Below are 72,089 nucleotides of genomic sequence, written 5' to 3' on the forward strand. Positions count from 1 at the left end.
GCACTACTCTGGAACAGGACAGACTAAAAGGAAAACAGGGCCAGAGGAAGATGGCCAGGAGAATAGCATGAAAAGTAAGATGAGCAAAATGAGACGCTTCAAAGCCTAGATATACAACAGCCAGGTAACTGTCATAGTGTCCTTTATGTAAGGGCCTTGTGCTTCTTTCCAGGCTAAAATGGACTTCTCAAAGTGTCACAGATTGTAGAGCATTCATGGCTAATACATTTATGGAAGAATGCATTAATTCATTAGGGTGTATATTCTGTCATGTAAAATGGCTTAGTTGCAATGGGTAAGCAAATCAAACTGATTTATCTTTCACCTAACATTCAGCAGGGAGCAATCCGAACTGTTTTGCTCTATAAATGAAGCCAAGAAGCCAGACTGCTCCTATGCTGTTCTTTTATCTTTAGACAGCTGTCCTTGTCTATAAGATATATGTTGACTCACTAGGACATCCCACCCCACAATTATTTCCGAAGTTACTAGAGGAAGAAAGAGGAGAAGCATATGCATAGAACCTTTAAGGATGTGACCTAGAAGTGGCACAAATTATTGTAGTTCAGACTCCATTGGGTAGAACTTAGACACGTAGTGAAACCTAGAAACAAATTGAATATATATAATTTTTTAAGGGAAGATCATATTCCCATGTATTGCACTGGGAGAAAACTCTGATAGTTTATTTAGCTGAGAGAGGATATTCAAACACGGCAGAACTAATGAAAATCAACAAGCATATTGGCAAAAAACAACAAGAATTTGCAGAAGATACTTGAGACATTTTTTCAGAAAGTTTCTGAATAGCCTTGCAAAGCAGATAAAAATAGCTCTATGCTACTGATGCTTTTCAACGCGTAACTTCAAAGGTGATGGTAAATTAAGTGTTTAAGAGCTTAAACAAAACACATGCAGGCTGATTGTTCCCATGTGTGCTTATGCTATTGGGTGCCATAAAATAAAACCTTTCACAACTGGAAAATTGAGTTATCCTAAGATTAGAAAGCAGCTGTCCCAGTTGCATACTGACTCAGTGTCAAGATTAAGTCCTAGCCCTATCATTTCATAACTTTATAATTTATTGAGCCTCTCACCTTTATAAAGATATTTTCATTAATCTGTAGAATGGGAATACTGACTACTAAAAATAACTAAAATGAAGATTTGATAAATGAATACACATGAAATAAATCAATTATTAGGTTTTTGATAAGCATTAACTAATTTGGAACTCCTGTTGTTATTAACTAGGATTGTATTTATTTATTTCTACTTATTTGTTCCATTAACTTCTTACATGTTCATGGGGTAAAAAAAAAAAAATCATTGCAAAGCCAATTATTGAAGCATATATTTTTCAATCATTTATCTTAACAGATACTGAAGTTGTTCAATTTGATCTATAATAATACATGTCCAGAAATAGATTGTGTAAAACTTAAAGCTTCAAGGAAAACAATATTAAGCCCGAGTTAGTGGTGTATAGCAGAATTGTTCCTGTTCTAAATAATTACGTATAAAATGTGGATGCTTAGGACCCAAGCCCAACCTGTCCTACAAAAGCAAGATCCTGAGAAAAACATCCTGCACTCTATGTATTTTATCAGCTTTTCAGGTTTGTAAACACTTTAAAACTTCAGAAATTATTTGGCCTAGAGATACAAATATGAAAAAACTCATGATAAAGGCACATTAGCATACAAGTAATATGAACAAACCAGTTAATTACCTTGGCCTGATAATTAGAAAATAAAATGTTTATTTTCCTGGTTTAGGCACGTTGAGGCTTCCCATAACAACACCCCTTCATAAGATATCCAATCTTTTGAAAAAATTTTCTCCTTATTCTGGAAGATTCCAAGGAGTTTTGAGGATTCATATATTATCAAACCTACTCACAGATCTAGATACAGAGCTGGGAGAAGGTTTGATATAATATAATAAGATCATTAATGATAGTCTAAGAAGTAGGTGATTTACATGTGTTTTGTTTTGTTTTGTTTTAATCCTTAAATGTCTGCAATGTAACTGCTATGATCCTCATTTTATGATGAGATTACTGAGATTAAAAGAAGCAATTCACTATCTTAACGTTAGTAAGGCATGGAGCAAATACAGGGTCATTACAGAGAAACAGCAAAGAGAAATAAGGCCCTAAGTGACTAAAATTATATTGTCAAGAAACAATAACTTTTAACTCAATCCAAAACTGGATGTAAAGTTGAAAATTTGGAATTGTTAATTGATAGATCCTCCCTTCCCTCAGTTGATGGACAGACATAAACCCCACCTGTGGCCAGACATTCCTGAGCTCTGAACCACCAATCAGCACCTGCAAATACCCTAAGCCCCCATTCCTAAGTCCCTAGGTCCCTAATCAATCAGCGTGTGCTGAGTGCCCTAAGCCCTGCCCTCTATCCTTAAAGGTGCCTGTAAGCCCCTTGCTAGCACTCTTCTGCTCCTCTCTGTGGAAGCAGCCGGTAGGGGTACCCTTCCCTCCAATAAAGCCTGTGTGTCCTGCCATCCCGGTCTCCGGTCTACCTTCTCTATTTAATCTATCATTAATATCTTCTGCACAAATGCAAAACTTTGAATTGAAAAGTAATCCAGTATAGGAGGGACATGGGCAAATTTGCATTGTTTTGAGAATGTAAAGTAATTCAAAATAGCTGAAATAGGAATTGCTTAGATTCCCTCCCCAAAGTGCTGTGGGGGGGAACCTTTGTCTATTTACATTGGCGATTCCAGACTAATATCTTCATAGCATTCATTAATCTTACAGGTCTTTACTCCACCATAAAAGAAAAAAAGAAATGAACCTCACATTGGAATTGAAGGTGGCTTGAACCTCACATTGGAATTGAAGGTGGCTGATTTCTTCTCAGAAATTCACAGTAAAAGTTAGCTTTCCCCCCACTTTACACAACATAGAAAGCTAAAATGTAATCTTCAACCACAGGCATGGTGCCTGTTCTCACAGAAATATTGCTGATTATTGCCAACACAGAAGCAAGGCTCTGCAGCATGAAAGCCAAGAGAGAATGTTTCACAGGCTCCCAAGATGTCACTGTGGAATAACCCAAGCGAATCTGACGCAAGGGGACAGAGTGGGTATCTGGTTTGCAATCACTAGGAAAAATGTTAGAGAATTTTTAGGTGTGACAGCTAGATCCACTGTATCCAGTGGTATTGCCAAGTCTCTAGAACAAAAGAGCCTATGCTCTGCCAACTGTAAACTAATCCCCTAAAATGTATTGAAATATCTAAAGTTTTCAATCAACCATCAGCAATTTCCCCAAATGTATTCTCCATAATATCACATTTCACATAAACATTTATTTAATTGCACATTTTCATGGATAGATCTACAGCATAATGGCTTATATTTTAATAGGTCTTTGATACGGCTTCTATTTATTGAGCATTGACTAGGTGCCAGAAATAATTTTAGGTGCTTTCCATCTATTATCTTTTTTTGCAGTGGAATCTTGCAGCAACCTCATGGTACAAGTAACAGAGAAGGGAAAGGAAAGTCTAATTACATGAGCTGTATACCGTGAAGAAAGTTAGCTGTAAAGGAAGGATTAGCACTATTTTCACTAAAGTATTATCATTAGATAGGACAGGGTATTGTACAGAGGAAGCCCACTACAGCTTTCCATTTCATAGCAAAGGTGAATGGGGAAATTATGGCACGCATTTCTGGTCAGCTTTTCTATAACATTCAATTTCTTTGAAACACTGTTATTTCTGTAAGTAGTCAAGGCTTACAAACTCTTTCTCTTTTTAAAAGCAGTGAAAATATAAAGACAATTCCTTCACTTTGATTTTCTGTGTGTGGGAAGGCAATTATGACTCTTTTCTGTATGTCCGCTTAAACGTGAGGGTCTTGCCCTCAGCCTATGTTAATTCTTTGGCTCCTTGCCTGTCAAATGACAGCAGAATTAGTAGAGCAGAGAGTTAAATCCCTCTTGTTCCACTTACTACCTATAAGACCCTGGATAAGATTTTAATTTCTCTGAACTCTGTTTTGAACATCTGTACTGTGAGGACAGAACTTACCTCCTCCAGTTGTATGTTGAGCTATTGACTAATAAAATGTAAATACTATCATAGGACACTAATAGTAACACATATGAGTTCCCTATTGTGCCCAATCCTCTTAAGGATCCATACATAATCATTGCAAAACCATGAAAAAAGTTGTATTTGAATCTCAGACTTATGTATTGGGTTGCAAACCTTCATAATTTTGTTTACACACACACATACACACACACACTTTTCATTACATTTTCCAAAGGCAAACATATTAAGAATCATTTCATCCTACCATAACATGAAGTGATTTCAATAATGCTCCAACTTCATTTGGGGTACTTCGCATGTAAGGGTTCTACATCTTGAAAGCATCTCCAAAGGATTCCCTAAATGAAATAAAACAAAAATGCTTGTGAACATGGGAGAAAACTTAACTTCTTCCAATAGCTCTTATCTCAAGGTCCTTATGTCATTTTCCACCTGGCTGGTTTTCTTCTGATTCTGAAAAATAATCCCAAATGTATTTCCTGGCTGCAGATTCACAACCCTATCCTATGTATGACATGCCATCTCTGATGACACTATTACTTGCATTTTCAGATAATTAGTTTCATTATATTTGTTTTTGTAAATCAATGGGTATTCTTAAATAGATATTAGGAAGCAATAAGTAGGGTATAAAACAACTTCCACATCAAACTCAATGATTTTAGTTAATAAATGATATAAAGCATTTAGATTAAGAAACAAAGCATGAGCCAATCAAGTTACAGCAAGTGTGTCAGAGAAAGAAAAATAATTTTAATGTTATATAATATAACTTGTCTCTTTTTAAGATGCTGTGGATGTCATTCTCAAAGATTAATGCATAAAATAAAACCATGCTATGATATTGAAACATATTTATTTATTGCCTTTAATAACTTTATTATGAAAAACATATAATATAGTAGCCTTGACAATTTAGCAAACAGAAACCTCATTCATAAATTTACCAGGTATTATGCTCTGTTGCAAAAATGTAATGATATTTAGATCTCTCTCTCTCTCTCTCTCTCTCTCTCTCTCTCTCTCTCTCTCTCTCACACACACACACACACACACACACACACACACACACTAAAGTCAAAATTATTGAAATAAATTACACTGAGATAACATAAAATACAATGAAATCACATTTATTCACCAGCCCAAGTCTCTTCTTTTAATAGCTATGTTGTTTTCATTACAGACTGTCAAACCTCAGAGAGAAGGTAGAGGAGGGTGGGGGTAAACCAAAGGACTTATATGCATGTATATTAGCCTAACCCATAGACACGAACACCAGGGGGGTGAGGGCACGAGTTAGGGTGTGAAGTTTGGGGGGGGGGGTTAATGGAGGGATGAGGACACCTATGTAATACCTTAATCAATAAAGAAATAAAAAAGCATAAGCTTTAAAAAATGCAATAGATAGATAGATAGATAATAAATGTTGGTTGTGTGAATCACACTAATAAAAATACTGAAACCTGATTGTATGAAACATCTCAGGCTTAAGGAGGCATTTTATAATGATCAATTTTAAATTGGTCACTCTAAAACAAATTTCATATTTCATTCTCCTGGTGGCTTCCTGGATTTCTATTTGTGCCAACATAGTTATTACAATTGTGCTGTATGGCACAAGTGAGTCTCTCTTCCCAAAAAAAAAACTAGGTATAAAAATGAGTCTACAAGGTCCATCCAATAATACTTACATCTCAAGTCCTCTTGGTAAGTTTCACTTCAGGTAAAATCTTTGAACAAAGAAGTCCATTCGAATTTGCCTCTCAGTAGAGGTTAGCTAAGGATTTTGTCATTGGGTAAGCTATTGGTTCATAGCCCAAAACCCAGCTTCTATATTCTGCACTGAGATTGTGGGGCGGGGTTGCTGCACACATTTCTCTTTGCCAGCTGACTTCCTGTTAGGTTCTACAATGGGGCACTGCTGAGAGGCTGGTGTGGGGGAGACAGGATGCTTGGAGGCCGGGGCTTAACCCTTCACAAGTATTTGCTGGCAGTGCTGTTTCCACAATCATCCTTTATCTTAGCAACAGAAATTAGTCTGTCTACAGACTTTCCAAGACCTTCCAGAGCCAGCTCATTCTGCCCTCTCAGAATTGGCAGCAATAGGCTGTTCACATCCCTTCCCTAGAGTTCTTGAATTTGAGCTCCCTAAGGCTTCTCCACTGAGCTCCTGAATTGCCAACACTGGCTGCACAGCACCCCACTACGTGTGGACCTCAGCTCTACAGGTTCCTTTTCCAAGATCCTTTTAATCCTGATTCTTCCTCTGGTCCCCAAACACTAAGGGTGGGGCTGCTTCCTACACCCACTCTCTCTGTATAACCTCAAAATTGCCTTTCTCCATTCCAGTTCTCCAACACCTGTTTAACCTTTATAATACATTTCTTTTATTAAAATAAGACATATAGTTTCTGTTTCCCTCAAGCACTCTGTTATAAAATGTATATTTTATTTTCAGATTGAAGGTAAGATGCTGAAGACTGAGAAGGAGGAAAATGAAGATCTAATATTCTTTATCTTTGATATACTTTCCATTTAATTTATTATCTACTCTCCAATATATCCTATGAAACAGATATGTTATCACAATCATTTATATTAATTAAAAGAGTGGTAATATTTATTGGGAGAATGGATTCTGTGCTACTAGACCGTATAGGATACCTATTATATAGGCCATTCTACCAAGCCTGGGTAATGGAGTGGGTCTACCTAATACATAGAAATAGATACAGGGAGGTTGCCAAAATGAAGAGACTGAAAAGCATGCCCCAAATGAAAGGACAGAACAAAACTCCAGAAAAATAACTAAACAAAATGGAGACAAACAATTTACTAGATGCAGAGTTCAAAACTCTGGTTATAAGGATGCTCAATAAACTTAGGGGAAGAGTGCATGAACTAAAAGAGAATTTCAAAAGCATAAAAAGGTCATGGAAATCGTAAGTAAGAAGTAGTCAGAATTGAAAGATACACTAACTGAAATGAAGAATTATTTGCAGGGCATCCATAGTATTGCAGATGAAGCTCAGTATTAAAACAATCATTTGGAAAATAAGGAAACAAAACAAACAAACAAACAAAAAACACAACTATCAGAACAGCAAAAAAAGAAATGATTTTTTAATTTTTATTTATTTTTAATGAGGACAGTATCAGGAGCCTGTGGGATAACTTCAACCATACCAACATTTGCATCATGAGGACACTGGAAAGAGAAGATAAAGAGAAAGAAATTGAAAACTAATTTAAAAAAAAATAATGATGGCAAACTTCCCTAACCTAGTGAAGGAAACAGACATATGAGTCTAGGAAACACAGAGAGTCTCAAACAAGATGAAACCAAAGAGGCTCACACCAAGACACATCATAATTAAAATGCAAAAGGTTAAAGATGAAGAGAGAATCTTAAGAGCAACAAGAGAAAAGAAGTTAGTTACAAAGAAGCTCCCATAACACTTAATAGGAACTTTGCAGCCAGAAGGGATTGGTAAGAAATATTCAAAGTGGTGAAAAGCAAGGTCTTACAAGCAAGATCACTCTACCCATCAAGGCTGTCATTTATGATTGAAGGACATATAAAAAGCTTCCCAGACCAAAAAAAAAAGCTAAAGGAATTCATCGCCACCAAATTATTTGATGGATCACTTAATAAGTTACATAATGTAGAATCACTGGGTTGTACATCTAAAACTAATATAATATAGTATGTCAACTATAATTTAAAACTAAAAAATGATTTAAAAAAGAAAAGAATGCCCTAATTGGCTTGACTCCGTGGTTAGAGCATCAGCCTGTCGACTGGAGGGTCTCAGGTTTGATCCCAGTCAAGGTCACATTGCAGGCTTGATCCCAGGCCCTGGCCAGGGCACATGTGGGAGGCAACCAATCAATGCATCAAAATGGAGAAAGCATTCATTCTTCCTAATCCAAACTTCCACTGATCCTTCCAACCATGTCTAGATTACACATGTCTAGATTCCCAAACGTAAAGACCCATTGTGCAATCAAAAACAACCTATTCCCAAATAGTGTAAACACACTCTTATTGTGAAATATAAGGAAAGACACAATGCTATCATATTCTAAGTGAACGACTAAAACAACATGTCACAAAATGAGATGTCTATGTCATTACCAGTGTGATACCATTAGCACTCACATTGCATGGGCTGTGCGCGGGAAAAGTGGTGAAGATGATTCCTCATTAATAAGGAATGGGGAGTCTGGGCTGCTATTCTCCACTATGGAAACAAAAGAGGACTTGGCATCCACTCCAGGGGACAGCACAGGCCACAGGAGGCTGCTTGCAACGTGGAGTGGAGAGAGGAGAAAGGGCTACTAGCAGCAGCTGTTACCCTGGCGAACAGGATGCTAAGCTCTGTACACTTACTCATTCTGGTGAGTTCTTTCTAATTTCAAAGTGGACATAATCTTTATTAAAATGACAGCCTTTTCGCCAAACCGGTTTGGCTCAGTGTTAGAGTATCTGTATGTGGACTGAAAGGTCCCAGGTTCGATTCCGGTCAAGGGCATGTATGTTGGTTGCGGGCACCTCCCCGGTAGGGGGTGTGCAAGAGGCAGCTGGTCGATGTTTCTCTCTTATCGACGTTTCTAGCTCTCTATCTCTCTCCCTTACTCTCAGTAAAAAATCAATGAAATATATTTAAAAATAAATAAATAAATAAAAGTAAAATGACAGCCTTTTGTCTTGAAAGTGACTGTTCATCTGTGAAGTGGTGGGATCACAGTGAGGTCTCCCAACAATTCTGCTTAATGTTTGTACGCCAGAGATGCTCAGAGAAGTCATATAGTGCTACACACTCCTTGCTTTGTTGTCATTGTTTTTAGATTCCTCATTCCAGTAAACAGCTAAGGTTATGAGAATCAACAACATACCCTTTTAAATGTTTAACTAAATTGTTTGACAACAGAATCCTCTCCCTATTTGAGCACACAGCCATCTCTTGGGGTGGCACTATTACCTTGTTACACGGATTGGAAAATGCTGAACTGGTGCTCTCTAAAATCCCTTAGACTCCAGGATTTTGCAATTCTAAGCAGAGGAACTGTTTAATATAGTAGGACTAAGTGGCAGCACGGGAAATTGTCCCCTAAAATAGCTCTAGGTGCCTCTGTATCTCAGGTGTTGGAAGTAAGCATATTCCCGAGCCAGGTGGTTGAGAGCCAAGGAGAACTGGCCATGACTTCAGATTCGGGATGTAGTGAGCATCACATTAACACCCTGTGTGTGTGAAGCACTCCCAGGGAGGTGCTATTTACTTATCACCACTTCATTTTTAGGTCAATGAGAGCAGGAGAGGAAATTATCTTTTGGAAATATCAGCAAAAAAAGGAGGATCACAGTAGAATTAACTACCCATCCCAGCTACATTGCAAAGCCAAATGCAACATAGAAAGTTATGCACATAGCATTTGGCAGAATTAAGGAGCTTTACTTTGGAGGAGAACCAAAATGACAATGCCGTGCCTGGAGAAAAATTAATGTTTTATTTTATGGGCATGTTCTTCTTTTTAGCACAGCATTCCCTAGCTTCTCCTAAACGTTATGACTCCAGTTTGACTATTGTCTATGTTTTACAGGTGAAGCCTCACTATTCCAGATGGTGGTGATAAAGTTTGTACCTAGAGGTCTCCCAATATATATAATATCAGTACAGTGGCTTCAGTTTCCAGAAAGTAAAACATTATTTTTTGAATTTGCTCTGATTGTTCATATCACATTATATGAAAAGGAGCATAAAAAAGAGGTGGATCTGGAAAAAATAAAATTTGCCCAGATTTTTACTTTTTTTTTTTTTTTGGGGGGGGGGGTTATTTATTTATTTATTTATTTATTTATTTAAAATATATTTTATTGACTTTTTACACAGAGGAAAAAGAGGAATAGAGAGTTAGAAACATCGATGAGAGAGAAGCATCATTCAGCTGCCTGTTGCACACCCCCTACTGGGGATATGCCCACAACCAAGGTGATACATGCCCTTGACCTGAATCAAACCTGGGACCTTTCAGTCCGCAAGCTGATGCTCTATCCACTGAGCCAAACGGGTTTCGGCTACTTATTATTATCTAACATTTTACATATGTCTCCTTTTTCCCAGCTTAACCCTGCCTACCCAGCAGTTCCCACCCTGGGCAAGCCCCCACTGCTACAAGGTCTGTGTCCATTGGTTATGCTAATATGCATGCATATAAGTCCTTTATTTGCTCCCTAACACCTCCTCCCCTGCCATTTGTCTCTGGATCTATTCCTGTCCATCAAATTACATTGATCATTGTATTCCACATATAAGTGAGATCATAAGATGTTTATCTTTCTAGAACTGCTTATTTCATTTAGCATAATGCTATTCGGTTTCATTCATGCTGCTGCAAATGGTAAGAATGCCTTCTTTTTTTATAGCAGCATAGTATTCCATTGTGTAGATGTACCATGGTTTTTTAACCCACTCATCTGCTGATGGGCACTTAGGTTGTTTCCAAATCCTAGCTATTGTAGATTGTGCTGCTATGAACATAGGGGTACATATATTCTTTCTGATTGGTGTTTCTGATTTGTTGGGATATAGTCCTAGAAGTAGGATTACTGGGTCAAATGGCAGTTCCATTTTTCATTTTTTGAGGAAACTCCATACTGTCTTCCACAGTGGCTGCACCAGTCTGCATTCCCACCAGCAGTGCATGAGAGTTCCTTTTTCTCCAAATCCTTGCCAGCAATTGTCATTTGTTGATTTGTTGATGATATCCATTCTGTCAGGTGTAAGATGTTATCTCATTGTTGTTTTAATTTGCATCTCTCAGATGATTAGTGACATTGAGTGTGTTTTCATATAACTCTCAGCCTTCTTACAAAAAGTGTCTATTTAGGTCCTTTGCTGATTTTTTGATTAGATCGTTTACCTTCCTTTTGTTAACTTGTATGAGTATTCTATAAATTTTGGAGATTAAACCCTTATCTGAAATATCATTAGCAAATAGGTGCTCCCATACAATGGGCTTTCTTGTTTTCTTTATTGTTTCTTTTGCTGTGCAGCTTTTTTATTTTGGTGTAGTCCCACTTGTTTATTTTCTCCTTAGTCTCTATTACCCTAGGACAGTGGTTGGCAAACCCATTAGTCAATAGAGCCAAATATCAACATTACAATGACTAAAATTTCTTTTGAGAGCCAAATTTTTTAAAAATTAAACTATATAAGTAAGTAGATTGTTATTAACTTAACTAGGATACTCCTAAGCTGGCCTTTGCTAAAAACTCAAGTGGCCAAAGAGCCACATGTGGCTCACAAGCTGCAGTTTGTCTACCACTGTGGAGCTGTGTCAGTAAAGATATTGCTTTAATATATATAAATAGCAACATATGTCTGCTATTTTACTGTCTATGGAGTTTTGTAGGATTTATTGTTTCTTGTCTTACATTTAAGTACTTTAGCCATTTTAAATTTGTTTTTGTGTATGGTGTTATTTGGTGGTTTTCTTTCTTTTTTTTTTTTTTTTTTTTTTTTTTTTTTTTTTTTTTTTTTTTTTTTTGCATGTATCTGACCAAATTTCTCAGCACCATTTTTGAAGAGACTGTCTTGACTCTATTGCATGCTCTTGAATCCTTTGTCAAATATCAATTAAACATAATGGCTTGGGTCAATTTTGGGTTCTCTCTTCTGTTCCATCAGTCTATATGTCTGTTCTTGTGCCAGTACCAGGAAGTTAAGAAAACTGTGGCTTGGTAATATAGCTGTGGCTTGGTAATATAGCTTGATATTTGATATTGTGATCACTCCAACTTTGTTCTTCTTTCTCAGGATTGCTGTGGCTATTCTGGATCCTTTTTTTCTTTTTTTCTATTTTTATTCCAGATGAATTTTTGGAGTTTGTTCTAGATCTTTGAAGTATAATGTTGGTTTTTTAATAGGGATTGCATTAAATCTGTATATTTCTTTGGGTAGTATGGACATTTTAATGATATTGATTCTACCAATTGATGAACATGGTATGTTCTTCCATTTGTTTATGTCTTCCTCAATTTTTCCCCCCAATGTCCTGTAGTTTTCACAGTACACGTCATACTTAATTAGTTAAGTTTTTCCCCAAGCATCTTAATTTTTTTTGAAACAGTGGTGATTTTTGTTGTTGTTTGTTTTTCATTTCTCTTTCTGTGAGTTCATTAACCTATACAGTGGTGCCTCGCATAAAGAACACCTCGCACAGCGAACGCTGCACACAACGAACTTCATTTCATGATTCATACAACGAACTTCGTTTCACACAACGAAGTAGCCTGAGCTTCCACAACCGCTTTGCCTGAGCTTCCACAACTGCTTCGCCCGAGCTTCCACGATCGCTGCCGATGTATTGCATCCTTCCGCGCAGGCACTGCAGGCAGTCGTTAGTCACTGCGCTTAACTTAAGCACGTATCACGGCAATCGTTCTTCATTACAAATTAAATCACGCACGTATCACGGCAGTCGTCCTTTTAAGTTAAACTCAATATTTTTTTTATATCATGATGTATCTAAATAAAAATAATAACAAAAAATTTATCTTTTTTTATGTCATCTTAGCATATTTTATGCTACAGAACGAATTATTTTTTTAACATGTATTGTTATGGGAAAACACGTTTCACATAACGAACTTTTCGCATAACAAACTTGCTCCTGGAACAAATTAAGTTCGTTGTGTGAGGCACCACTGTATAATAAAAGCCTAATATGCTAAGTGTCTGGTCCTCCAGTGACTGGTCCACTGTTCAACCAATCAAAGTGTAATATGCTAATGATGTGCTAAGGCTGCTCAACTGCTCACTATGATGTGCACTGACTACCAGAGGGCAGACCCTCCAACCAGAAGGTTAGCTTGCTTCTGGGGTCTGGCCTATTGGAACTGAGCAAGATGGGCCAGACACGCATTGGAGTCCTCCTGTTGTCCCACCCCAGCACACCTGGAGGGAGAGGTCAGTCCCTCAGTCTGGCCTATGCCCTCTTGCAATCTGGGACCCCTCAGGAGATGTCGGAGAGCCTGTTTTGACCCAATCACACAGGCCCCTCGCCTTGGGAGGGTGCCACATGCAGAGCTAACAGCTGGCAAGTGCTGCAGCCTTAAAGATTCTTACTTTGTCATTGGTGTTTTCCAATCTACACTAATAAAAGAGAAACATTCAAATTGACCATTCCTCTGCTATGCCCACCAGCCAATCAGAGTGAGTAAGCAAAGTAACCCAACAAATATGGTGGTTAATTTGCATATGCAGGCAGGGAGCAAAGACTGAAGATAGCTTCCAAGAATACCAAGTGCTGCAGAAGGGAGCAAAGCTGCAGAGAAGGGAGTGAGGCAGCGGAGACGGAAGGGAAGTGAGGCATTGCAGAAATTTGAGGGAAGCAAGGCATCACGGAGATGGGAGGGAATCCTGCCTCAGTGGGCTTTGCTCCCTTTTCTGCTTCACTCCAGCTGCAGGAAGCCCTATTTTTGCAAGAATGGGCTCGAAGAAGCCCTATTCTTGTAGGAATTTTACTGCAACAGGCCTCTAGTTTAATTATAATGTGTCTCGGTGCCAGTCTTTTTGGGTACATCTTGTTTGGGACTCTGTGAGCTTCTTGAACTTCTGTGAGTTTTTTCTTATTCCCAATATCATGGAAGTTTTCTGTCATTATTTCTTCAGACACGTTTTCTATTTCTTGCTCCATTTCCTCTCCTTCTGGAACCCCTATTATGCAGATGTTGTTTCATTTAGTGTTGTCCAAAGTTCCCTTAGGCTAAGGTGACCAGATTTTAACATTGGTAAAGTGGGACACCATTGACTGGGGGAGGAGGAGTGGTGTCTTGATTAAACATTTGGTCTATATGGATCAATGAAAATTTTCATAGAATGCAAAAATAATATTGTAATATATATTTTTTTAATTTCAACATAAGTGCAATTTACAAATATAATAAATAAATAAATAATTATGTATAGTTGTGTCACTTTCAAGGCTGGCGCTGAGTTTTTGCCACCACTATAAAATATATTATTCTTCTTCATTTCCTCTTGGTTCTTACACATAGTGTTGAATTTGTCTTCCAAACTTTTCAGCATATTTATGACCATTGCCCTGCATTATTTTACTGACCTATTGCTTGCCTCCATTTCGTTTACTTCCTTTTCCTGCTGATTCCTTTTCTTTCCTGTGAGGGTTGTTTCTTTGTTTAACCATATTCGCTTCTCTCAGGGTGTCTGGTTAGGTAGCTCTGTCTTTCCTGTGTTGACTTAGTGGCACAAAATACAAGATAACAAGACAGAACACACAGGGCACCAAATACAAATGTATTCACAGTAACAATAATCCCAAACAAAAGTGACCACCAGAGAAAGGAGAATTAGGAAAGAGAAAAGAATGCAAGTGTTGAGAAAAGGAAGATATGTAAGTGAGAAAAGAAAGAGAAGAAAAAAGATGGGAAAAATGCAAAATATAAACACCCAGCTGATCTGAGGAGGCAGAGTTCTTTCTAGGCAATCACTGACCTTTCCATCCATGGACTGCCTCACCAGCTATATTTAATTTGCCAATGCCGAGGATGGAGGGTTAGGGGGGTGGGGATGTTATTCTATTCAGCTGTTCCTTCTATCTGCTCTGTGAGAAGGTGCAGGTCTCGTCCCTGTATTCAGTGCAACTTTGTCTCTCTCTGAACAAACTTTTGAAGCACCAACATCTGGGAAGGCTGGAGTATCAGTGTTCATGGGTTCCCAGCCAATGCAACTGGTCCCTGGGTTTGTGGTTATAGGATCCTGGGAGGTATTTGAGGTCTCCTTGGTTAAAGGTAAGGCTGGGCTTCTGGTCACAGCTGCAGAGCAGGTCATCTAGGAGAGATTTCAGCAGTAGTAGAGACTGCCTGGCCAGGGAGCCTAGTTTGCCAGTCCCCAACAGTCCTGTGAAATATAGCTGTCTTGCACTCACAAATACAGACATTCCCCACATGTCCATGAATTCTCCTTTCAGTCTCTCACTCACACACTATCCTGTAGCCTGCTTCCCCGTCAGCCACCATCTTGGGTCCCTATACCCAGTTTTTAACATTTAGTGGAAATGCATTCATAAATTACTTTGCCCTAAAATTTCCATGTTCCATTACAAACCAAATCTCACAAATTTGAATTAGACATTATGATAATCATTTCTGAAGCATTTTTTTTTTACATTCGAGGCAATGTATAAGTTCTTTACTTATACCACTTTATAGTCCACAAGAAACCTATAAGGTTGGTGCTGTATCATCTTCATTTTATCAATGGGAAATCTCAAACTCTGACCAGTTACATAAACTTTCACAAAGTCACTCTGCTTTTACATTAGATTTGTCTCATTCCAAGCTTTAAATTCTTAATGAAGCCACTCCATTGCTAATTATTTTTGGTACAATGCAATTCTAATGGTACAACAATAATCATACATTAAGGTCCATGTCACAGAATCTGTCTAAACTCCCTGCATCTAATCTGAGGTAGGTTCTGGGCACTACAGATGTGTCTTAAGGATTGTGGTAGGAATGGCCTCCGTGGGTATAATGTAGAGCTGAGAAAGAAATAAGGATAGTGTTCAATGCTGACCTTGCAATAAAGACCCAAACTGTGGTTATGAGTAAAGCATCTATCCATAATATCCAAGCAAGAAAATAAGAAATGAGTTCAGACATGGGAGCAAGGGAGATGCAATGATGGCAGCAAGGGGAGCAGAGAAAGATCTCCTGAGTTACTGGCAAGAGAGGTGCAGACACTTTTTAATAGAATACCTGAAGCCTCTTCTATGCCAGAGTAATGCTTTTAAAATACAAAGTTGGATCCGACAGGATCTACATTCCAACAATCAGCATCTCCCTTACTACTGAGTAAAATGAGGCTCCTGGTTTTAATTATCATCACTAAGCTTTAATTCTCAGGAGACTGAACTGCTGTGAGAGTCACTGAAAAAGATGTGAGAGGAGAGGAGAAGGGTGGGGAAGAAAGAGGAGAGGACAGGAGAGACCGGCTAATACACATAGCCATGGACACAGACAATCCGGTAGTAAAGACCTGCAGGGGAGTGGGTAGGGGCTGGGAGAAGGAGGGTAATGGTGGGGGATGGAAGATACCTGTCTGTAATACAATCACAATAAAAATATATATAAAGAAAAAATATATAAATATATTAAAACTACCTAAATGTTCTCCAATGGATGACTGATTTCAATGTATCACAGAACAGTCATCCTTTAAAAAACTTTATTTGTGTGTGTGTATGTGTGTGTGGCAATATGTTAACCATGGTCATTGCAGGTATAGAAAAAATGTGTAATTGCCATTTAAAAATATTTTATATTAACTTTTTATGTTTGCTATGGACATATGTTACACTTACAATGATATATATATATATATATTATGTATATTGAATATTACTTCAAAAATATATATAGCTTATAAGAAGATTTCTAAGTTCAGGTTGCCAAAAAATATTTAAAATAATAATGGCTGAAATTATCAAAACAGTTTATATTTCTAGAATATGTTATTATAAACAGATTTACTAGTCCACTCATTGACTCATTTATTCATTCACACAATACGCCTTTACTAATATCCAGGCGCAGAGATAGAAGCAGCAGCATACCAGTCTTTGTGAGCCATGACATCAGAAAATGATGGAGCAGATTATTCTCATGCAGATTTTTGGCTTAGGAAGCATTTTTTATGTTGCTAATAGTACAAACCCACCTGTATGCTATTAGGTTGGGTATAATTAGAGTAAGTATAATTCTCTAGACGTGGCAATACAACCTAACAACCATATTATCCCCTACAACCTAACAACCATATTATCCCCTACACAGCCTAACAACCATATTATCCCCTACAGCCTAACAACCATATTATCCCCTACAGCCTAACAACCATATTATCCCCTACAGCCTAACAACCATATTATTCCCAGCAGGAGTCTGATCTGAGGCAAGAAGGGAACCATGTGGGTCTGTCTTTCCCTGCCTCATTTGCTCACCCAGCAGTCAGCTCCTGGCTATATCACTCTAGCAGCCATGTAAAGACCCTTAGGAGAGCCCCTGTCCTGGCACTGTGATTTCTATATCTGGGATTATGTGGTTCAGGATTTCATAGCCTGGGTTATAGGTAAAGTATCCATAAAAGACAGCCCATGATTATATTTTGCACATTTATTTAAAAGAAATAAATGAATAATCTATATCCTTTTTTTGGGGGGGAGGGGGGCAGGAGGGAAGGCAGGGGTCAGAAAAAGACAGGGTATGTACTTAAACCACAATCTGTAATCTTGGAACCTCCTCCAAACCTAGTGGAGCCATTTATCATTTCAGTGCAAACGTAGCCCAGAAAGAGAAAATGAGCCTGTGTAATGAAAAGTCCGAAAGTTGGAGCGATAAACAACTGTATGGAGAGCTCTGTGATGAGTTTACACAGACTCCAACCATCCTTCAAGGTGAAGAAATCAATGACAGCACAAAAATCAGCCGCTGAACCTCAAGAGAAGCCTTGTTGTCCCTGCTTTTCTTTCCTATGGAGTGTCTCAATCCTGATCAAGTTCTCTCCCCAGGGAGTGCTAATAGGCTAACAGCTACAGAAGTCTGTTTTGTTCTCTAAACCAGCAGGATCAAAGGGGGCTCTGTGGAAACTTAATACTGCTGACTTCCAGGGAGGGCTGCTCTTCCTCTTCCATAACTTTGATGCCACTTCAGAGTCTCTTTCCCAAGCTCTTCAAAATACTTAACAAGCTTTAAGGAAAAACTACTGCTCATAAAAAAAATAAAAAAAATAAAGAAGAAAGAAAAGAAAGAAAAAGGTTCATCTTTTTTTGTTCCAGGGATTAAAGAGTGCACCACCTACTAAACAAACAAAATACCAGGTACTAGTGGTAGAGGGGGAGTTGTTTGTGTAATAATTATCAATTTCCTAAAAATATTAGTCAATATTTCCCAGGTACTAAGCACTATATATATATTTCTTCATTGATTTCAGAGAGAAGGGGAGAGGGAGAGAGAGATAGATAGAAACATCAATGATGAGAGAAAATCATTGATTGGCTGCCTCCTGCATGCCCCCTACAACCCAGACATGTGCCCTTGGCCTGAATTGAACGTGGGACCCTTCAGTCCGCAGGTCGATGCTCTATCCACTGAGCCAAAACAAACAGGGCACTAAGCACTATTTTATGCACTTTACCTGTATTGAAACATTCAATCCTCATGACAACCTCAGGAAGTTGGCAGTGTATGTTAGTCACATTTTTCCAAAAAGGAAACTGAGGTATAGGAAAGTTAAGACTAACACCCTGAAAAAGAATTTCTCATTTCTGGAGCAAACCTAGTTAAAACTTTTTTATCTTTACTTTTTAAGTGTTCTTAAATTATAAAAACCATGAAAAATAAATATGTTTAACATTTTTTTTAGCACCAATATTCATGTAGGCAATATCTTTCCAGTTTTTCATATGTATTTAACATAGCTGAAGTTACTGTGTACATGCAAACTTTCAAACATTTTACTATAAAAAGTTTAAACCATAAAGATAAATTAAAGAATTTTTGCAATAAGCATCCATCTATCAGTAACTAGATTTTACTATTAACATTTTACCACATTCTGTTCATCACTTATCTATCTACCCATTCCATACAATTTGCGTTTTTCTCTTTCCCCCCCCCTGCATATGGCTTTATAAGGATTTCTGTTGTGCCAATCCATTTTAATTTTCTGCCAGGCCTTCTGAATGTAGGAAAGGGGCCTCTGTGATCCATCTCCAGCATGGTCAGCTTTTGATGGAATTTACTGAATCTCCCCAGGGATATAGGGAGGAGGGAAGAGGCACCAAGAACTGTGTCCATGTTGATGGTGGAAACCCCCGAGGTGAGGGGTCTGCCTCAGCTTGACAGGGGAGGTGGAGGTAGCTACAAAGGCCTCAACCCAATTTTAGTTTTAAATGGCCTGAGAGAAAACAGCAAGACCTAGGGGACTCATGAGGTAACAGGTGACCTCACAGCCAATGAGGAACCAGAGGAGGGACTGAAAAAATAGCAATGTTCCCTGAGCCCTGTGTGCCTGTGGTTGTACGATGGGATGAACACCCGCTCTCCAGAGTTTATGAAAGGTGTCATTTCCTCTGTACTTCTGTCCCCTCAGAGTTTGTCATTTGAATTTGGACAGGTGAGCTATTTCTCACACTGGACATTCCTTAATGGTCTTTATCTTATTTTAATTCTAAATACATTTAGAATTCTCTTTATCATGTTTGAATTCTAACTACATTTACTTCCCTTATCAACCCACTCATTAGCCATGCTCAGGCCTAATCCTGAAACTGTATTCAAACTCTGGGCACATAAAGATGTGCTTGTAAATTCCTGTAGCTGGATAATAGCATTGTTCTGAATGACAGGGATAGAGCCCGGTTGTAATGAATGGATTATCACTGTTATGATGCTATAATCTTTTCAATAATGGGCTAGGATTATACTAAACACTACCTAAGTGTCAATATAGTATAATTGTGGGATCTGCTATAAATATAAACGGTTTACATGGGTTATAATAGGGTAATAATGTTTTAGATCACATGTGTCAAACACAAGGCCCTCGGGCCAAATCCGTCCCGCCAGGCCTTGCAATGTGGCAGGCACCGCGCTGTCATCACTGCTCTCTGCTGCGTTTCCATCACAATGACAGTTTATGACTGTTCAGTAAACCATTCGGCCCGCGATTTAGGCTGGATTTTAGATTTTGGCCCCTTCTCTGATTGAGTTCGACACCCCTATTTTAGATAATTAAAATGCATAAGCCTGTGTGGGCAGAGGCCAGTATTCTCACTTCTTACCTGATAGCACATCTCATGTTTGGGGAATATCAAAGGGATCTGAAAGTAGAAAGGAAAGTGAGTGCTCCTAGCCCAAATTTCTAATGCACCTAGAAATCTTTTCGGGAGCATATGTTTGTAGCTGATGATTAAATGTGATCCAAAACACATCTGAAGGCTTCCCAGGAACATTCGTATTATTTTCCTCTTTAGTCTATAAATCTATTCAGCATCTGCTCTGGGCTGATACTCTTCAAGGTGCTCGAGATGGAAAGTTGAGTACATTCCTTAAAAGGAGCTTATGAAGGGAAGGAAAATTAGGGAGAAGTAACTTCAGCTCATACATTACCTGGAAGTACACTGTATTGTTATTGGAGAACAGAATGGGGCACCTCACCCAGCCCCTGGCACCCGGAAATAGCCAAGGAAAGCTTCCTACAGTGGTGTGTGAGCCCGACCTTAAAGTCTAAGAAGGAACTGACAAAGGGAAAAGTGGAGGGGACACCTCCTCAGAGTAGGAATTTCAGCAAAAATATGAAGACAAGCATCACCATGCATGATGTACTCGAGGACCCCAAAAATCTGTTTTTCTCGTGTAGTATGAAATAAGAAACATGTGAGTGCTAAAATGCAGGGCAAGATCATTTAGAAGCTGGTTTGCTCTATTATGGATTTTGGACTTCTTTCTGTGGAAGTGAGAAGTCACTGAGGAGCTTTAAGCAATGAGTGATGTACTGAGATTCTTGTTTTAAGGAAATCATTGTACAAACAGGAAAACTAGCTAGGGATAATTTTGTAAAGACCATGAGAGATATTTAGGGCCAGAATCAAATAGTACCAATATGAATGGGTCTGAGGAAATATAGAAACAAGGCATTTTTGTTTTTGGTATAATATCTAGGTTTAGTAGTTTAGATTGGTGATTTTTAACCTTTTTCATTGCATGGCATACATAAATTACTAAAATTCTGCAGCACACAAAAAATATATTATTTTTTTGGCTGATCTGACAAACAATAGGTGTAACTTTGATCCATTCACACTGGACAGTTATTGTTGTGTTGGCTGTTGTCATTTTTTATTTGAGGAAAATAGGTCAGTGTCCCAATAGTCAGGTAGTTCATGTTTTAACAATTCTTGAAGACTCCAGTTGAAAATCTCTGGTTTAGAGAAAAAGAAGTTTGAAGTAATTGAGTATAGAGCACTGAACTCTGTACATGGTCTCAGATAGGGGCGGGAAGAAACTGGTAAGAACAAACTATGTCCAGTGCCATTTTGGGACTTCCTTTTCCTCACCATCCCTTCCCACTATGATGGATATTATAGTCTGAACATCTGTTTCCAGAGGAAACTCCTATGTGGAAATCCTATTCTCAAAGGTGATGGTATTAGGAGGAATCTTTGGGAGATGCTCAGATTATGAGCTCTCAGTCTTCATGGATGGATTTTGAATGGGATTAGTTTCCTTTATTAAAAAAGCTAAAGCTCCCTAGACCTTCCACCATGGGAGATTACAGTGAGAAGTCTGCTGGCCATTAGAGAGGAGGTGGTCTCTCACCAGACACACAACTGCTGGTACCATCAACTTGGACTTCTCTGCCTCCAGAACTGTGAGAAATAGGTGTGTGTTGTCTATAAACCATCTGGTTTATGGAATCTTGTGATGGCACCTGGGTGGACAAAGACAATCAAGACTACACATTTTAAAACACAGTGTAAACAGCTTAATCATCTCTCTTTTGGGAGTTAAACTGCCATTTTGTGCATGAAAATTGGTTAAGAAGTAAAACGAGATATTAAAAGGAAAATATAAAATAAAACAGATTTCAGATTTTTTTAAGATAAAAAAATTTCTAGAGGTAGCTAGAAAGGCCTAGGCCAATTTTTTTTAAATAAAATTTAAAATTTAGCTTTATTTTTGCCTCATTTAAGTGAAAAAGATAATAAATTATTTACACAATAATCTGACTTGGTTATTTTATTCAAAACAGAGTGTTCAAATCAGAACACTGAAATCAATTGAGAATATGAATCTCTCTTGATGTCTTCCTTTCGAGGAAAACACACTAATATCAGGATTTTATTTTAAGAAATTACATATAAAATAGCAAATTCTACAGGATAGCCAGACATAAAAAGCATCCATTTCTAGCTCCTACATATTCAAATCACTAGACAATGAGGATTAATGTTTAGAATCATGATTCTGTGTCACTGCAAGTTTTGCAATGAGATGATTTAATAATTAGTACATTATCCTTCCTAATGAAAGGAGATTTATAAATGCACATTTAAAACAAGACTTCCTCACTCAGAGTCACAACAATACACTTCCATGCTTAACTTGTATTTAATTGATTCAAGTAATGAGAATAACTCAGACTTTTTTTTTTTAATTGGCCAGGCTCCCTTGTCTGATTTGTAATACTTTAAAAATACTTTTAACTTTTAGAAATGTCAACCTGTTGGAAGTAATGATCACCTTTTCCTAATCAAAGAAGAAGTAATCAAGCAGATAAAAACAAATAAACAAACAAACAAAAACTAACAATATAAATAAATATATCCTTTTGTCAAAGCAATTCTCAGCCCTAAATTTGTTCTCATAGGATTCCATGGGGGACTGGGGGTGGAATTCCTCTAGAAAGGATGTCTGTGTGAAGCCAAACTTGAAAACTCCCACAGCCAATTCGAATAACTAGCTTTATCCCACTTCTGTGTTCATAGGAGCTCAAATCTACAAACCAATTGATTTAGGTAACATCGGAAGAGATGGAAAACCCTTTCAACATGTTCTCCAATGTCCTGCCAGAAGAAGCTGACTGGTAAACCTGACAGGCTTCCTGACATAAATTTGGGGAATGAAAGGTTATTTTCTCTCAAGCTTCGGCTGCATGTCCTTATCTCATGAAATTGAGAGTTCAAAGGTAATGGCTAGAGCATGGAGAGCAAGATTTTGGGGGAAGTGGAAAGGTGGTTGAGAAGCAGCATAAGCCTGAAGGAACCTTTGCCTTAGAAAGATTATGAACAGCCTTCAGGGATCATGGGCTATTAAGTATTTATCAGTGTTGTTCCTATTGCTCATATGTGGACCCCTTTCCAAATGTTCTTGTGCAATAGGATCTAAACATCAATCTTGTCATGTAAGCAGAACAGATTATTTTTCCAGATAAAGCAAGGTTGGAGAAGTAACTACTATCTAAATGAGCAGGCACTGTGTGCTGGTTATATGTTCATAATCACAGTCACTGTGTGAAGTATCACATGATACCATTCCTACTTTATAAATGTAGTGATGTATGAAGATACCAAGTGACTGAGTAACTTGAACATTCAGTATGTAACTGTGCCCTGACTTACAGTGCTGTGTGTATGTGTGTGTGTGTGAGTGTGTGTGTGTGTATGTGTGTGTGTGTGTGTGTGTGTGTGCGTGTGTGTTTTCTAGTATAGCATTTTGCTTCTCATGAGCAAGTTTCATGTATTCCTTAAAAGTAATGAGGAACTCTTTGGGTGAAATGATTTTTTTTTTTTGCTTATTAATGTTTCCACTCTGCCTTTAGTACTTGTGCAGTAAATCTGGAACTCAATTTATCTGCTTGTACTATGGAATAATTGGTCTTTTCCCAAGCCTACCTGCCCAAGATTTTACAATCTTGTACACGTCTGCTCTGTTCAGCTCTTCACACCAGCCTCAAGTCATTTAGCCACATGGCCCTCAAAGTATGGCTCCTGGACCAGCAGCAGCAGCTAGGCTAAAATGTTTTCAATGTCAGGAAAATTTTTTAAAATAAGAGCCAAATGCAGAATTATTTAAAAGAAGATAGATAAAATATATTTGTTTTGCCTTTATCTAAGGGGGCCACATGTTGAATTACATTCACTCATTGATTCAGCGCCTTGACTTTAAAGAATATAGGAGCTAACACATATGAGCATTTATATTCCAAGTGCTTGTTATCAACATTATTCTTCAATAATTTACTCATTTACAAGGGAGAAAATGAGGCTCAGAGAGCATTCTGCCCTTGGCTACACATGCACTGGGATGGGAGTGGCCTCAAATGTCCATCACCTTTCAGTGAAAATCTTCCAACAAATGGGCCCCTCCAAAGTTGGGTCCTGTTCCCACTTTCCTCAGGCAAATCTGCTTTGAGGACTCAGTGCATCAATTTCACACTCCAAGTTGATAGTACAGCCTAGTTCTTATACCTAACATGGCTCTCAAATAATTGCCTTTTAACTTACTTAGGAAAATGGCATGATTTGGAGCCCAAAACAATTTACAGATAGAATATTGGAAGGAAAATCACTGTTGGAGAGTAGAAAATGTTCCACCACTAGGCCAAGAACCAGTTCCTCTGGGACTGAGGAAAATAAGAAAACTGAAGCCGAAGGAAAGAATCCTTGTTTCATCTGGACATAAATGTGAAAACAATAAAAGCAAATGTGACCTGAGGCATTCCGCTACATCCCAGTCACTCTCCTCATCAGAAAGAGAAGCCTGCTCCTTGGGCCCATCATGCTACTGCTATTTAATTCTTGACATCTTGCCACCTACTTTCATCCAGTTATGCTTTATCACCTTCGATTCCCCTTGGCAACAAGACTGACTATCAGTCTGAGCTGACTGTGGAGACCTAAGAGAAAAATCTTGTAACCCACCAACATAGTCTTGTCAGACAGGGTTAGGATTTATTTCTGATAGACATGAAAGGTACAGGTGTTTTCATATCAGTCAAAATGTAAGGTGTGTAGCAAACAATCTATTTCCTTTTTTTTTCTTTTTTCTTTTTTACGTCTTTAGCTAAAAAAAAAATAGGGTAGATAGATGGATGGTAGATTAGATAGAGATTAGAAAAAACATGCAATTTCTTATTTTTTCCAATAAGCTTTAGGAAAAAAAAGGCTTTATCAAAAGCCTAAAGTTATTTTAAGTATACACTGCTTTGCTTTATGCAAATAATATGCATGCAGTCATGAAAAAGCATTCACCAAATTGAACACTGGATTCAACTCCTAAGTTTGTGCTACCTTGGCAATCCAAAATAGTGTTTTTAGTTATATTTCATCTAAACATTACAATGAACTAATAAAATCAGTAAGAATATTTTGAAAATCAGAAATAAACTTGCAAAATTTAACTGATGATATACCAGGTACCGCAGAGCAGCAGTCAGGATGCCATTGAGAAATAATTCTTTGAATAAAAAAAAATTTGGTTTTCTGAAAGAGCTTCTAGAAAACAGATGAACTGAGCTTTTGCTCTAGAAATTGACTATGAAGATGCTGTCTTTCAAATCCCGGAGAGGGTGCTGGGCTCTCCTTCTCCTTTGATACACAGCATGGATCCTCTATCATTGCGTCCCCATGAAAAAGGAGATGAAGAAGCACAACTGGTCCCCAGTGACCTTCCAGGGCTAAATCCACAGCAGGGCTTCCTCAGGTGTTTCTGATTGAAGTGACAATCCCTTGTAGTGAGACTGATGTTTACCTACCTGTCTTACCTATAGGCCTAAATGTTTCTTGAAGGTAAAAATGCTGCATTCACTCTTTTACCTCCAAAGCCCACACAGGGCCTGGATATAATAGGCAGGCAATGGATGACTTCTGACTAAATCAGACCTCCTTAAGTATAAATTAAGGGAATGAATTAGATCTCCCAAGTTATTTGCAGGTGCTAAACTTCAGGTCCTTATCTATGCTAATAAAAGGATGATATGCTAATTAGACCAAAGATCCTTCTGGGAATCCTTCTGGATGTCCTTCCTGAGAAAGTCATGGTGGCGGGGTGAGGCAGAGGCAGGTAGGGATGATCAGGCCAATAGAGGAGGGAAGTTGGGGGTGATCAGGATGTTGGGGGTGCAGTAGGGGAAGAGCAGGCTGGCAAGGGGACCAGTTGGGGGTGAGCAAGCCAGCTTGGGGGGGGGGGGGAGTTAGTTGAGGTGATCAGGCCTGCAGGGGGGTAGTTGGGGGCAAGCAGGCCAGCGGAGGGGTAAGGGGGGGCGGGGGTTAGGGACAAGCAGGCTAGCAGATAGAGGCAATCAGGCAGGCAGGCAGGTGAGCGATTAGAAACCAGCAGTCCTGGATTGCAAGAGGGATGTCTGACTGCCAGTATAGGCCTTATCCCTGCCGATTCCACAGGGATGGGACCTCCCTGAGAGGTCCCAGATTGGAGAGAATGCAGGTGGGACTGAGGGACACCCTCCCCCCCCCGCATGAATTCCATACACCGGGCCACTAGTGATTCTATAATTACTTTCATTTTCAAAGATGAGAATGTGTTTATTACCCTTATGTTTCTTGATACTCTATTAATTCTGAATTACAAAAGCACAATTTTAGGAAAGCAGACAACACCTTAAAAAACAAACTGGACATGGCAATCAGTTCTTTATTATTATCAAACCAGAACACAGTGTGATTATGCCTGCAGGTAACAATTTTCCTGTGGACATGTCCTCCCAATAGAACACAAGTGATTCTTGTGAGAAATCAGAAATGAAAGAGAATATGGCAGCAAAGGATATAACATATGCATTCTTTCATTCAATCAAGAGTTTTATAAATACATTTACTCATCAGAGAACAAAGAGAAAAATGTCTACTCTTTGAAAATCACATTTTAATTAGGGAATCCTATATAATAAAGAGGAAATATGCAAATTGACCCTCATGCTGTCACACAAGATGGCTGTCCCTGTGTGGTCAAAGATGGCTGCCACAAGATGGCCGACAGAGGAGGGCAGTTAGGAGCAAACAAGCTGGCAGGGGAGCAGTTGGGCATCAATCAGGCTGTCAGGGGAGTGGTTAGGGAGTGATCAAGCTGGCAGGAGAGTGGTTAGGGAGTGATCAGGCTGGCAGGCAGGCAAGCAGTTGGGATCCAGCAGTCCTGAATTGTGAAATGGATGTTCAACAGCTGGTTTAGGTCTGATCTCTGTGGGGTTTCATACTGGAGAGGGTGCAGGTTGGCCTGAGGGACACACCCTCCACAGTGCATAAATTTCCTGCACTCGGCTTTTAGTATAAATAAATAATAATCAACATAACAGAGTAGAAAGTTATTGATACATTAAAAGAATATAAGCACCATAGTAAAGATAATACTGGAGATAGAGGTGTGTTATGGAAGTCTAAGAGAAGACTTGCAGTTTTATAAAATGTGGTCAGTGTATGCCTCTTTGAAAAGTTATCATTTGAGCAAAGTCATCCCTGGAAAGAGAATTACCTGAGGAAAACATTCCAAGCAAAAGTAACAGCAAGTGCAAAGACCTAGGGCAGGTAGTATGTCAAGTGCAGGTAAATGGAGCTAAAGTAGAGACCACAGGAGGAATAAAAATAGAAGAGAGAGTCTAAAGGGTAATAGAATATTATAGGTCTCTGGCATTTCACCAGAGAGAAATGGGAAGCCATTAGCTGGTTTTGAGGTGGTTTGAAATTCAACTAGCTCACTCTGGCTTCAATGCTGAGAAAAGGCAATAAAGAGGCAAAGGTGGAAGCAGAGAGACCAATCAGAAGGCTGCTGTAATAACCCAGGCGAGGACCAGGGTAGTAGCAGCAGGCATAGTGAAAAACAGTTGGTTTTGGATAAGTTTGCAAAGAACTAGAAGAATTTAGAGCTTTGAAATATAAGTTAAATTAGAGTAAAATATATTAATTGAGGGGATTATGTTTGCATTAATTAAAGGCCATAAGCAGTGCTCACTCACTCTCTTTCTCTTTCTGCCTCTCTCCTGATTCTAAAAATTTTCTTTATTTTTGTTGCAAACCATCCCAGTGGTAGAGAAGCCAGTATCTTACATGTGGGTATGAAGGAAAAAGAAGATTCAGAATATTATATATGGCAACCAAGAGTGGAGTTGCCATTGAAAGAGATGATGTAGGTATTATGTAAAGCATTTTTTTTCCTATTTTTTGTTTGTTTTGTTTTGTTTTGTTTTTTAGAAACTTAGCACGTCAGTTTGTAAATAATGAGTTTGGGATGTCTTCTGAGCATTTAAGTAGGCAGTTGAATTTAGAAATCTGGAGTCAAGGGAAACTTTAAGCTAAATATGTATAATTACATTTACTAGTTACCAAAATATACTTGATATTTCTTACAATGAGGTGATGTGCTCAGTGAGGAAATCAGTTTAGTGAGAAGAGAAAAAAATGCAAGGGGAGGGAAGAAAGGAAGGGAAAGGAAAGAAGATAAGAGGCCCTAGTTCCCCAATGTACTAGAAATCTAGAATAATCATATTTATATGACCTCCTTGCTGCTTATAAATCTGCTACCTTCATAACAAAAAATACCACAATGTGTTTGCGTCCAAATTTGGAAAGTAATTGCATCCTGCTACTAGGATTTTTCAGATGGTTAAGTACAGCAAACTTTCTGGAGAAAGTTGGGGAGAGGGGTGGGAAGAACAAATAATATTCAATATACTGTGTCTGGGCCTAAACTGTGCCAGTTTAATGGTCATATCAATACTAATAACTGGAGTAAAAAAATAACATTTACTGAGGGCCTCTTATGTGTGTTTATATTTTCTCATATAAAAAAGTTCTTAGATATTATTATCCTTATTTTATAGATGAAAAAAATACTGGGTCAGCTGAAACCAGTTTGGCTCAGTGGATAGAACGTCAGCCTGCGGACTGAAGGGTCCCAGGTTCGATTCCAGTCAAGGGCATGTACCCTAACCACTCTGCCTGCCTGCCAGTAGGGGTTGTGCAGGAGGCAGCTGATCATGATTCTCTCTCATCAATGTTTCTAACTCTCTATCCCTCTCTCTTCCTCTCTGTAAAAAAATCAATAAAAATATATTTAAAAAAAATATTGGGTCAGAGATTAAGTTACATTTCTATTGTTATGTAGAAAGTGAATAACAGAATCAGCACTGAAATTATTTTTTCAATGGAATAGGAGTGAGAATTTCATAGATTATATTCCTTGCTTTGCCGCAAATGACCTGAAAACTCCAATGAGTCACTTGGAATATGTGGGCTTTATGTAAACATGTAAACATGCCAGAGCTATGATCTTAAACTTTAAGACTTAAAGGATGATTGTGAGGGTGGGTAGGGCAATAAGATGTATGAGTAAGGCTTTACTCCTGAGGACCGAAGAAAAGAATCATATCAAGGTGGAAGGTAAAGGGCTGCAGATGAGTAATACTAGCTTCACCACCACTGGGATAGTTTGCAACAAAAGGTAAATAAAACCCTTAAAAGCAGGGGTGGGGGTGGGGAAAGAGAGGAGAGGGGAGGAGAGGGGAGGGAGGGGAAGAAAGGGAAGGGGAGGGGAGAGGAGGAGAGGGGAGGGGAGGGGAGGAAAGAGAAAACTGCTTGTAGCCTCTAAGCTAATGGAAACATAATACCTTAGTTAATATATTTGACTCTAATTTAACTTACATTTTAAAGCTGAAATTTACACTGACCTCTGAAGCTCAGATAATGACTCAGGAAATTAAAGTAAAATAAATCCAGGAGTGATAGTGAATTGCCAGAATGGCAACCTTAACTTTGAATTAGAAGAAAGGATTACTGCCTTAAAAATCCTGCCTGAGGCCTGGCAGTGCCCAGTGCCGCTTTTCCATGGCATATGGTTATGAAATGACACTCCCTCCTACCTGCAGAAAGACTCACAGGTCTGATATGATAAATTATCTGCAACATCCAACCCAATGGAGCTCATATTCAACCTATGACCTCAAGATACAGAACTAGAGGCCCAGTGCACGGATTTGTGGGGTCCCTCAGCCTGGCCTTCAATTGGGGCTCACCAGCTGGGGAGAGGAACCACAGGAGGTTGGCTGGCTGCAGGAGGTTGGTTGTGGGAGTGCACTGACCAACAGGGGACAGCTCCTACTTTGAGCATCTGCTCCCTGGTGGTCAGTGTGTCATCATAGTGACCAGTCGACCAGTCATTTGGTTGACCAGTCATAGGGTCACAGACACACACACACACACACACATATTAGAGGCCCAGTGCACGAAATTTGTGTACTGGGGGGGGGGGAGGGTGGTCCCTCAGTCCAGCCTGAGCCCTCTCCCAATCGGAACCCCTTGTTGGATGCCTGACTGCCAGTTCAGGCCCAATCCCTTACTGACACCCCTCTTGCAATTCAGGACCACTGGCTCCTAAACACTGGCCTGCCTGCCTGATTGTCCCTAATCACTCTGTCTGCCTGCCTGATTGTGCCTAAACCCTCTGCCTGCCTGATCACGTCTAACCACTTGCCTGCCTGCCTCATCACCCCTAACTGTCTCTGCCTGTCTGCCTGATCAACCCTAACCACTCTGCCTGCCTGCCTGCCTGCCTGATCTCCTCTGCCTCTGCCTGCCTGCATGATTGCCCCTAACCACTCTGCCTGCCTGCCTGATCACCTCTAACTGTCTCTGCCTGCCTGCCTGATTGCCCCAACCACTCTGCCTGCCTGACTGTGCTTAAACCCTCCCCTGCCTAATCACCCCTAACCACTTGCCTGCCTGCCTCATTGCTCCTAACCACCTCTGCCTGCCTGCTTGATAAACCCTAACCACTCACCTGCCTGCCTGATTGCCCCTAACTTCCCCTACCTGCTTGACTGATAGCCCCTAACTGCCTCTGCATTGGCCCCTGCCACTGAGGCTTTGTCTGGAAGGATGTTGCTAATGATGTCCAGGAGGTCGTTCAGCTGTTCAATCTAATTAGCGTATTACACTTTTATTATTATAGGTATATTATGATGGCCTTAATATTCTATCACTCGTTGGCTTCAATACTTTAGAAACCATTTAAGTACCTCAAGATTAGGCATTTGCTCGGACGGGCAAAAAATTGTCTCCTTAAAGACTCCATTGTCTCAGAATTACACAAATTGATAATCTAAGCCAGCAAGCTTCTCAGCAATTTCTTTTTTTATTTCTTTTTTTATTTTATTGATTTTTTAAAGAGAGGAAGGGAGAGAGATAGAGAGCTAGAAATGTCGATGAGAGAGAAACATCGACCAGCTGCCTCCTGCACACCCCCTACCGGGGATGTGCCCACAACCAATGTACATGCCCTTGACCGGAATTGAATCCAGGACCTTTCAGTCCGCAGACCGACGCTCTACCACTGAGCCAAACCGGCTTCGGCTTCTCAGCAATTTCAAAAGTATTCACCATGCATTTGTTAATCATCTACTGTCAGTAACTGGGATATGAATTACAGAGGACTGAATGTCATTTACCTGATCATGTATAAATTTTCTTCAGTAACTAAGTCTTCAGCAATCACCATGTCAATTAGGGAACATTTGAGGTGATTGCTTTATATTGGGTTCCGTCTCAGTTAATTTTTTAAACTGTTTTTCTCCCAGATTCTTATTAGAATTGTGGGCAAACAAGGAAATAAATTCCTTTGCTCTCCCACGACCTCCCTGTAGGCTGCAATCCCCCATGGACGAGTCCAAATGCCTTTATCAGAGGATAAAACAGCATCACTGAGGATGTTTAAAGGTCGAGAGTCTGTTTTCTCTGTATCCCATAAGTGGCCAGGGTCCGTGGCCTTTGAGAGTACTTGAGCTATGTCATTTTCTTCAAATATAAAGTAGTCATGTAGGGTCCTAGAGCCGACCTCAACTGCTTTTTAGGCCTGATGTAAATGTGGTTTCCAAACCGTATCAGAGAGCTTATTCAATTTCGTACCGTGATCTGGAAAAAATTGCATCTAAAATCTGTACTTTGGGAAGTTTGTGCCAATGGATACAAATAAACAGAAAAGCCCACCAGGTAAGAATGTAAACACACTCAGCCTCTGCACAGCATCTGATTCTCAAGCACTGAGCAATGTGAATTGTATCTCTTTTTAGAGACTTCTGACCAGACTGAGATTTAAAGTACATTTTGTGACAAAAAGGCAGCGTCGTGTTGAATTTCTCCACTGTGTTATCTAGAGTGAAACCATTTCAAAAACACTGATAGGAGATCAGTTATATAAGATACTGCTGTTAAGTCATAAGAATGTTAAGCTATAAAAAAAAGCCCAAGCACAGAGTTATTGGTATTTTCTAAGTTGCAGTTCAAGGAAGGATGTGTCATTAAAAAAAGATAAAAAGTGTCCCTTTCCAAACTGACATCTACTCTCAGGCTCTGAGGAAGAAAGAGACAAAATAGCCCATCGATTCCCATTAACCCACAACATAAAAATATCTGGTGGACTCACTGGCAGATGGCAGGAAAGTGTGGGTTAAAGCTTAGTGGCAATTAACACTTTGTTAGGAAGAAATAACCAGTGATATGGTGCCATTTTACTCAGTGCTCATAAATACTCTTTAAAAAGATACGAACAATGAAAACTTGACATAGGTCGAATAGGAGGTATTTATGTCTTATCAATAACTTATTAGAGAACATTACCAATCTTCCAAAAACCCATATGCAATGTACAGAAAAGAATTTTACAAACACACATGAAATCCTAGGATTACTCACCCAGTAAGATTGGTCAGCAGTAGTAGAACAGCCCGATAAAGGGAGGTTGACTCTACACTAGACCACAGCTGGAGACTGGCCCCGTTTCCCATCAGTCCCCTTGTCAGACAACAAAGCCTACAGTCCTGATCTTTCAGGGGCGAGGATGGCCTTCAGAAGTGCTTACTTCCTGATGGTTGGGGAAAACTTTCTCAGTTCATCAGCCAGTCTATAGTGATAGGTGTGTTACAGTACACGCCCCCTGTATTTAATTTAGGATGGTTTGAAAGCACCAACTGATTGAAAAGTAGGGACTCTCTTTAATTTTACGATATTAGAGCCCTATGATTTATGCTATGGAATTTCGTGGCCACTATAGCGTTATGGTCCACCTTACTCTGAGGCATGATTTGTAGACATTAAGATATGGCTAAATCAGAGTTCTAACTAAAATAAAGTTGTATGTAATATCCCATCTCTGCATATATATAGCATCACAAGACACTATTTACCTCCCCAATGGGTGGATATTAGTTAGTTTAGTTCCAGCCAAAATGTAACAGGACCAACTGCACCTTGACTCTGATGATTTTATATTCTAGTGTAAAAGTTAGCTTGTGCCACCTTCAGCTGAGCTGAAATGTACAGCAGTTTCACTGGGAGCTGAGGTTCTGACTGAGTAGGACAGCAATGTGGGCATCTTAAAACTGAAGCCTCTGGATTCCCAAGTGGACAGTGCCTGTGGGGACCTGAAGAGGATGCAGAAGACGCCCTCCCATGACCACAAGCCTGGGAAACCAGAACCGCCGAAGAAATGAAGAAACTGACTTTATTCACTTAGCAATAACAGGAAGTTATTGTATGTCGTATCGATGTAAAGAGGTGTTATTTGGACTGTGGTCTCCCAATCTTTTCCACTCTATAGATAATGGAAAAAAAATACTCTTTGGAGAATTAAGAATAATATAAGAACTCTCTGAAACCCAAAGTCATTAAATGTTAGATGTATTGCACTGTAAATGTTGGGATGAATTATTAACATGGATGTGAAAGTAACTGTTTCGGCAGCCTACATTCATTTTCATCTTTCTAGGGTGGAATTGGTTCAATTTTAACTGCAAATAGTACGTTGGGGCTGTATTAACAGTCAAAAAAAGTATATTCATGCAACAACACCTGGAAAATGTGTGCCCATGGCAAGGGACATGGTAGTGGTTACTGGAGCTCTGCATCTTCTTTCCAGTCAAGAGTGTGAAACCTTGAGGGAAGAAACCCAAGTCCTTCTGTTTTCTCTTTTCATAAAATAGAAATATGATCTTGGAGACTATAGACAGGATAATGGTGTTAAAGTAGAATAAGTACTTCACACATTGTCTGCCACACATCATGCATTCAATGCTGACACTGTTTCATTTTAAATTTGGTGGGAATAGCCCAGTATGACTCAGTAGTTGAACTTCGACCCATGAATGTACCAGGAGGTCACAGCTCAATTCTCGGTCAGGGCACATGCCTGGATTGTGGGCTCGATTCTTAGTAGGGGGTATGCAGGACACAGATTATTGATAATTCTCTCTCATTGATGATGTCTCTATTTCTCTCTCCCTCTCCCTTCCTATCTTATAAATCAATAAATATTTTAAACTTTGAGGGAATAAAATGGAAATGTTGGATACCACCCATGGAATTTACTACACCAATTTTTCTTTCCCAAAAGCTTTTCTACTTTGATCAATGCCAAGGATTTTCAATAAGTCTTAGAATAAAAAAAGAACACAAACAAGATAAATGAAACAAAATTATTCATCCGTTTTACCCTAAGAGAAACATGCTTCATAACATAGACATTCTAAAGACAAATATAACAAATTGGTTACTGCCTTTAAAAAAAGAAACAGTGACATTCTCATTTTATTTTATTTTTTAAATAGTTTTTTTAAAATATATTTTTTATTGATTTCAGAGAAGGGAGAAGGAGAGAGAGATAGAAGCATCAATGATGAGAGAAAATCATTGATTGTTTGCCTCCTGCACAACCCCTACTGGGGATCGAACCCACAACCCGGGCATGTGCTCTTCTTGATGGAAATCAAACCTGGGACCCTTCAGTCCCCAGGCCAATGGTCTACCTACTGAGCCAAACCAGTTAGGGCAGCATTCTCATTTTAAATTACACAAGTAGGCATTCATTGATAAAGATACTTTTGATTCCCAAAAGCATATAAACTGGTTTAATAAAAATTATGTGTTTACTATAGGGATATGGGGGTTGGCTGGACTCCAAAGGCAGGTGTGAGGCTGGGCATTAACAATCAGAAACTCCAGTGCTCTCCGGAATCTCTGTCATTTTTCCTCCTGCTCCTTATGTCTGCTCTTTGTTTTTACTACCAACTCTTTCCTTCTGGTCTGGTTGTCCTATGTTTGTCTCTGCTTTTGTCTGTTTCTATGAGCCATGTTGTAAAAATAATGCTGCCTGTAGTTTCCTAGTTTTTAACTTACAGTCCGAGTTCTGAAGAAAACACTAACCTTTATTTATTAATCTCAGTACCATAACTGTGAGGTAAGAACTATGATTGGATAGTGAGAGACTCCTCTCTCTGGATTTCTAGTTTAACATATTGTGACTTCCAAAGTAACAGCATGAATGGTAGAAAACTTGAGAAGGGTTATTTCCTAAAAGAAAGCTGGTACTGGGTTAACAAAACACAGTGTCCACTTCAGTAACTTTCATATTCAAATATAATACATGTATACAGGCATGTATGCAGGCATTAGTATGAATACTATATTATAATTAGATGACAGACAGATAGATAGATAGATAAATAGATAAATTGGGCCTTGGATATTTTAATAGATTTGTACTCTATTATCTTGCAGGCTAAGTAAGCAACATATCCTAATATAAAAAATAAATGTATAGACTGATGGCATAAGATAATGTTAAATACCCAGCAAATCCACCGATTATTAACAATGCACATGATAATAAGTTTTGCTACATTATGTATTTTTCAATGAATACAAACATGTGTTAGACAAAATGAATGTAATAGTCCCATTCTAACTTATGGGACATATTGCTTCATGATACCAACTGTTGAATTTGATGATATATGAAGACAATGTTTATATAAACAGCCAGTCACTCAATGTCTGATCAGTAAAAACAAAACATGATGTTGGGGTCTAAATACAGTGAGGACAAAATACTAGAACCTTGTGTATCAGCCATGTGCATTTTAAATGCTTTATGATATACAGAAAATATCATTTTGACATCTTCACATGGAAATATGAAATTTATCATAACCCTCTCAGAAGCAAAATCTCTTGATCTTTGTTTCTCCTAAACCAACCTACTCTTACAACAGTATCCCCAAATAAAAAAAGCCACTCTTCTTTTTGATACCTAGGCAATAAAATAATAACCTGTTTTCTTTCATAATCTCTAGATTCAATCCATCACCAAAATCTATGAGTTTACCTTCAAAGCATACCCAGAAACTGGATATTTCTCTCTACCTCCATCAAAATTATTGAGGACCAAGCTATCACCATATCACCTGGAATATTGCAGGCAGCTCCTAACTGATCTCCCTACTTCCATCTATATGTATCTACAATCTGTCTTCAATAATAACCAGAATTATTTTTGTAAAAAATTAAATCAGAAGATATCAAGATTTTGCTCAAAGTTTCTCATCCCATTCATACTCAGTGTCTCCCAAAGTCAGTAGCCAACAAAGCCTATTGTACCTTCTCTGGCCTCTATAGAGGAGGTTGTGTTAATCTGCTAATATGTTCCTCTTTGTTCACTCGATCTCAGCCTCATTAATTACTTTGCTGTTAGCAAAAACAGTAGGCATGTATGCACCTCAAGGCCTTAGCACGTACTACTGCCTACATGAAACACTCTTCTCTATATGGCCCAGAATCTCCTTTCATTCTTTGCTCAAAGGTGTATTACAACTCTATCCCACTTAAAATTCTAGACCTTTAGTTTCTTATTCCTAACCAGTGTTTTATTTTTTCTGTACCATACCCATTACTATTTGATATGATAGGCTACAAATATTATTCAGTATCAGGATCTCCCTCCCCTGCTAGAATGTAAACTCTATGAGAATGAATATATTTCAGTCTTTTAGTCATGTCACTGATGTATCATTAGTGTCTCAGACTTTCTTGGCACAAAATAAATGCTCAATAAATATCTAATTAACTAGAGGCCTGGTGCACGGAATTCATGCACAAGGGGTGGGGGAGTGTCCCTTAGCCCAGCCTGCACCCTCTCCAATCTGGGACCCCTTGAGGGATGTCTGACTGCCTGTTTAGGCCTGATCCTGCAGGATCCTGATTGATGCCTAACTGTTCCCCTGCCAGCCTGTTTGCCCCTAATTGCCCTCCCCTGCCAGCTTGTTGGTCCCTAACTGCCCTCCCCTGAAGGCCTGGTCACTCCTAACTGCCCTCCCCTGCAGGCCTAGTCCCCTGCAACTGCTCTCCCCTGCAGACATGGGTCCTCCCAACTTCCCTTCAGGCCCGGTCACCCCCAACTTCTCTCCTCTGCAGACCTGGTCATCCCTAATTGCCCTCCCCTGCAGGCATGGTCCCCCCTCAACTGCCTTCCCTTGCAGGCCTGGTCCCTCCCCTGCTGGCCATCTTGTGTCCATATGAGGGCAGGATCTTTGACCACATGGGAGCAGCCATCTTGTTTGTTGGAGTGATGGTCAATTTGCATATTACTATTTTATTAGATAGGATAAGAGACATGCCAAAAATGGAGTCACTTGTTTTAACCCTTATACTAGCCAACTGAGACTTAAGACTTAACCTAGAGCAGTTCCAGCCTCTCCCAGGAGTGTGATCCTAACCAAACAGTCTGGAACTTCCTGGTCAGCACCAGTGAAGTACTCTGCCTGGTAGAAACCTTTTATTCCTTAAAGGAAGGGGACACTGTCTTAAACAATAAACCTCTTCCTTCCCCCTTCCCCTCTCTTACTGCCTATAATGAGTCTCCCATGTTCATATCTCCTCTGATACTTGCCCAATTCATGAATAAAGCAAAGTAGATCTTCAAATTTACTCAGTTGAATTTTTCTTCCCAATATATGTTTGCACGAATGAAGTGAGTACTCAGAAAGGAGGGAGAAAGCTGGAGAATCCACAATCTGATAAGGCAGGATTGCTGGCAAGGACATAATGGTAATTCACAGGCACCACATGACAGACCATCTTTCTCTGACTGCCATAATCAACCCATTGCTTCTCATCAAGTGAATGACCAAACTGGAACAGGTACCGTTCTGGGGTAAAATGACTAGCTCCCCACTCAACAATGCATAAATGAGTGGAGCTCCTACTTGCATTTCTCCATTCACCTTCCAAAGAAGCATCAGACACATACAGATCTTGGCAATAAAAACGCTTGAGGTCTGTAATGTTAAATAACTTACCAAGGATCACACAGCTAGTGACACAGCCTGAGATTAGATGCCTGCTGTACATCAGGAGTGCCTACATCATTTAAAACTAAATCAAGCTTACTTTTTCTATCCTTAAGCTCCTTAGAGAGACTCTAAAACCACTTCCAAAACAATACTGTGTGTATTAACTGCACAACAGATTTTTTTAATGTTCTCATGAAATGTCACCGACTTTTATTTAAAACCATATCAGCCTGTGGAATCCCCTGCGGCTGTGAGGGATGGCGTTTTCCTGGTTCACCAGCTTCCCATGAAAGCGTTGATAAGGAAGCCTCATTCCGCCCCTCTCTTGTCAAAGCCATCCTGCTACCCCTTGAGAATGTACTATTCGGAGTGGCAGACAGCTGGTGATGGCAAAAATTAAAATCTCACTGAATCCAGGCATACCTGGAAGGTGAGGTTTCCTGCCGTGCCACTCACTCCAAATGGCACGTCATCGGATGGTGCTTTCCAGAGCCTCACCTTATTCACTGAGTTCCTCCTCCCAAGTGCTAACAGAGGAAGGCATGTGAAGATGATTAACGCAGGCTCCATGTCTACAAGGAGTTTATGAAAATCTGAGGATGACACATCCTGGGAATATGCAGCGTGGAATATTGCCAGGGGCATTGGAATGAGATTCAAAAACCCAGATGGGATGTTTTCCCTTAAGATCACACTTTCTGCAGAAACTGGTTTGGCTCAGTGGATAGAGTGTCAGTCTGTGGACTCAAGGGTCCCAGGTTTGATTCCAGTCAAGGGCATGTACCTTGGTTGCAGGCACATCCCCAGTTGGGGTGGGGGTGGGGGGGCGGAGTGCAGGAGGCAGCTGATCAATGTTTCTCTCTCATTGATGTTTCTAGCTCTCTATCACTCTCCCTTCCTCTCTGTAAAAAAAAAAAAAAAAAAAAAAAAAAAAAAAAAAAAAAAGTAATAATATATCTATATCTATATCTATATCTATATATATATATATATTATCACACTTTCTTTTTTTCTTTTTTTATAAATATATTTTATTGATTTTGTACAGAGAGGAAGGGAGAGAGATAGAGAGTTAGAAACATCGATGAGAGAGAGTCATTGATCAGCTGCCTCTTGCACGCCCCCTACTGGGGATATGCCCGCAACCAAGGTACATGCCCTTGACCGGAATCGAACCCGGGACCTTTCACTCCCCAAGCCGAGGCTCTATCCATTGAGCCAAACCTGTCTCGGCTATGATCACACTTTCATCCAATGGCAGCCATCAATGTCACAGCAGAGAAGCAGAAGTAGGTATGGAAGTACAGAGAAAATAAAATTTAGTTTTACTTCAGTAAGCCGGGAGTATAGGCATTATATAGGTCACAGCAGTGTTTCTCAGAATGTGGTGATGTGTGCACTCTCTACGTGAAAAAATGTCAAAAACGCTTCAAAAAGTGCCGATTCTTGAGCATCACCCCATAGCTACTAAATCGGTGTCTGTGCAATAAGGGAAGGACTTAGGAATGTACATATTAATAAAGCCCTCTAGGTGACTCATATCCATTGTAAAGTTTAACAACTGCAGAGCTAAGGGAAGCGAGATGATTGAACTAAAACAAACTATTTGCTGCCTTTCAGTAATAATTGAAAAATTCCCTCGGGGTAGGAAATGGAGGGACACGTGCAGGCCGAGAGCTTGGGCATTTCTACTTCTAAGCCCATCATCCTTTGTCTCTTTGTATTGTATTTGGAGGATTTATGTCTGTCATGCAAAGCCTCCACATTTTGTCAAATAGGGATATTCACGCCTGTCTCTGTAAGAACTCTTTTGAGAAAAAGTAAAGAGCAAAGCATATAAGCGCACATACACACTATATTATCCCTTCTCCCATCTTTTCTCAATTTGTCTACCCTTAGAGTTTCTCTGTAGTATCTGCAACAGCCTTATACTGCCTGTGGATAAAATGTTCTATCAAAAATCCCCTCTCCGGATCCCCGCTGGGGCACAGAAAAGAATGTGTGCTGGCTGGGTACTAGTCAGGGATTTCTGAAATTTCCATAAGGGTGTGGGAAGCTTGGGGGAAAAGCAACATGAACACAGGAGACTGCCTTTGTTGGCATAAACTTCTGTTCAAAGTGCTACAAATTATATAATCAGTTAATGCTAACACTGATTCCTCTCAAACTTAAAAAATAATATTTAACTGTTTAATCCTATCACCTTTTCCTGACCACGTTCTTTTGTGATGCTTGAAAAACCTGCCAATCACTAAGCAGAGTAACAATGATTAGAATCAGAAGGCAGTGGAATTTAGCTGGAAAAGCTATAAATTACTATTGTACCATGTGGATGCTTCCCAGGAGATGGGAAAAGAAAGGAACGACACCATTTTTAAATCATTCAAACTGAAATTTCAAAAGCGGTTAAGAAATAGAAATGAAGAAGAGGTCTTCCTAATATATGATTGTCCTTTGTAAATTTTTAAAAGTGTATTTACCATATTTATGCAATGCAATTAAATATGTGATTCCTTTTTGTTTTTGTTTGTTTTGTTTTGTTTGTTTGTGGGGTGTTTTTTGGTTTGTTTTGTTTTGTTAATTCTCACCCGAAGATATTTTTCCGTTCATTTTTTTTAAAGGGGAGTGAAAGACAGAGAAACATCTATGTGATGTGCCAGAAATACATCGATTGGTTGCCTCCTGCACAAGCCCGGACCAGGGCTTAGGTCGGGGAAGAGCCTGCAACCAAGGTACTTGCCCTTGACCTTAATAAAACCAAAGACCATTTGGTCCACAGATTGACCCTCTAGCCTCTGAGTCCAACTGGCTAGATGATTCTTAGTAACACTACCATGGACAATGTAACTAGATTATCTTTATGGAACACTAGTACTTTCAAAGGAAGCTAGGAAACCTGATAAGTAAACTTCACTTTCTATCTAATGTGTTCAAAATCTTAATTGCTAGCAACAAATAAATGAAAAATAAAATGAATGATGTTTAAATGACTTCTAATTAAACAAATAGGTTTCAGGTGTGTCCATATTAGCAGTTAGTCAAGAGAAAACAGAGTTTGTAAAACATCCTAAATAAAATTATATATTTCACTATTTTCATTAACTGCAGAACTGCTTCTGGGAGGGACTGAGTGTGATGAATTATATTATTACCGGATAACATATGAGAACATGCCACTGGTGATAGAGCCTCAATCTCCTAGGATCTTCCACTAATTAGCAACATGGTTTTGGGCAGTCACTTAACCTTCAGAGTCTGTTATAGTCTTACCCACTGTTAACATGTATGTGTGACTTCTTTTATACAGAATATATGCTTAGATTCTAGCTATTTAAATATAATATTTGTTGTGGCAAAGACCACAAAATGTTCATCAGAATACGCCGCCTTCTCTTAGGTGTAGACCCCCGCTTCCCTAGCAGTTACGGGTGTCCATAGACTGAGTTTTGGACAGTGGAAGACGAGTGAACAGGATATAAAACTTCCACTTTCCAGCGAGTTGATATGAAGATCACTTTAACAACCCCAAAAGCAAACGTCAAAGACTGTGTGGAGGAGGGTTCTCATGACCTGATGAGAAAGTTTCTATTGTGCCAAGTCACTGAAGCTTTTAGTATTTTTGTCATAATAGATAGCACCACCTTAACCAGCACCTCAGATTGCTCAGGCTGCCCCAGTGGAACACCCACCAAGACTGGGTAAGTCCTGAACAGCAGAATCCATCTCTCACCGTTCCAGAGGCGAAGTCTAAGAGGGAGGCACCAGCACGTGGCCTTCGGTCAGGGCCCTCTTCCTGTTTCACAGCCGGACTTGCTTGCCCTGTCCTCACAGGATAGAGGAGGCTAGGGATCACTCTGGACCTCCTTTATAAGAGAACTAACCCTACTCATGAAGTCTCCACACTCTTGACCTAATCACTTCCCTAATCTCTGTGCATTGAGGGCTAAGGAGGCCACTTACATCAATTGAGAAGAATGTTGAGCTCTGTAACTGGAAATTTGAGGAAGAACATCAGGCCTTCTCTAGGCCAGAAATCATATCATTTTTTTGGTAGATAAGATTGAACTTATCACAGAGAAAAAAAGGTCAGGAGCTAGAGAAACCCCTGAAGGTATTACACTGCCTTTTGCAGGCTAAAGCTTATGAAATATGGATTCCAGGTCAGGATTAGAGAAAGGCAGCTATGGTAGAAGTGGAACCACTGCACTTTCTAAGTAATAATATGTATAATATTTCTAGTGTTCAATTCCTTTTTGTTGTCTTTTGATATTTATTAATGTATTAGTTCTCAATTCAACTTGGTTCAGACACCCTAAGGCTATGGTTGGCAAACTGTGGCTGGAGAGCCACATGCTGCTCTTTGGCCCCTTGAGTGTGGCTCTTCCACAAAATACCATGGCCTGGGCGAGTCTATTTTGAAGAATTGGCATTAGAAGAAGTTTAAGTTTAAAAATTTTTGCTCTCAAAAGAAATTTCAATCCTTGTACTGTTGATATTTGGCTCTGTTGATTAATGAGTTTGCCGACCACTGCCCTAAGGTATATCAAAGAAGGAATTTGTGACTACCAGGTTTTACTTTCATATGTATCCCATAAGTCAAGGATACCTCCTGTCAGTATCTTAGAATAAGACTAGAGGGCCAGTGCAGGAATTAGTGCATGGGGGCGGGGGCAGTCCTGAGAGAGATTCGGGGGTGGGGGGTGGGGATGAGAGGGCTGGGACATGTGCCTGGCCTGTTCACCAGAGATTGTACCTGGAGGACTACTAAGTAAGTGACTGGCTGCCACCAGGCTGGTGGGCCTCCAAGGACAGGCCTCACCTGAGGGGTGCTCCTGCTGTGGGAGTGCACTGATCACCAGGGCGCAGCTCCTGTGTTGAGCGTCTGCCCCCTACTGGTCAGTGCATGTCATAGCAACCAGTCATTCCAGTCTATATATCTAGTGACCAGTCATTCCAGTCATTACGTTGCTGAGGTCATATATATATATATATATATATATATATATATATATATATATGTGTGTGTGTGTGTGTGTGTGTGTGTGTGTGTGTGTGTGTGTATATATATATATATATATATATATATATATATATCCATCCCTAAGCATGTAAAAACTTGTAGTATAGCAAAGCAAGGAAATTTTATGAGTAGACAGAAGACAATTTTAAAACTAAGGTTATTGAGCCATCAAACATTAGGGAGATGGGATGTGTGCTCTTTTAAAAGCTTCCTTCTGCTAACATGCCCTTCACGTTATTCAGGAAAGGACTGCAAATTAGATAATAGTGATCCCGAAAGTGCCCAATTCATCACCCAAAGTACTTTAGATTACTACTGCAGCCAATGCATTGAAATGACCTGTTCAGTCTTGTTTAAAGGTAAAGACTTAAATGGCAATCAAATGGGGGCAGAATGGTGGATGGCACATTTATGACCATTTTCAACAAATATTATTTTGAACCAAACATTAGCCAGGTACTGTATGAAATACTCAGTTAGGATTATATGGTTTCTACCCTCATGGATATTAAATATTACTGGGATACTGACAAATAAAACAGTTTAAAGTGACGCCCAGCTGGAGTGGCTAGAGGTTGTGCATCAACTATGAACCAAGAAGTCAGGGTTGATTCCAGGTCAGGGCACATGGTTAAGTCCCCAATAGGGGATGTACAGGAGGCAGCTGATCAATGATTCTCTCCAATCAATGATAATTCTATCTCTTTCCCTTCCCCTTCCTCTATTAAATCAATAAAAAAATATGTATTTTTAGAAAATACTACGAAGTGATATGTACTGAGTGCCTTGGTAATATATATGTGGATCTCCTAAGTAATAAACGTTACTTTCTTGTCACTTATCTTGCAGTATACACTCTATGTTTCACAAATTTTAGCTTGTTCTACCTTCCCCACACCCCTAGGAAATAGCTGTTATTACCACTCTTCATAGAAGAGAAGAATAAATATCAAAAAGGCTATATTAGCTTTCCCAAGTGCTTGAAGCTAGTGAGTAGCCAAGCTGATGTTTGAGCCCAGGCCTCCTAATCCCAAACCCACGCCTAAGAGCCAGGGATGGTAAACCAGTAGAGGTGGCCTCAGAAGTTACCTTGAGGATAATGAGGGCTCAACAGGCAAGAGTGTTTGCTGCAATTTACTGCTAATGTGTGTTGTGTTTCGGGTGTGGAATAGAGGAGTGGCAGCACAAATACCTTAAATGACATTGTCTTTGAAACCTGCTACCCTTCAAACAAAATGTGAAGATGAGGGATTAGGAGATAACGTTCAGATCTTCAGATGGAGATCAAATGCTATGTTTGCCTTAACATTCTCTCTGCCATTTACCCCCTTCCCCCCCACACCATTTTAACACCAAGAGTTTATTCTTTTTTTTTTTTTTTTTTTTTTTTTTTTTAATATATTTTTATTGATTTTGTACAGAGAGGAAGGGAGAGAGATAGAGAGTTAGAAACATCGATGAGAGAGAGTCATCGATCAGTTGCCTCCCGCACACCCCCTACTGGGGATATGCACGCAACCAAGGTACATGCCCTTGACCGGAATCGAACCCGGGTCCCTTCAGTCCCCAAGCCGACGCTCTATCCATTGAGCTAAACCGGTCCCGGCAAGAGTTTATTCTTGATTAGCTTGCTGGTCATGGGGCTAAGAACACACTTTACTGAGATGAACAATATCACAGACAGACTGCCCTGCCACTACATAAGTACAATTCTAATACAATATTCTAATATGAATGAAACCTGTTTTCTTACATAGAATACCAAGTGGGGAAACAAAGATATCCTTGAAATGAAAAATTCGTTTAAAATAAAGTTGCACAGAGATACTTAAATTTATATCTCAGTTTAAGGGTTTAGTTTCCTAGATCACTCCAAACAGAAACAGTACATGCTTGATATGAATGCTCTTCAATTAGCTCTGTCTCAGGAGGTGAGGTAACTAGGTAACTCTTTGGTGCAAGTAGAGGCTTCTGAGTCGTAAGCTGATGTATCTGAGTCATTGGCTTTATTTTTTTTAAACAGTAATTCTTAAGCAAATTATTTTATATGTTATTGTCAGCATCCCAGTAACATTTAATATCACTGGGGGTAGAGACAATATAATCCTAACCTTGTGTTTCATACAATACCTGGCTAATGTTTGTTTCAGAATACTATTTGTTGAAAATGGTCATGAATATACAACCACTCCATTCATACTCAGGTCACCATTTCATTGAAATACAGCACAGGTCTTGGGATAATACAGGAGACATTCTAAAGTCAATGAAGCTGAGATTTTTCTCTCACATCTGTGACTTTAGAATGCTTATGAAATATTTGTATTTTATTATAGGACAGTTCTAAATAAATAAAATAAATACTGCTCAGTCCTACTAGGAGTCATACACAGAGCTAGTTATTATGATATGCACGAACTCACATAGTTCTTAGCAGAGTTTTGTTTCCAGTGGCTAAATGAATTTCAGTGATTATTTATTCCTGAGGGTATCATAGATGGGATTATTATACATTTGAACAAGATTTTTAATTATGATATACCGTGTTGTCAGTGTACACAAGGTGTAATCACATTACTCAGGAAGTAAATACAGAGCCAGGAGTTAGCTGTCAGCACAATGATAAGTCTATCTGATCGGAGCCAAACATATGACTGATTCTCTCTGTCTAGCTCTGTCGGACATGGAAGCACCTTTTCTCCAGGGGTGATGGTGTTGCTTGCAAACCAACAAAGAAGCCAACAGAGAACATAGTAGCATACCTTAAAATTTCTCATCTGGTTGTGATTCTTTTGGATGACTGAATTAATACCTGAATGACCTCTCTATATCTGTTTATATAGTGTAGTGCCTAGAGATAGAAGCTAAATAATTATTTTGGAGTAATAAACTATTGTATTTAAGAATTCATATGGTAACCACAGAATATATGACAGGCGTTCCTCCCCTGCTACCTCCAACCTCTGTCATATCTGGAATTGGAGATCTGGCTAGGAACCCACTTTCCTATTAGATCATCCCACAAATCCAAAAATATACTTCTCAATACTTGATACAATACAAATGCAATACAAATTAAGTGAAAAAAATAAGAGTGTGCATGCTCAGGAAAAAATTGGGGGGGGGCAATTCTTATTGATAATGCAGGTTGATATACATTATAAACTGTTTCATGAAATCTAAAAAAAAATAAAAATTTAAAGAGAAGAGTTTCCCATAAAATATATGTTCAGGAATGTTTGCAAACCTGAAGCTTTCCTGTTCCTGCTGTGATACACTCTAACCTTATGATAGATTCCTGAACAAGTGCACGCATGTGTTCCCGCTGCTTCCACTCAGGCATCCGAGAGCCCCACATACTGAGCACCTCACCCATCAAAAACTTCTTCCCCAACTTCCTTTTTCTTTGTGCTTATGTCAACTAGATGTTAAAAGAAAGCAATATGACTTTACTAGTACGCATTAATAGGAGCATAATAAATAAGGTAATTTTCCAAGGAGTGTTTGTTTTTATGGAGAGTTGCTCACTCACACACCAATATGTCTAATCAAAGTTTTAGGCATTCTGAATGATAAGTACTCTTGGATGTGGCTCTGTTAATATAATATACCATTTTCTATTAATTTTGTGATGCTATATTTAAAAAGAGATAAGCCTAATATTAATTGGAAGTTCACTATGCACTACATTGCAATGCACAATGTGTACATATATAGTTAAAAATTAACATCTTTCAGGAAAAGTTTATCTGGAGAACAAGCACAGGCACACAGTATGTATGATATGTATTTTTAAATTACCTTTATGAAATTTGAGCACACCAATTATCCTCAGCAAATGAATTTAATTAGTTTATGCAGTTTATCCCTATTGAACACAAAACTGCTTCAAAATTAGAAGAGATTAGAGCCTTAGAATGCTCATCATGAAGTTAGTGTGCATTCTTGCATTCTGAAAATACCCTTCATGCTGGCAAATACTGAATGAGCAACTTCATCAACAAACTAAGGAATCCAAGGATGGACCTTTTATTCCTCTCAGGTACATTTACCACCCTTCTCTCCCATTATTTTAAGAAATTAATCTCCAAAGGTACTTTCCTCCTTTCTCTTCTTATCTTGGGTACATTCTCCTTCACCCTTTTCAAATGTATAACTGACAGCCTTCTCTTTGACTGCTGTGCAAAGAGCCTGTGTTAAATTTGAAGAATATTCACAAGAGGGTACATATCATGTTCCATGTCTGTTGAGAATGTGTAATGCAGCGTATCACAAACTTGGAAGTTGTAGTTTGAATCATGATGGGTTATAAAGTCAATTTAAAGAATGATTATAGAATTTCTTAAGACATAGAATAGAATGGAACTGGATAGGGCAGAAAACAATTAAAAAAAAAACACAGAATATTTCATGTATAAGGATAAAGAATAATTATTGTTCAATGAGACTTGGTTCAGCATGTGTGTGTGTGTGTGTGTGTGTGTGTGTGTGTGTGTGTAGTAGTAGTAATAGTAGTACTAGTAGTAGTAGTAATAGGTGGCAATGTGCAATATATTGCTTACTCTGGATTAGGGGTGTCAAACTCAATCAGAGAAGGGGCCAAAATCTAAAATCCAGCCTAAATCGCAGCTGAATGGTTTACTGAACAGTCATAAACTGTCATTGTGATGGAAACGCAGCGGAGTGCAGTGATGACAGCGCGGTGCGGGCCACATTGCAAGGCCTTGCGGGACGGATTTGGCCCGCGGGCCTTGTGTTTGACACATGTGCTCTGGATCATAGGCAAAATGTTTTGAAAGCTACTTTAATACAAAAAATGAGATCCAGTTGTAGTCTTCATGATGCTCTAGCCCTACGTAATTCATATCCAAATTACTACTCCCTCTTTACAATCCAATATGACAGCAAGTTTTCCCCTCCTATATCTAAACATGCCATAACATAATTTTTATAGTTCATGTGACTAATTTGTTTATTCAGCTCTTTTTATATTATTTTTAACCATGCGCTAATCTTAAACTATAAACAAAAAGAGAGTATACCTACTACATAGCTTACTGTATTCATAAACAGATCATAAATATGAGGATCTTCATTTTAATTATAGCAGGAGCTGACGTCAATATGACATTTAGTAACACATGATCAGCAACTCCACTTCTTTACTACTTAGGCTATTTGGTCAAGAGAGAGCAGACCAGCAGCCACAGCAACTTCCTGAGGAGCAGCTGCCACTGCAACCGCACAATCCATCACACAGCCCACCACTGCAGCCACAGGCCCTGCACAACTCAACACCTAGATCCTTCAGTGATAGTAAAAATGGAGAGATAGAAGAACCAACACAAAGGAAAGAAAAGGATGAATTGCTAGAAAAGAAACTAAATAAAATGGAGATATGTAATATGTCAGAAAAAGAATTCAGCCTAAGGGTCATACAGTTTATAAACCAGATGGAAGAGAAAATGAACAACATATACAAGATCAATATGAAATAAAGACTAATATAGCTACAATAAAAAACACTATGGAAGCTTTCAACAATAGACTAGGAGAAACAGAGGACTGGATTAGCAAATTAAAAGACAGGGAAGCAAAACACACCAAATCTAACCTACAATTGGAGAAAAAATTCAAAAGACAGGAGAGCCTAAGGGAGCTTTGGGACAACGTGAAATGAAGCATCATGCATATAAGTATGCCAGAACAACAAAAGAGGTACAAGGGTTAGAAAACCTATATGAAGAAATAATTTCAGAAAATTTCCCTGATTTGGGGAAGAAAAAAGTCACACAAGAATAGAGTACCAAACAAAATGAACCCAAAAAAGACGCATACTACAACATGTCATAATTAAAATGGCAAACATTAAAGGCTTCAAGAGAGAGAGACAGATTACCAACAAGAGATCTCCCATTAGATTATCAAATTATATCTCAAAAGAAATATACCAAGCCAGAAAAGGGATGGAAAGAAGTATACAAAGTGGTGCAAAGCAAGGGATTGAATCCAAGCATACTATATCCAACAAAGCTATCATTCAAAATTGAAGGAGAAATCAGAAACTTCACAAAAAAAAAAAAAAAAAAAGGCTAAGGGAGTTTATCATATTAAGCCAGCAATGCAAGAAATGCTAAACAGACCTTTGTCAAAAGTGGGGGGAAGAAGGGAAAGAAGGAACACAGGCACAACAAATAAAAATGGCTATAAACAAGTACCTATCAATAATGACTTTAAAAATAAAGGCCTAAAGCTCCAAGCAAAATATATCAAGTGGTTGAATTGATAGGAAAACATGACCCATATATATGCTGTCTATAAGAGACCCACCTCAGAACAAGAGACTCACAGAGACTGGAAGTGACGGGATAAAAAAATATTTTTCAGGCAAATAGAAATTTTAAAAAAAGAGCTTGGATAGCAATAATAATATCTGACAAAATAGACCTCAAAGTGAAGTCCACAGAAGAGATAAGGAAGGCCACTTCATAGTACTAAGGGATTGCTACAACAAAAGGATATAACTCTGGTAAACATATCTGAACCCAATGAAGGAGCACCCAAATACATTTAAGAAAACACACAAAAACTTATGGAAGATATCAAGGGAGAGATCAACAGCAATATGATCATAGTAGGGGACTTTAATACCACACTGACATCACTGGATAAATGCTCTAAACAAAAAAAAATCAGCAAAGAAACAGCAATCCTAAATGACTCACTAGATCAGATGGACTTAAAATTAACATCTTCAAAACATTTCACCCCAAAGCTACAGAATATATATTCTTCTCAAGTGCACATGGGACATTTTCAAAGATAGACCCCACATATTGGGATCACAGGCAGAGTCTCTCCAAATTCAAGGATATTGAAGTCATATCAAGCATCTTCTCAGACCATAATGGCATAATATTACAAATCAACTACAATAAAATAATAAAAATTTCAAACACTTGGAGGCTGAATAGGATGTTATTAAACAATGATTGTTTTACCAAAAAGATCGAATGAGAAACTGAAAACAGTCTTAAAATGAATGACAATGAAACCACAACAATAAAAAATCTATGGGAGCCGAAACTGGTTTGGCTCAGTGGATAGAGCGTCAGCCTGCGGACTGAAAGGCCCCAGGTTCGATTCCGGTCAAGGGTATGTACCTTGGTTGTGGGCACATCCCCAGTAGGGAGTGTACAAGAGGCAGCTGATCGATGTTTCTCTCTCATCGATGTTTCTGACTCTCTATCCCTCTCTCTTACTCTCTATAAAAAAGCAATAAAATATATATTTTTAAAAAATCTATGGGACACAATGAAAACATTCCTTAGGGGGAAGTTCATAGCATTACAGGCCTATCTCAAAACAAACAAACAAACAAATAAAACAAACAAACAAAAAAACACAAGAAAAACTGGTAATAAATTTTCTAACTCTACAACTTAAAGAAATAGAAAAAGGCAACAAGAAAAACCCAGAATAAGCATAAGGAAGGAGATAATAAAGATCAGAGCAGAAACAAATGACATAGAAACAAACAAACAAAAACAATACAAAAGACCAATGAAACCAAGAGCTGATTCTTTGAAAGGATAAACAAAATCGATGAACCTCTAGCCAGGCTCACCTAGAAGGAAAGAGAGAGGACCCAGATAAACAAAACCAGAAATGAAAGAGTCTAAATAACAACACACTCCACAGAAATACAAAAGATTGTAAAAACATACTATGAACAACTCTACTGCAACAAACTGAACAACCTATAGGAAATGGACATATTCCTAGAAAAATACAACCTTCCAAAACTCAGTCAATAAGAATAAAAAAAATTCAACAAACCAATAACTAAATAGGAAATTGAAGTACTCATAAAAATTTGCAGCAAACAAAAGCTCAGCCTGATGGTTTCATGGGGGAGTTTATCAAACATTCAAAGAGTAACTAAAACCTATCCTTCTCAGACTATTCCAAAAAATTCAAGAGGAAAGCATACTTCCAAGCTCTGTCTATGAAGCCAGCATTACCTTAATCCCAAAACCAGATTAGGAAACAATAAAGAAAGAGAATTACAGGTCAATATCACTGATGAACATAGATGCTAAAATCCTCAACAAAATTCCAGCAAAATCTGATCCAGCATTAGATTAGAAAGATCATATATACCATGACCAAGTGGGATTTATTCCAGGGATGCAGGGCTGTTACAATATCTATAAAATAATAAATTTATACATCACATAAACCAATTGAGAAACAAAAGTCATAATTATATCAATAGGTGCAGAAAAGGCATTTGACAAAATCCAACACACTTTCCTGATAATAACTTTAAGCAAAGTGGGAATAGAGGGATCATGCCTTAGCATAATAAAAGCCCTACATGACAAACCTAAAGCCAACGTCATATTCAATGGGCAAAAAGTAAACCCATTTCCGCTAAGAAGAGGAACAAAACAAAGAAAAGGTTGCTACCTTCTAGAGGTGATGATTGGGAAGGTGATTGTCCTCTGCTTGACTAAGAAGCGTAAGGATAATAGTGATTATATCTGAGACACTTTATGATCTTATCAGAATCTCATCCAGGATCAATCAAGAGAGGTCACAGGCAGCAGCTCCACCAAACCTTTGTCTTCCCCTCTCCAGTCCCAAAGCCAATCTTGTTTATGCATTGGGTAGGTCAATGTCAAAGCATATAGAAAAAGAAGCACATTCATCTGAAGGAAAAAATTGCTCTCGCTGGGTTTTATTTTATACTGTTCTTTATTATGTGCCTAAAATAGTTCCCCTTGGAAAAATCTCCCTGATATCTCCAAGTACATATTTCATGATCTACAAAATCTAAATTAGCTCCATTCCTATCTAACGTGACCCTTTTTCCCCTTCGGCTTCCATCTCAAACTTCTTATGCCTCATTTCATAAACTAAGAAAAGCTTGCCTGAATTATTGCTCTAAAGTACCAACTCAAATATTTCCCATAAATGTTTAATTAAATAAGAATTAAAAAATTATTTCATGCATTTATTTGAGATTATCTTGTATTTAAATGTTTAATTTATGTGACAATTCTACTCATTTTACCCTTTCTCCTTCTCTCTCTTTGATTTTTATTATGGTTTCTCTCTCTTCTCTATCTTTAATTTTTAATAAAAATAACTTTAGCTAAGAAAAAATAAAAGATAATCCCATAACACACACACACACACACACACACACACACACACACACACTGCTACATATAAAACATATTTAAAAGATAGGTTTCAAGTACCAATCTAGTTATTAAAACCTCAGTACACTTCTGGTGCAGCCACTCTGAAAAACAGTATGGAGTTTCCTCAAAAAATTAAAAATGGAACTGCTATCTGACCCAGTGATCCCACTTCTAGAAATATATTCTAAGAAACCCAACACACCAATCAGAAAGAGTATATGCAACCCTATGTCCATAGAAGCACAATTTACAATAGCTAAGATTTGGAAACAGCCCAAGTGCCCATCAGAGATGAGAGGATTAAAAATGTGGCACATTTATACCATGGAATAATATGCAGCTGAAAAAAAAAAGGAGCTCTTACCTTTTGAGACAACCTGGAGAGACCTGGAGAGCATTTTGCTAAGTGAAATAAGCCAGTCAGAGAAAGACAAGCATCACATGATCTCAGTCATGTGAAATCTAATGAACAAAATAAACTGATGAACAACAACAACAACAACAACAAATGGATCCAAAGGCTTAGAAGCATAGAACAGATTGTTGAATCTCAGAGGGAAGACAGGGGTGGGGGATGGGGAGAGATTAACCAGGGAAGTTACATGCATATATGTATAGCCCATGGACACAAATGATAGTGTGGCAAAGGCCTGAGAAGAGGGAGGGTATGCGGTAGAGAGAGTCAATGGGGGAGAAGGGGGATATCTGTAATACTTTCAACAATAAATTAAAAACAAACAAATTAAAAACTTTACTGATCCTGCCATGGAAACCATTTCAAAAAATTTTTGGCTAATCAATGGTTAGAATGCCTATTAAGAAATACCACAGCCCTGGCTGCTTTGGCTCAGAGCATAGAGGATTGGCTTGTGGACTGCAGGGTCTCAGGTTCAATTCCTGGTCAGGGCACATGCCTAGGTTGCAGGCTTGATCCCCAGTAGGAGGTGCGCATGAGGCAGCCAATCGATGACTCTCTCATCATTGATGTTCTATCTCTCTCTCTCCCTCTCTGAAATCAATAAAAAATGTATTAAAGAAAGAAAAGAAATACCACAAATTATACCTAGCTGGTGTGTGCTCAGTAGTTAAGCATCTCCATATGAATCAGGAGGTCATGGCTCGATTCCTGGTCAGGACACTTCCCTGGGTTGCAGACATACAGATGGCCAGGGAACAGGGGAAAAAAAAAAAGAAAAAAAAAAAAAAAAAAAAAAAAAAAAAAAAAAAAAAAGCTCAATGTCACTAATCATAAGAGAGAGATTCAAATTAAAACTATAAAAAGGTATCAACTCACCAATGTCACAATGGCTATCATCAATAAATCAACAAACAAGTGCTGGAGAGAATGTGGAGAAAAGGGAATCCTAGTGCACTGCTGTTTGGAATACAGACTGGGGTAGCCACTGTGAAAAACATTATGGAGTTTCCTCAAAATATTAAAAATGAAACTACTATTTAACCCAGTAATCTCACTTCTGGGAATATATCCTAAAAAATATTAAACATCAGTCAAAAAGAACACGTGCACACTTATGTTCATAGCAGCACAATTTTCAAAAGCTAAAATCAGGCAAGAGCTCCAAGTGCCCATCGGTAGAGGAATGGATAAGAAAGCTGTGGGATACACTATGGAATACTATGCAGCTATAAAAAAGAAGGATATCTATCTTATCCTTTGAGACAGCATGGAAGGACTTAGAGAGCATTATGCTGAGAGAAATGAGCTAGTCATAGAAATATAAGTTCCCATAATCTCATTCAAGTGTAATCTAACAAACAAAATAAACTGATAAACAAAATAGATGCAGAGACATAGAAGCACGGAACAGACTGAGGAATTTCAGAGGGAAAGTGTGGCTGGTGTGGGTGGGGAGAGATTAACCAGGGAATTTATATGCATATATGCATAGCCCATAGACAGGCGGTCTATGGTGAAGGTCTGGAAGGGATGGGTGAAGGTGGAGAGGGTCAATGGGATAAGAGGGGGAAAAGCATCTGTAATACTTTAAACAATTAAGATAAGCTTATAATAGATCACATGTATATTGTATTGTGTGTTCACCACCCCCAGCAAGTCTCCTTTCTTCTCCATTTATTTCCCCTTTACCTATTCTACCTCCCCCATGTCTTCTTCCCCTGGGCAGTCAATATATTGCTGTCTATGTCTATGAGGTGTTTTCCCTTCACCTTTCTCATCCAGCCACCCAATTGCATGCCCCTTGGACAGCTGTCAGCCAGTTCTCCATCTCCATGAGTCTGTTTCTATTTTTTTTTTGTTAGTTTATTTTATTCATTAGATTCCACATGTAAATTATAGGGTACTTCTCACTGGCTTATTTCACTTAGCATAATAATCTCCAGGTTCTTCCATGTTGTTACAAAAGGTAAGATTCCATCCTTCTTTATGGCAGAGTGGTATTCTATTGTGTAAATATACCACATAGATATAGATATAGATATAGATATAGATATAGATATAGATATAGATATAGATATAGATATATAGATACACACACACACACACACACACACACACACACACACACACACACATATATATATATATATATATATATATATATATATATATATATATATATATATTTTATCCACTCATCTACTGATGAACACTTGGGCAGCTTCCAAATCATGACTATTGTAAGCAATGCTGCAGTGAACATAGGGGTGAATAAACTAACTTATTTTACACAAGAATAGCATCATCGAAGAAGTCAAATGAAAGTGCTAAGTAGCGTAATGATAAACGAAGAAGGGTCTGTAAAGATTTGGGGTTCAAATCCTACCTCTTTTGACAACAATCAAATTATTTAATCTACTTCAGCTTCAATCTCTTCATTTATATTGAATAAAATGGAAAACATGTATCTTCACAGTTCTCAAACTAGTTTCAAAACTCAACTAAGACATTCATTTCTTATTTACAATATGCTACAGTTCAGATAAGCAAGATTACTTTATTTTTCATATGTGTACATTATATTTGCATTGCTGTCAATTTGTAAACATAACTAGAATCCCTACACACGAATCTGTGTACCAGTAGCTCGCCCATAGCTTGCTGCCACCCTCCAGTAGCTCTTTGCCTACTGCCCTGACCTCCTGAGCTCCCTCTGCCCCCCGCCCCCTGAGGCCCCTTTTCATAGCTTGCTGCCCTGCCCCCTTCTGTAGCTTACAGCGGCCCACTTGTAGCTCACTGTCCCATCCTCCTGCTGATCTGTGATCCGGTTGTTACACATTAGGTCATTAACCTTCAAGGCCTAATGACCATTTGCATATTATATCTGTATTATATAGGATTATTAGAAGCAAAATTAAATGTTTCCCAATAAGTCGATGCAAATAAATACTAGTAGTACCTTATATTCAGGAGCAGCTAAATATAAGCACCATTTGCATGTAGGCAAATTTCTTCTTCAGTAGTCCCAGTCATATGTCATCTTCATACCTTGGTCTGATACCTACTGGAACACATTCACCACTATCTCCAGGGTCTAATAACTGACATCCTTACCTCCTCCCTCTTAGTCATTACAAGAGACAAGCTTTAATCAATTTTCCTTAGTAAAAAGGATATTCTTGTCTTCTGTTGATCTATTCCAAGATATTTACAATTATGAAAGGCGAACAGAATGAAACCATTAAAGGAATAATATTCACCTTCCATATTCTAGCAAATATACCTTTAGAAACATGTGACCTCCAGAAAGGTCAACAAAGCATTATTATTTCCATAAATCATTGAATATATAAATGAATTTAATTATTGGCCATAATCCTTCGGCTGCTGATCACTGACTAGATCTTCAAATTATCATCCATGATCTACATAGACATACTTTGTGTTTCTGCTCAGTAAGCAAGTAAGAATGAATTCCTTCAGTACTTTATTATTCATTTGCCAAAATTTGTAAAAGTAGGAAACATTATACCTCATATAATAATTCTTCATATAAAGGCATTAGCTAATATCTACTCATTAGCTAAGAAACTGAAAATTAATTTTTAATGAACTCAACCAACATAAATGCTCATGACAATTGTAAACAATGATAATCATCTATGGGGAAAAGAGACAAGAATAAACAATGGTAGTAATGATATTATTAGTTCACATTTATTAGTGCTGCCTATATGTCAAACACTGTGATAAGCACTTCTGCTGCATCATTTAATTTAATGGACAAAAACAGCTTAAGAAGTATTATTGAATCATGCTTAGTTAAGGAAACAGAATTAATGAACTTAAACAATTCCCCAAGTTTAACTACATTGTAAATGATAGAACCCAATATTCATCATAAGTGAATCAAGTCCATAATTTGCATTCCTAATCAATCACTCCAGCCTATTCTCTCCAGTTGATTTCTATCATTGTCTTTCATGTGGTAAAGGATGTTATCATGCTAACATTGTTCATCAACAAAATGATAAATAATACTAATTATTTGTAGCATTGTCATTGCTATTCCTAGTAACAAAGATATAATTAGGACCTTTCCAGATATAATTAGGACTTTTCCAAAGTATGAAAAATAGAAAAAATATAATATTAGCTTTAAGAAAAACAAACTTCATAGAAGTTTTTTAAAATGCAATTTCACATGTATATAGTAATTAATTATTTTTTAAATTTGAACAAATTATAACAAGATATCCACTTTTGTTTTTAGCCATCTGAAGTTATCTTTCGTAGGTTTGGTTTGGAAGAGTGAATAAATCTATTCATATCATATGGGCATCTGAAAACATAAAATTATAGGGTATCAGGAAATGATTTTTCTATTAGTGCAAGATATTAAACTCTGGATAAAATTTTTACAGTTCATCCATCCAGTTCATCTTCTTGCTTCCCAAAAGCTATGCCAAGATGACTACAGTTAAAACAGCTTTTGGCAAGGCAAGCCCTGGGCACAAGTTTTAGATTACTTTTCCCGACTCTAGGTGGGAAAATCTTGCATTGACTGAAATTGTTCTGCTAATACACAGGGAGGAGAAGCCATTTATTCAGCCAGATATTTCCAACTTCAATTGCTCCCCAGAGCAAAAAACAGGCACTTTAGGAAACTCACTCACTTTTTCAGACCTCTTGGGAAGTTTGCAAGAACTGTTCCAAAGTGCTAAATGGTACCCCAGTGAGCTCTGAAAATGCATATAGTTAACAGAGTACCAACTCACTTTTCAGACTTAGCTTATACTTTAGGGGGTGCATCTAATTTAATATTTTATTGTGAGTTTCTTTTGGTGGCTCGCTTTATAGCTATTCAGTTGCCATAGCTATAAATGAACTAGATTAGTATAGAGCATCCCAAGACAATAATGTAAAGAACTCTAAAATGTTTTTCAACAATGGTATAAATCCTCAGAATGTGAAACATGGAAATATAGCCACCTGAATGCTAGATGCCTTTGAAATAGGATGCTATCTTTACTTTTATTGTGAGGAAAAAGAAAAGAGAACTTATAATGAGCTTGTCCAGGGGCTAACAAAATGAAAAGGACCTCAGCCCCAGAGTCAATTAACATACTTAATGTATTCTTAATGTGCAAAAGTATATTGGCTTGTGTTTAAATAAATCGCCTCTTATTTCCAATGGGTGAACAGAAATTTCAACATGTTATATGGATGTGTATGACATGTTTTTACTAGCACAGAATGTTATAACAAGCAAATCTTATGTGCATATTAGTGTCTAGTGTGCTCTCAACTATCTAGACATCTTAATATTATCATTCATTCCTTGTCAGCCACTTGATCCCATTGCTAATTTTTTGTTCCTCTCATTAAAGTCTGCATTGCTTACTCGACATCCTGACATTTCACATTCTTATTTTTTTCTTTCTTCATTTCCCCTTTCTGCCTCTCAATGTTGTTCTCTCCTAAACCATATGTCACTACAAATTTATTCATTCTTCCTCCCAAGTCATTCCTTTAATAAAATGAGTGACCTACTCTAAGCTATGCAGCATTCATCTTATTTCCTCCACACATTCTTAAAGATTGTAGAAAAAAGCATTACACCTAATTGTATGTGAATGTTTCTATACCATGGTCATGTCTGGTGACCAATTCAAATTTGATGTCTAAGTCACACTAACATGGACATAAGTCATTGAAATGTCTTGTCCCAAGGACTCCCCAGAGCAAACTGTCCTTGGGTCAGGTTGGATCAGATGACATCACTGCTTTAGGCTTTTGGGAGTTACCATCTCAGGACTTTTTAAGTCCTTGGCATCACTGATATAAAATGATAATAACTTATGAAATATTATATCAACTTATATTTCAATGGTGCTTTATATTCTTCAAAATAGTTCTACACATAGCATCTTACTTCATGTTCATAAAACTATGGGAAGTAAGTGATTTGAGGGGGAAAAAATCCCTAAATTGTATAGCCATTTTTTATACAATGAAACAAAGATTTTAAAAAAAAGAGTAATCTGCTCAAATACCCATTAGTAAGTATTATGACCTAGGCCCTAATTATGGTCAAATATTAATACAATGCTATTGTATAATTCATACAAACACACTTAGACATAACAGGACAGGAATTATCAATATATTAGTCAAGCTCTCACATTGCAGGGAGCTGGTGGGAGTGGAGAGGAGACTTGTTTTTGTAAGTCTCAGGGGAAAAAGAGGACCAGGACTGCACCATAAATAAGAAACATTACATAAATACATATGTGGCCTCTGATTAACTTCTTGCTTTTACTTTGTTTCTCTAACATCTTTTAATCAGAGTCCTCTTCAGTTTGCCTCAAAGTATCATAAAGAAAGAAAAGAAAACCATTTTTAAGAATGTGTTCCACCTCCACAGTAGACAAAACATGAAGAAAAAAAAACACCCTAAATGTCCATCATGAATGAATGGACAAAGAAAACTTGAGATATACAGTATTTTTCAGACTGAAAAGAAGGAAATATTGCCGTTTGTTACAATATGGATGGACCTAGAAGGCATTACCTAAGAGAAATAAACCAGACACCGAAAGCAAATATTGCATGATCTCATCTACATGTGAAATCTAACATAGTTGAACTCATAGAAGCAGAGAGTAGAATGGTAGTTGCCAAGGACTAGGGCATGGAGAAAATGGGGAGGCGTTGGTCAGATGGTACAAAGTTTCAACATGCAAAATAAATAAGTCCTGGCTATCTACTATTATAAAAAGAGTGTGCTCCCCTGCTCCCTCTGCTAGACACCCTGGCTATACTTCCCAACTTCTCAACTGTCTTCATAGTGTATTAGTACAAGCATCTTTCCCTGGTTTGTTTGGATAATATATCTCACCCCATATGGATCAACAGGAGAATTTGGAGTCCACTAGACTTAATAATTCTTGAAATGTCTGTCAAAATATTAACTTCTGCATTTGTGTATGAACACTTAACATGTGCCCCTTGCACTGTCGTCTGTATCACGAGTCAGCAAATATTTTAAGCTTTGCAGACCATAAGTCCTTGTTGCACCTACTCAACTAGGCCATTGTAATACAAAAGCACAACAGACACTATGTAAAGAATGAGTGTGCCTACATATCAATAACACTTTATTTACAAAACAGGTGGCAGTGTGAATTTGGCTCACTGAACACCATTTATTGACTCCTGGTGTATATACTAGTAAAGTCAATGCCAAACACAGTACATTTTCCTCTGCCAGAACAACCTAAAGATTTTTTAGAAATAGGTTAATGCATACTTGCGAAGGTCTGGATTCCTCCTGTTTGTGAGTCTAAGCCCAATTTCTGCCTTCAGAAGGAAGCTGTCTGCCTTTGCTCGCCATCCTTGTAAGTGGAAATGCCAATTATCATTTGCTTTATTGCAAATTCAGTTTTTAAATTTCTATGTAGTATTTTCTTTACTAAGTCTAGAATTTTTATTCCCTTTCATATGCTAATGCACGCAAGACAATTCCTCAAGTCCCTTCATCATGTTCTCAAGCATGGCCACCACATCACTTTCATAACACACTGGCCCATTCAATGTTCCTAATTTTCAACTCTCTGCTTTCTTCTTATATGCCCCTCAGCAATTCAGCAGTGCGCCATGCCCAACCTATGCATATCAGTCATCTTGTCAAAATATTATGCTTTACACTGTGGCATACTATGCAGAAGTAAAAAAGAAAGATCTCTCACACTTTGAGACAGAATGGAGGGACCTGGAGAGTATTATGCTAAGCAAAATAAGCCAGCTAAAGCCCTAGGCCACATGTGTCAAACACAAGGCCCACGGGCCAAATCCGTCTCACCAGGCCTTGCAATGTGGCCCGCACCGCGCTGTCATCACTGCACTCCGCTGTGTTTCCATCACAATGACAATTTATGACTGTTCAGTAAACCATTCGGCCCGCGATTTAGGCTGGATTTTAGATTTTGGCCCCTTCTCTGATTGAGTTCGACACCCCTAGGCGATTTGGCTCAGTGGATAGAGCATAAGCCTGCAGACCAAATGGTCCTGAGTTTAATTATGGTCAAAAGCTCGTACCTCAATTGCAGATTCCACCTCAGCCAGGCCCAGTCAGGGTGCCTGCAGGAGGTACATTGACCACCTCTTGGTCCTTCCCCCTTTCCCCAGGCCTACAGACTCTGATTGCAGCATGGCAAACAGGGAACCACCATGGGGAACAGGATGGATGGTGACAGAGTGGGACTGGGGACTGGCAAGAGGGTGAAAAATGGCCCTGATCGCAGGCTAAGCCTAGGGACTCTACCCAAACACAATTTTGTGCACTGGGTCTCTAGTCCTATATAATAAAGAGGCAATGTGCAAATTGACCATCACACCATCACAAGATGGCTGCCTATGACCAGGTCAGCAGGAGGTTAGGCAGGGATGACCAAATAGCAGGCTGTGTGGGGTGACCAGGCCAGCAGGGGGGCAGTAGAGGTAACCAGGGTGGCAGGGAGGGGCAGTAAGAGGCGACCAGGCCAGTAGGGAGGGGAGGGCAGTTAGGGACAACTAGGCCACCTGGAGGGGGGGGGGGGGAGATGCAGTTGAAGGCAACCAGATTGACAGGGAGGCAGTTTGGGGCAATTAGGTTGGCAGGTGGGGGAGCAGTAACAGGTGGCGGGGCTGGTGGGGATGTATTGTAGTTGGAGGCAATAAGGCCAATAGAGGAGGCAGTTAGGGACAACCAGGCCAGCAGAGGGGGGCAGTTAAGGTGTGACCAGGCCGGCAGGGAGGGGGCAGTTGGGGGCAACCTGGCCAGCAGCATCTCACAATCCTAAACAATAGACAGTCGTACATCCCCTAGGGGTCCCTAGTGGGAGAGGGTGCAGGCTGTGCTGAGGGACTCCCCATGCACAGATTTCATGCACCAGGCCTTTAGTACATATATAAAGCCCTAATATTCAAATAGACCAAACAACAGAACAACTGAAAAACCAAACAACCATTCACTAAGGGGGTGCACGCGGAACATGGTGGGTATCAGCCATTGCGGGATGCTGGAGCAGGTGAGTGGGTGCACCAGACTAAGGTGGGGCATCAGTTGCTATCATCAGGATGAGCCTCTGGTGGTTACTAAAAATTCTTTGCAGCAAGTCCTGTCTGGTGCTTGCACCTGCTGCGGGCACTGGCCCCACTCTCACCGCTGCCGGCACCAGAGCCGCAGCTCACACCTGCTGCTGGTACCATCAGCAGGTGTGAATGGCGGCTGCTGGCCCCAATCATCCCTCAGGGCTTCTCCACCTCCCCCTGCTCCTGAGGGGCGATTGGGGCCGGCAGCCGCCTCTCATACCAGCTGTCAGCAATGGCTCTACTCACACCAGCTGCTGATGCAGGCCCCAATCGCTCTGCACTGTCAGTGGATGCGAGCAAGACTAGCAATATCAGAGAGGGGCTGCGGGAAGATAGAGGACTGGGAGCTGCAGTGGGAGAGGCCAGGTAGGGGTGTGGAGGATGGGTTGAGACCAACCTTGTGCCCACTGCAGCCTCACAGCCCACAGTTCCTTTTAAGGAGCAGGAATCCGTGCACTGGGCCCCTAGTCTTATCGATAATAGCCATTCTACACACACACACACACACACACACACACACACACACACACACAGGAATACTACTCACCCCTAAAAATGATGAAATGTTGCCATTTACAACAATGTGGATAGATCTTAAGAGTATCATATTACGTGAAATAGATGCAAAAGGACAAGAACCATATGACTTTACTCAGATGTGGGATATAAAACACAAAGCAACACCCAAACAAAACAAATTCATAGACATAGACAACAGTACGGTGGTTGTTACCAGAGAGGAGAGGATGTGGGGAGGATGAAGAGGGTAAAGGGAGTCAAATATCGGGTGACAGGAGGAGACTAGACTTGGTTGTGAGCACACAATGCAATGTACAGATAATGTATTAAACATTGTACACCTGAAACTTATATATTGTTATTAATCAATTAATTTACTTTTAATATTTTCGTGGGTTTTGCTACATGCCAAACAATGGTGCTGTCTTTCCACACATCCAGACATATTTTTAAGTCAAAACTACAAAAGTAACCCATTTAAGCAGTATAAATAAAGCCTTGAGACAAAAGAGAGTAGGAATGCAACATATAACACAGAGCATACATTTTACTCTGATTAAGATGATATATAGTAATAACTTGGAGTTTAGGCTCCAAACTACACTTCCCAGTTTTGGTGGCAAAGAGAGAAATAGACCGCTTCTTCCGGGGGTGCAGCCACATGTGTGATACGTATCCACCTACAAATAAATGAGCTTTGCATTTCTTAGGAAAGAGGAGGCACTCCAGCTTGAGTTTATTGGTTAACCTATGGCACACGTCTGTTACTGATGTGCCCCGTTAGTGCAGGCGGCTTGATGAAAAGGTGACTGAGGGGTGCTTTAGCTGAACCAATTGCCTCTTCTCCTGGTCTTCCCTCCTACTGATCATCTTACTTTATACGAGGCATATTTTATTTAGGGCAGCGGTACAGAACTGCCCAGGTCTGCCACTGACTCTGCTTACTGAAGAGGAGAAAGTATGACCTTCACATCCCTATTGCTCCTGGTGATTGGTGCAATACCTTCACCATAATGGGTGCTCTGGAAGTGTTAGTGGTACTGGATTAAAAGTTAAGCATTTAAATTTACTTATAGGATGCAAGAAAACAATGGTCAATACAAAACAAAACAAACAAAAAAACACCTAAAAACACCCACATTTCTTGTGATACAATAATGTTTCTAAGCACTGATTACCAGGTTTCTCCCTATTCCTTTTATTAAGAATCAAAGAAGCTTAATCCCTACTACACAAGTTGCATCATAATTAATAAAATAAGTTATAATACGAAACAACAATGCTCAGTGGGGATATTTTTCAGTGGATTTGCTGGGAAGATAAAAATCTCTGAGACAGAAGTTGCAAATTCAGCCACCTATATTAAGGGGAGAATAAACTTAAGGAAACGATGGCACATGATTGCTGATGACATATGCTTAACAGCCCTGTGTTTTGCTGAATGATCCTGCTCATTGTTTAATGGGAGATCCATATAAAATTCCACTTACACCTGAGTGCTTAAGGTAAAACACCTAAATGGCTAACATATGTTCAAAATGATTTAGACCCTCATCTTCTTGGGTATGTGTATACACATCTCCTGAAAAGAAATGCAGTATGACATCAAGAGAAATGGAACTAATGAACCACCTTATGGAGGGAAAATTCAAACACAAATATACCACATAGTACAGGTACAGGTAAATGTTTAAAAGTCAGGCTACTTTTAAAACTAACAACATAGGCAAAATTTTCAATCCCTTTTACTTCCAAAAAATCATGATTGTACTGTCAAATGAGTCAACAAAGAATTCCTGCTTTGTCAGTTTACATGAGTTTAGTCTTGGGGAGGGGGGGGAGGCAAGCAAGCTCTATACTATGGCTTTATTCACTTATTTAGCTCTAGTAAGTCTCTCAAGGGATAGGAAAGGCAGAAAGCCAAGAACACAAGCTCCACACGATGGGAACAATATTCATCATTAGTAGGCAGTTATTAGATCCACTACTTGGCTGCCGGAAGCCAAAAAGGAGACTGGTCTTGGCAGAGTTTACAGCGAAAGGTAAGAAAGAGCTGGACCTATCAAAATGGCACATGTTTCATTAGGAGAAGAAGAAGAATAGAAGTAATGGCACAGAAATGAGTATGACAATGAGTAGTGGATGAGACTGGGCTAATTTGAGTAAAGATGCATTGGGGGTGGGGGGCGAAGCAGTTACAACAGGCAATGTGTAAGCTTTAAAGGAAGGCAGAATAATTGAAATTTAGTTTAAGATACTAGTAACAACAAGGAGGCAATACTAATTTTAGGCAAAGGCATGGGAGCAAGGAAGCGTTTTGTTTTGCTTTGAAAGAAGATTAGCCTAGCGAGGTGAATCAAAGGAGAGGAGATTATTGTCTCAGAGGCTCTTTTTGAAACACTGGCTTATGTGCAGTTATTTGCTATGCTCTCTACTAGCCTGAATACTGCACACAAACAGAGACTACTTGGAACAATTGTCTGATTGGAGAGCAGCACAATGCTTTTCTTCTTTTTAAAAAAATCTTTATTGTTGAAAGTATTACATAGGTTCCCGATTCCCCCATTGATCTTTTCCAGCCAGCCTTCCCCACCCCCCTTCAGGCCTTGTCTCAGTCCATGAGTTATGCATATATGCATAAAAGTTCTTTGGTTGATCTCTTCCCACTTACCCTCACCTGCCTTCCGTTTAGTTTGTTCAATGCTTCTATGTCTCTGGATCTACTTTTGTTCATCAGTTTTTGTTGTTCATTAGATTCCACAAATGCATGGAGATCTTATGATACTCATCTTTCCCACTTCTAGGAATATATCCTAAGGAATCAGAAAGAATGTGTGCATCCCTATGTTCATAGCAGTGCAATTTGCAATAGCTAAGTTTGGAAACAACCCAAGTGCCCATCAGCAGATGAGTGGATGCATGTACACAATGGGATACTACGCTGCTGTAAAAAAGAAAGAACCTTACCATTTGTGACAGCATGGAAGGACCTGGAGAGCATCAGCTTAGCACAAATAAGACCGTCCTGTCCTGGTCAAAAGGCCACTCAGGCTGTTGAATATGTAATTAGGAAACCAACAAGTGGTTACTTGAATGCTATGGAGGCAGCATTGAGTTACAGTTTTTTGATCCATTCCTCCACTGATGGGCACTTGGACTGTTTCCAAATCTTACCTACCGTGTTTCCCCGAAAATAATACATCCTCCAAAAGAAAATAAGACCTAGCTCATGGAAAGATAAGACATCCCCTGAAAATAAGACCTAGCGCAACTTTGGGAGAAAAAATTAATATAAGACACTGTCTTATTTTCGGGTAAACAGGGTATTTATACATTGTGCTGCTATGAACATAGGGGTGCCCGCCACATTTTGTTAGAATTTTATGTTCTTTCTGATTGTGTTTCAGGTTTCTTGGGATATATTTCGAGAAGTGAGATCACTAGGTCAAATGGGAGCTACATTTTTTATTTTTTGAGGAAACTCCATACTGTTTTCCTTAGTGGCTGCACCTGTCTGCATTCCCACGAGCAGTGTATGGGGATTCCCTCTTCTCCACATCCTCACCAAAACTTGTAGTTTGTTGGTTTGTTGATAGCCATTCTGCCTGGTATGGCGTGACACCTCATTGTTGTTTTAATTTGCACCTCGAGGATAATTAGTAACTTGGAACATTTTTTTCATATGCCTTCTGGCCTCTGTATGTCCATTTTGGAGAAGTATCTATAGGTCTTTGCCTACTTTTTAACTAGATTGTTTGTTTTCTTTTTGTTAAGTTGTATGAGTTCCCTACATATTTTGGAGATTATCCCCTTATTAGATGTATCATTAGAAAATATGTTTTCCTGTGCAGTGGGCTCACTTTTCACTTTGTAGATGTTTTCTTTTGCTGTGCAGAAGCTTTTTTAAAAAATTTTATGTAGTGCTATTTATTTATTTTCTCCTTAGTTTCCTTTGCCCTAGGAAATCTATCCATAAACATACTGCTATGAGAGATGTCTGAGATTTTGATGCCTATGATTTTGCCTAGGATTTTTATAGCTTCACAACTTACATTTAATTTTTTTATTCATTTTGTGTTTATTATTATATATGGTGTAAATTGATAGCCTAGTTTTATTTTATTTTGCATGTTCATATCCAATTTTCCCATTACCATTTACTGAAGAGATTGTCTTTTCTCCATTGTATTTTCTGCATTCTTTGTCAAATATTAATTGAGCATAATGGTTTGGTCCATTTATGGGTTCTCTGTTTTGTTCCACTGATCTATATGTTTGTTCTTGTGCCAGTATCAGGCTGTTTTGATTACAGTGGCTTTGTAGAATAACTTGATATCTGGTATTGTGATTTCTCTTTGTTCCTCTTTCTCAAGATTTCTCCAGCTATTCAGGGTCTTCTTTATTCCATATACATTTTTGGAGTATTTGTTCTAGGTCTGTGAGATATGCCATTGGTATTTTAATAGGGATTGAATTGAATCTATAGATTGCTTTGGCTAGTATGCACATTTTAATGATGTTGATATGACCAATCCATGAACACAGTATATTCTTCCACTTGTTTATCTCTTTTTTCAAAGTCCTATAGTTTTCCAAGTATAGGTCTTTTACCTCCTTGGCTATGTTTATTCCTAAGTATCTCAATTATTTTTGTTAACATGAAGGTGGACATCCTTTTTCTTGCTCATATTCTTAGATGAATTGGTTTTAGTTTCTGCTCGTTGAGTATGATGTTGGCTGTACGATTGTCATATATGACCTTTATTGTGTTGAGGTATGACCCCTCTCTTCCCACTTTGCTGAGAGTTTTTACCAAAAAAAGGGTGTTGGATTTTGTTGAATCCTTTTTCTGTATCAATTGACATGACCATAAGATTTTTGTCTTCCAATTGGTTTATGTAATGTGTCACATGTATTGATTTGTGAATATTGTAACTGCCTTGCTTCTCTGGCAGAAATCCCATTTGGTCATGTGTATGCTTTTTTAATATATTGCTGGATTCCATTTGCTGATATTTTTGTTGAAGATTTTAGCATTTATGTTCATCTGGGATATTTACCTGTAATTCTCTTTCTTTGTAGTGTCTTTATCTGGTGTTAAAATTAGGCTGATGCTAGCTTCATAAAAAGAGCTTGAAAGTGTTCCTTCCTCTGGATTTTTTTGAATAGTTTGAAAAGGATAGGTGTTAGTTCTTATTTGAATGTTTGTTAAAACTCCTCTATGAAACCATCCTTACCAGGCTTTTGTTTGCTGGGAGTTTTTGTTTGTTTTTTAATGACTGCTTCAATTTTATTAGTAATTTTGAGCCTATATTCAAGTTTTCTGATTTCTCCTGATTGAGTTTTGGAAGATTATAATTTTCAAGGAATATGTGCCTTTCGTCAAGGCTGTACAGCTTGCTGGAATATAGTTGTTCATAGTATGTTTTTTTTATGATCCTTTGTATTTCTGTGGGGTCAGTTATTACTTTGCCTATTTTTTTTCTGATCTTGTTTATTTGGGTTCTCTCTCTTTGTTTCCTGATGAATCAGATTACCATTCTAATAAGACCACTGCCTATAGAGACAAATTCAATTTTAGAAAATGATTCATCTACTGTAACAATATGGTGCTTGATGAGAGTGGGAGAAGTAGAGGCAGAGAAAAGGGGAGCATTATTGAAATGTGTTTCCTACATTATGCCATAACTCCTAACCCATTGAGGTGCATATCATGATCATTTTCCCACTAAAGATACAGAAATTTGCTGAAATGTTTGCTTAGCAGTAACTCCACTTTGATGAAATATGTTTTAATTTGAAGATTCCTGCTAAACTTTATTATAAATCTTATTTCTACCACTTTGTTGTTGCCTTTAGTTGTATTAAACCTGTCTGGTGGCAAAATGGATGAGCTCCTCCCTTAGTGAAGCCATACGATGACTCATATTGTTCACCAAGAAGAAGAGAGTCCTTTTATTGATAGAATACCAATTACAGTTCCCTGATGCCCCATTCACAATATTGACTCTAACAGATAAGAAAATGTTCCCTTTAGATTGCATCTGTTTTTCAAACATTTGTGTAGACCCAGATTAAAAAAAGAAAGAAAAAAGAAAGAAAGAAAGAAAGAAAGAAAGAAAGAAAGAAAGAAAGAAAGAAAGAAAGAAAGAAAGGGAGAAAGCAAGAAAGAAGAAACAAGGGATAAATTTGAAAACCCCTGATTATTGAGAGTAGGAGCAAAATAAAGAACAAAGTGAATCTCATACCACTGTGAGGGATCATTTCCAGGTCAGTGCATGTTACATCTTCCCTTTGCAAATACTAAAACTGTGAAACTCTGGGACTTCAATGAAATATTAGGTTACTTTTTAATATATTACAGTGATAACTCATACTTAAAATATTGCTATGTTTAAATGTCAAAAAAGTGTACAGATAATATCACAAAGAAAATTCTAAGTCTCATTCATTGTTTGATAATAACCAGTTCCTCAGGTAATATTCCCTCCACTTTATTATCAAAAGAATATTATAGTTATCTCTCTTATTCCTAGCCTATCATGAAATTGAAATTTTACCAGCCTGCATTTCATACAGACAGGGGTTATATTTCCATGATAGTACCAATGACTAAACAGTAGGTTTTCTATAAATTATAATTTGGTAAATGATTAAGTAAAGTTTAGAATTTTTCACTCTAATCATGATCTTAACATAATGTACTTGTCTTTTTTTCATTCCTTGATTTTCTTACTTCTTTAATCTATTTATATTAAAAATATTTATGTTATATGTAGAAAAAATAGTATATACATTTATAAAGAGTGTGATATCAACCATGCCATTTGAAAAATAATGAAAGGAAGTGTCCCAAAAAATTAGGAATAATTTCTAAATTTTAAATCTCTGGTACTTATTTTCTTTTTATTTGTTATTAATGTTCAATTATGCAATAATTAATATGTTATATTTTATGACTATAAAACAACATTTCCTTAAAACACCGCATTATAATTCTTGTTGATCTAAATAACATAAGCTCTGATAGGCACCTAACCGTATATGAACCACCTCTATGGATAAGACTTGTGTCTGAGTTTCCTATAGAATCATGCCTGGTATTTTCCACATTCATAATCCATGTATCTGGATAATATGGCTAAAATATATTCCACAATTTAGTAGCATTATATTTGAACTGAACAAAATAACCAGAAAATAACAAAATAAAAATAATCTATTTTAAGAATAATAACATTTAAGAAGTGACACTTTTTTTCAATACAAGTATAACTATTATGTCATGTTTTAATCAATATCATAAATCAGAGCTTAGTTTACAGAGAAAATGCACAATCTAGAAAGAGGATTAACAAAATAACTATGGTAATACCCTATATGACATGCAGTAAACAATACAGAAAACATAAAAGAAGATTAAAAATATGTAGTTAAAATAAAAAGTCAACTAATTGCCAGGGGAAGCTGAGGCCTAGATCTTACTCATCAAGTGAAGAATTGCTTTCAATTAGAATAACCTATGAATCTGTAAGACAGAGGTGGTTTTACATATTGTTTTTCTTGAACCAAATTGTAAATGACTCTTGTTTAATTATTTTAAGATTTCCAAAGTACAACTTCGTTTTTAGAAAAGGAACTTTTATGTTAAATAGAATTGGGTTCAAAGTCTGCTTAAAAACATAATTGTATTCTGGACAATTTATTTAACCGCTCGAACCTTTATTTTTCCTTAAAGAAAATGGTGATGCAGAAAGGAACACATGAACTATTGTATGCAGCGTAACTAACACAGTGCACTTAGTAACTTAGCAGGTGGGACAGGGGAAGACCTTCCCTTGCCATTACCAGAAAGAGATTAAACTTGAGGAATGTAGATGATGCCAAAGTTTTCCTGGATTTTAGGCAAAGAAATGATACTAAAGTCTTACAGAAAGTGTGACCCCTAACTAGGAGGTGCAGTGTATCTTAAATATGGCTATCTGCAAAGCCTTCTCACTCTCAGCAAACTCAGGAACTTGCAAAATGTGAATGTCTAAGACTATAGTAAAAGCCGATCCATCTTCCAGAGCCTATCTTCTAGCAACTCACATAAAAGTTACAACAGCAAATTGAATCATTTCATCTGTGTCAAGAAGGCTGACCAGTTATTTGTGGATTCTCAGAAGCAAGAGACCTCTAAAATATGTGTGGGCAGACACATGTGAAATGGAAATGTGTGCAGTCATTGAGGGAGTGTTTCTGGTGATAAAATCACAGAATCATTCATACATTGTGTGTGTGTGTGTGTGTGTGTGTGTGTGTGTGTGTGTGTGAGAGAGAGAGAGAGAGAGAGAGAGAGGGGGGGGGGGAGGGAGAGGGAGAGGGAGATTAAAAATATATCCCCAATTCTTCATAGCTTCTTTGACATGTGACTTTAGTGCTCTTTCCATCAATAAATGGAATGTGTTTATCCTTTAAATCTAGACATGCTTTAGGACTTGCCATGTCTCATAAAAATGGTAGAAATGGTGATGTATCTTTTCTGAACCTCAGCAGGCCATGCCCTGGTTCTTAGAGTCCTGCTCATCAGGGGAACAAGGCCAGGTAGCCCAACATGCAATAAGCCTGCCTTGTGAGGGAAGCCACAGGAATGACTGTCAGCATAAAATCAGAGAATAAATGAGCCAGACAAGTTAGCCAAAGCATGGATCATAACAGTAAAACTATCCAGCAAACCCACCTATTCCTGAGGAGTGACAAATGCTTATTATTTGAAGATAAATTTTGGATCGTTTGCTATGCAACAATAACTAGTTACATGATGTGAGGTTTCTAGCAGGACCTTGGATGAAATGAAGGTTCTATTTCATTGAAAACACAGCCTTCATTACTTCCTTAAACTGGTTCCTGTGGCAACAATAGGATTTAATCTCTCATCTCTGAATTCTTTAAAAGCTAGATGATTGTTTTTAGCCATGTCTGAATGCTCAACTCCGGTTTATAGTACAGTGCAGGTGTTAAAAACATAGGCTTTTTTGTCTATATTTTTAATTTTTATTAAAATTTTTGGGGTGACATTGGTTAATAAAATTTTTAAGTTTAAAGTGTACAATTCTATGACACATCATCTGCATGCAATTGCTTTGTATGCCCACCACCACCCAAAGTCAGATCTTCTGTCACCATGAATTTGACCCTCTTTACTCTTCCCCTACTCCTTTTCCTCTGGTAACGACCTTACTGTTGTCTGTCTCCGAGTTATTTGTTTTTCTTGTATGTTCATTTGTTGCTTTCAGTTTTCATATCCCATTTGTGAGTGAAACCACATGATTCTTGACTTTTTGGTCCACCTTAAACTACCTAGTCATAAGAAAATATTACAATAAATACTGGCATTTGAGATATTGTGGATGAATCTGGAGAATATCTTTCAAAGAATATGAGCTTTTAGATTAGATTGCCTACATTTGAAACTGTCTGAATGATCTAAGGTAAAAAGTTTATTGCTTTTAAGTCCAAGTTTCATAATCTATAATATTGGGATAAAAATACCATCTACCTAATGTAAATAGGTATTACATTAATAATACACCATCACAATGATGGATGCTGATGTACAATAAACATGTTAATTTCCATTAATGCTCAAAAATGTATTGCTAAATCAACCTTTAAAATGAGCAAGCAGAGAGCTCTGAGGTCTTTATCATCTCTGGCCCTACAACTATAAAATTCAATATATACCCTTCAGGAAACTCACTACTATCTGACTAGTCACACTTAGAATGACTACTTGTTGGATTGAGGATGAGGAAAATAGTGATAGATTTTACATGAAGATTGTCATCCCGGCATCTTTTAAGGCATTTACTTCAGTACATTAAACACTGGGAAAATGCAGCACTTAGAAAAACAAATGTAAAAAGCTGGTGGGAAGCTGCAAGCCATCTAGATATGTATCTGTGCAAAGACCAGAAGGTGAACTGAGCAAGGGG

Source organism: Pipistrellus kuhlii, unplaced genomic scaffold (genome assembly GCF_014108245.1).
Source record: "Pipistrellus kuhlii isolate mPipKuh1 unplaced genomic scaffold, mPipKuh1.p scaffold_m20_p_36, whole genome shotgun sequence".
Lineage (NCBI taxonomy): Eukaryota > Metazoa > Chordata > Mammalia > Chiroptera > Vespertilionidae > Pipistrellus > Pipistrellus kuhlii.